At 33.9% G+C, this 71,611-nt stretch overlaps 7 protein-coding genes and 1 pseudogene across 10 annotated transcripts; 5 read left to right on the top strand and 3 right to left on the bottom strand.

Annotated features, from left to right (window-relative positions):
• Nucleotides 1-14,524: 14,524 nt before the first annotated feature.
• LOC107956342 (auxin-induced in root cultures protein 12) lies at nucleotides 14,525-15,229 on the top strand. Its single transcript, XM_016892039.1, has one exon. The coding sequence runs from the start codon at nucleotides 14,525-14,527 to the stop codon at nucleotides 15,227-15,229; it is 705 nt and encodes a 234-aa protein (XP_016747528.1).
• A 7,162-nt stretch (nucleotides 15,230-22,391) lies between these two features.
• Nucleotides 22,392-24,562, top strand: LOC107955387 (cytochrome b561 and DOMON domain-containing protein At3g25290). 4 transcript variants are annotated; one of them, XR_001699951.2, is made up of 4 exons: nucleotides 22,413-23,184; nucleotides 23,325-23,579; nucleotides 23,711-24,067; nucleotides 24,330-24,562. XR_001699951.2 is itself a non-coding variant. In XM_016891166.2 (4 exons), the coding sequence occupies exons 1-3, from the start codon at nucleotides 22,537-22,539 to the stop codon at nucleotides 23,999-24,001; spliced, it is 1,194 nt and encodes a 397-aa protein (XP_016746655.2). In that variant the 5' UTR covers nucleotides 22,413-22,536; the 3' UTR covers nucleotides 24,002-24,039; nucleotides 24,302-24,562. The 4 variants fall into 4 exon arrangements, 2 of the variants coding, with proteins under 2 accessions (XP_016746654.2, XP_016746655.2); XR_001699950.2 differs by having other exon boundaries at nucleotides 23,711-24,106; nucleotides 24,369-24,562; XM_016891166.2 differs by having other exon boundaries at nucleotides 23,711-24,039; nucleotides 24,302-24,562.
• A 5,981-nt stretch (nucleotides 24,563-30,543) lies between these two features.
• LOC121203766 (photosystem II CP47 reaction center protein-like) lies at nucleotides 30,544-32,601 on the bottom strand (annotated as a pseudogene).
• A 3,537-nt stretch (nucleotides 32,602-36,138) lies between these two features.
• On the top strand, nucleotides 36,139-36,746 carry LOC107956870 (60S ribosomal protein L23). Its single transcript, XM_016892358.1, has one exon. The coding sequence runs from the start codon at nucleotides 36,173-36,175 to the stop codon at nucleotides 36,605-36,607; it is 435 nt and encodes a 144-aa protein (XP_016747847.1). The 5' UTR covers nucleotides 36,139-36,172; the 3' UTR covers nucleotides 36,608-36,746.
• A 749-nt stretch (nucleotides 36,747-37,495) lies between these two features.
• Nucleotides 37,496-39,417, bottom strand: LOC107955386 (ras-related protein RABA5e). The gene is made up of 2 exons (XM_016891164.2): nucleotides 38,808-39,417; nucleotides 37,496-38,048 (listed from the first exon to the last, which is right to left on the bottom strand). Exons 1-2 carry the CDS (start codon nucleotides 39,145-39,147, stop codon nucleotides 37,735-37,737), a joined length of 654 nt encoding a protein of 217 aa, XP_016746653.2. The 5' UTR covers nucleotides 39,148-39,417; the 3' UTR covers nucleotides 37,496-37,734.
• A 2,295-nt stretch (nucleotides 39,418-41,712) lies between these two features.
• LOC107955385 (cysteine-rich repeat secretory protein 55) lies at nucleotides 41,713-42,999 on the top strand. The gene has a single exon (XM_016891163.2). The coding sequence runs from the start codon at nucleotides 41,728-41,730 to the stop codon at nucleotides 42,715-42,717; it is 990 nt and encodes a 329-aa protein (XP_016746652.1). The 5' UTR covers nucleotides 41,713-41,727; the 3' UTR covers nucleotides 42,718-42,999.
• Nucleotides 43,000-43,488: 489 nt separating this feature from the next.
• LOC107955384 (asparagine--tRNA ligase, cytoplasmic 2) lies at nucleotides 43,489-46,899 on the bottom strand. The gene is made up of 8 exons (XM_016891162.2): nucleotides 46,169-46,899; nucleotides 45,838-46,080; nucleotides 45,148-45,735; nucleotides 44,789-44,974; nucleotides 44,467-44,531; nucleotides 44,230-44,359; nucleotides 44,047-44,105; nucleotides 43,489-43,873 (listed from the first exon to the last, which is right to left on the bottom strand). The coding sequence occupies exons 1-8, from the start codon at nucleotides 46,571-46,573 to the stop codon at nucleotides 43,690-43,692; spliced, it is 1,860 nt and encodes a 619-aa protein (XP_016746651.1). The 5' UTR covers nucleotides 46,574-46,899; the 3' UTR covers nucleotides 43,489-43,689.
• Nucleotides 46,900-48,810: 1,911 nt separating this feature from the next.
• LOC121231829 (EPIDERMAL PATTERNING FACTOR-like protein 9) lies at nucleotides 48,811-49,743 on the top strand. Its single transcript, XM_041116646.1, has 3 exons — nucleotides 48,811-49,005; nucleotides 49,184-49,251; nucleotides 49,328-49,743. Exons 1-3 carry the CDS (start codon nucleotides 48,942-48,944, stop codon nucleotides 49,520-49,522), a joined length of 327 nt encoding a protein of 108 aa, XP_040972580.1. The 5' UTR covers nucleotides 48,811-48,941; the 3' UTR covers nucleotides 49,523-49,743.
• Nucleotides 49,744-71,611: the final 21,868 nt, after the last annotated feature.

Genomic DNA, 71,611 nt, shown 5'->3' with positions numbered 1-71,611 from the left:
TGCTTTGAACATTGAAGCCAAAGTGGCTAGGGCATCAGCCAGTTGGTTCTCTTCTCGTGGGAAGTAATGAAAAGTTATTTCTTTGAATTCCTTGGTCAATCCAGCCACTAAATCGCTGTACTTAATCAATTTTGAGTCCCTCACTTCCCATTCTCCACGGATTTGGTAAATCACTAGGGCTGAGTCCCCGTACACCTCCAAGATCTCGATGTTTCGTTCGATAGCTGCACGAAGCCCCATGATACAGGCCTCATATTCTGCGATATTATTGGTACAGAAGAAGTTCAGTCTTGCAGTGAACGGATAATGATTCCCGTCTGGTGATACTAGGATTGCTCCAATTCCATGCCCTAAAGCATTTGACGCACCATCAAAGCACATCTTCCATGACTTCTCTTTTGATGACTCGGATTCTATTTCTGTGATGCACATTAAGTCTTCGTCTGGGAAATCGAATCTTAAAGGCTCATATTCCTCTGTCGTTCGAGTTGCTAAGAAGTCAGCTATTGCGCTCCCTTTTATTGACTTCTGACTTACATAGGCAATGTCATATTCCGAAAGGAGGAGCTGCCATCGTGCCATTCTTCCTGATAGTGCCGGTGATTCCATCATGTATTTTATTGGGTCCACTTTGAAATTAGCCATGTCGTGTGATACAACATATATTGTCTGAGTCTCCGAGCTACCCAAACCAGAGCGCAACAATATTTCTCAACGGACGAATATTTTGCCTCATATTCAGTGAACTTTTTGCTGAGGTAGTAGATCGCCTTTTCTTTCTTTCCTGACTCGTCATGTTGTCCCAGTACGCAACCCATTGAACTTTCGAACACTGTCAGATACAAAATTAATGGTCTTCCCGGAGTTGGCGGTACTAGCACTGGAGGACTGGACAAATATTGTTTTATCTTATCAAAGGTCACTTGGCATTCCTCGTTCCATTCTCCCGGGTTATGTTTTCGAAGAAGCCGAAAGATTGGGTCGCATTGGTTGGTAAGTTGAGCGATAAATCGGGCGATGTAATTTAATCTCCCTAAAAATCCTCTAACTTCCTTTTGCGTGCGCGGAGGTGGTAATTCTTGGATGGCTTTTATTTTATCTGGATCAACTTCGATACCTCTTTCACTGACAATGAAGCCTAGCAACTTTCCCGAGGTAGCCCCGAATGTACATTTGGCTGGATTAAGCTTTAGCTGAAACTTTCTCAGCCTTTCGAACAACTTCTTGAGGTTCATTACATGCTCTTCTTCTCCTCGAGATTTAGCAATCATATCGTCGACGTAGACCTCTATTTCTTTATGCATCATGTCATGGAATAACGTCACCATAGCCCTCTGATATGTTGCACCAGCATTCTTTAACCCGAATGGCATCACCTTGTAGCAGAACGTTCCCCACATTGTTATGAAGGTAGTTTTCTCCATATCCTCAGAAGCCATCTTGATCTGATTATACCCCGAGAATCCATCCATGAAAGAAAACAATGAATGTTTTGCTGTGTTGTCCACCAACGTGTCAATATGTGGCAAGGGAAAATTATCTTTTGGGCTTGCTCGATTTAGGTCACGGTAATCCACGCACATTCGTACTTTTCCATCTTTCTTTGGTACCGGGACTATGTTAGCCACCCATTCTGGATATTTGGAGGCTTGTAGGAAGCCAGCGTCAAATTGCTTCTTGACTTCCTCTTTTATTTTCAACAGCATTTCGGGCTCATCCGTCTTAATTTTTGCTGGATGGGCTTGCATTCTGGTTTTAATGGGAGCTTATGGACCACTAAATCTTCATCTAGCCCTGGCATGTCCTGGTATGACCACGCGAAAACATCTTTGTATTCGCGGAGTAAAGTGATCAAACTACGCCTGGTACTTTCTGAAATAGAAGTCCCAATCTTCACTTCCTGTTTCCTCTCTTCAGTACCCAAATTTATTGTTTCTACAGATTCTTCATGAGGTAGAACCTGTTTATCCTCTTGTTCCACCATTCTTAACAATTCAGGAGACGAGACATAATCTTAGCATTTTCTTCGGCTTCAAATTCTCCTAAGCAAACAGCCTTCTCAAAATCAATTTCAAGATTCGTAACGGGCTTATTCATGTCGTCAATATCTGAGCACCTGAAAGTTGAATGAAAAAGGAAGCTATCGGGGGACATCCAAGTATTGGAAACAACAAACAAAATGTTATGTCATGGCAATGAGGCAAATGTAAGGATAGGCTATGAAATGAGAAAATGATTATGAAATTAGTGATAATGCGAAAAATCGTGACAAAATGCATCTTCATTGATATTATTTAAATGATAAAGAGCGAATGCAAACTCTTACAAAAGAAATCTATTATATCTAAGGACACAATAGAAGGTTGATGTTTAGCATTACTCTGATGGCTTATAAACTACAAGAAGCTCCTCAGCAATCTAATTGTTCAACATGAAACCAGGAGGGCAAGGGCGTATCCTCGAGACATCTTTACTTGCACCAGCTTCTTTGTCAATGACATTTATACTAACATTTGAAAATCCTTTTCAATTAATCCCAACATGTTTCGTGGATCCTCTTGTCCAGGGTACATCATTCCCGCAGATGTAAATGTTTTTGACAAAGGAGGGTACTCTATTGGTTCCCATTCTGGTTCTCGGCCCAAAGTTCTTGCAATTCTTCTTTCTTGATCCTTCTTCCACTGTCTTCTTCTTTGGCGCATGTCAGGCTGGAACCCCAAACCGTATCGGGCCTTGTGGTGCACTGGCTTTAAAGCCCTCACTATTCCTTGCATATATCTCCCTAAACCTCTTCTCGCACGAGCTCCCCTTCCTACGGTCAACTTGACACCCATTCTGGTATTTCTCGACAGTTTTGGCATTGGAATTCTATTTCCCTCAGCGACGAAAGTGGCATTGATGAATTCAAGGGATCGAAAGGAACATTCCACTGCATCCTTGCTTACTTCCAGATATGGCGCATCAGCAGAGATAGATGCGATGATGTCTTCTTCGCCCTCGACTGTGACCAAACAACCATCCATGATAAATTTCACTTTTTGATGGAGGGACGACGGGACTGCTCCAGCAGAATGAATCCAAGGTCTTCCCAAAAGGCAGTTATAAGAGGGTGTAATGTCCATGACTTGGAATTCGACCTCATAGATGTAGGGGCCCACTTTCCAAAGGGATTTCGATCTTTCCCATTACTTCACGCCTCGTCCCGTCGAATGCCCTTACCGTGGAATGACAGGGCTTTAAGTAGGACAAATCTATCGGTATTCTGGAAAGTGTAGCCAATGGCATAACATTTATTGCTGACCCATTATCAATGAGTACGTTCGGTATTATGTAGCCCTTGCAGCGGGTCGTGATATGCAGCGCTTTCATCGAACCTCTACCATTTAGCGGTATCTCATCATCACTAAAATAGATGAAGTTGTCCGCATTCAGTTTGTTTACCCACCTATCAAGCTTTTCGACAGATATGTTGTTGGCCACGTAAGCTTGATTTAACACCTTCAATAAAGCGTTCCGGTGTGGCTCTGAATTTAACAGTAGAGATAGAACTGAGATTCGTGCTGGCTGCTTGCTCAGTTGTTCCACCACACTATATTCGCTGTGCTTAATAAATTTCAAGAATTCTTGAGCTTCTTCCTCATTCACAGGCTTTTTAGTTTCTTGCACGGGTGGAATTTCTTGCTCGACTCCGACCTCGTGCATCACTGCTTTCCCTTTTTGCTTCGAGTCACTACTTTTCTTTACCGGTTCAACTTCTTTAGAATAGCATCGTCCACTTCGAGTAAAATGACCTACCTCCCCAACATCTTCAATTATGGCTTTGGACTTTTCAACTTCCGGTGTAACAATATTAACATCATATCTCCACGGTACTGTTTTGTTGTCCTTATACGGGAAAGGAGATGGTACTTCAATTACCATCTGTGGTTTCAATGGCTCTCTCATCGCGTCGTAATAAATTACCAACGGTCGATCAGCACTATAAGGGGGCCCTGATGATTGGCTATCAGAGACGCATACTTCTCTTTCATTGGCATCTTCACTCTTGTTAAGGACCTTGATCTCCTTATTATTCATCCGGTCTTGAAGTAACCTTTTAAAGTCCTCGCACGACTGAATGTCGTGCCCAACAATCCCATGAAAATTGCAGAAACTTTGACCTTCTTCTCCAAAAACTCTATCAGAGTGACAGAGCAATCCTTTCTTAACTAATACCTCCCAGATTTTCTGCAGAGGCGTCCTTATTTCTGCCACACATCTTCTGACCTTCCATTCATCCTCTTTCCCCACTGTGCTCACATTCCCTTCGGTATGGTTAGGGAACGGGTTCCCCGTGGCGTTACTAGCACTATCGAATCGTAGGATACCCGCGTCAATGAGTCCTTGAACTCTCCTTTTGAAAGCGAGACAGTTCTCAGTAGAGTGCCCTTGGTTCCCTGCATGGTATGCACAACTAGCGTTTGGATCGTACCACTTTGGGTATGGAGGTTTAAGGGGTGCTATGTAATGGGGAGAAATTAGCTGTTTTTCTAAAAGTTTTGGTACAATTCCCCATACGACACAGGGATGGGGGTAAATTGCGGTATCTCGGGATTATGCCTTGATGGTCTTGGTTCGTTTCTGGGTTGGCTTTGGGCGGGTACCGTGTTTTGTGGGAAAGTAGTGACGGGTCTTTGGTTGTTCGTGGCGTATACGGGGCAGGACGGATGTGGTGCTTGGTAGTAAGGGGTTTGAGGGGGATAATGGAAATTCGAGGGTGGATAATTTCGAGGTCGGGGTTGATTAGGATACGAATTGGGAATGTAACGACTCCCAGCTCCCACCATGAGGGCTTCTGGCTCTTTCTTCCTTAAGGGTGCTGCTTTTCTTGAGCCTTCTGATCCTTCCATTCTACCGCTCTTGATGGCATTCTCTATGAGTTCACCGGATATTACAATATCCGCGAAATCTTTCGTGGCACTTCCCACTAATTTGTCATAAAACGGTGCCTTTAAAGTATTGATAAAGAGAACAGTTATCTCCGTTTTTGTTAGTGGGGGTTCCACTTGAGCTGAGACGTCTCTCCATCTCTGCGCATACTGTCTAAAGGTCTCTGATGGCTTTTTCTCCATCATTTGCAAGGTCATACGGTCTGGCACCATATCCGATACATGCTTGTACTGCTCGCAAAATGCTGACGCCAAGTCCTTCCAAGATCGAATCTTTTCTCTACTGAGTTGATTGTACCACCGAAGAGCTGACCCTGTTAGACTATCTTGAAAGCAATGTATGAGTAGTTTATCCTCATTCACATAACCGGTCATCTTTCGAAAGAACATAATGAGATGTGCTTTTGGGCACCTTGTCCCATCATACTTCTCAAAGTCAGGCACTTTGAACTTCGGAGGTAAAATTAGATCAGGTACCAAACTGAGTTCCTTGGCACCTAGTGCGGAGAAGACTTCAGTGCCTTCTATTGCTTTGAGTCTTTCCTCTAGACTCCTATATTTTGCGTCATGGTTATCCAATTTCAACTTGGCTACCTCTGTTGGGTCATCCAGATCTGGAACTAGTGGATTAGCAGGATTAGCCCCTGGGTTCGATGCTAACATTCCTTGCCCCAAATTAGTGGGTGGAGCAGGTGGCATAGTCTATGTTCCAAGCCAGTGGGTTCCTCTTGAGTATACCCTCTTTGTATTGTATATGCGGGCGGTGGAGTGAATCCCGGGGGATAGAATGGATCCTGATCATGGTGAATTCTTGACCGAGGTTCCATAACATCGGAGTTCTGCATGGGTCCCTTTCCTTTGACCAAAGTTGTCATCATCTCCATCATTTTAGCCATCTGATCTCTTTGCTCGAGCGATTCCTCTCGAGATCTCACCATTAGGTCTCTCGTCTCTTGTTGTGATTTGGCCAGTTGCTCTTGTAATTCCTTTTGAGCCCTTTCCATCCTTTCAATTCTCTCATTGAATTCATTCTCCATTACTCTAGCTTGTCGGCGCGTTTTATACGGATGACGTGGTTCCAGTCTTGAAGTCTTCCAACTGCGAATTGTATGTTTTAACCTCAGCGAACGAGTATGGGATATGCAATGAATGAATTGATGCATGAATGAATGCATGAATGTCAAATGAATGTCAGTTATGAATGAAATGCAAGAAATTGGTGTTGATTTCAAGATAGCCCCATATTTAGGCATTTCATTTATCAACATAGTTTATTACACAAAGTTCTCATTTTTACAACAGTTACACAAATTTCCTAGCCACATTGCCTTGTTTCTTCACTTGCTCTAAAAACTCTGATATGCTCGATCTTTGGCTCGGAGGGAATTGGCAACTGAGAACTTCGGCTTCATCTGATAATTGAACAACTTGTATAGCCGCTTTACGAATTTCATTGATCAAGAAGTCAAGTTGCATTTCTTTTTCTTTGAGAGTTCCTTCATACGCGTGAATGTCCCTATCGTACTGCTCACTCTTTTCTTCTAGAGCCTTCAAGAGGTTATCTAATTGTTGTTGACGAGATTGCAGAATATTTTCTAGATCTCGTATTTTCCTTTTTAATTCTTGATGTTCAGACTCACTATTCGCCAATTTTGCAGTCACTATTTCATACTTGGCGTTCTTCCTTCTTAACTCTATCATAGCACGCGCAGCCTTTTCCTCTTCTTTCTTTGCTTTTCCCTTCCAAAACTCCATTCCTCCCTTGATATTGCTAATTTCTTCCTTCCATTCTGCTGTCGACTTGCCCAACCCGCTATTCTTTATAGTGTTTCTTAATTTCTTGTTTTCCAAATGAAGGTCCCTTAAGTCGTTTCTCACAATCTCGGCTTCTTTTGTACTTTTTCAGTCCTGGACCTTTCAACCTGAACTTCAATCTTCAGTTGATAGTTTTCTTCTTGAAGGGCACTAAGGTCCCGAGACATCTTGGCCTTTTCTCGTTCGAATTCTTGTATTGCCATTTCTAGCTCAGACGGCGTTTCCTCCGAGAAAGGATTCTGGATGGTGTAGTTTGTTGATGAGATTTGCTGACTATTTACTCGTTGTTTCCTCCATATGTCGTAATCTTGGGTAAGGGTATCAACATACAAAGCTAATTCCATGAAATAAATTTCCTTCCAATACTTTGCAGTGTCTCGGACTCTCTTCATATATCCTTCACCCACGAAAGCGAACTCGAACTGTGCTAATCCTCCAGTTGCGGGGAGAAATTGTCGCGAAGAAAATTGTCTTTGGACTAATAGCGGAGCATATCCAACTCCTCCCCATAACCCGAGTAAAGGTACCCAATCTTGGCTTCCACATTTGTATAGCAGAACTGAAGGACGGATCCAGGGTGCTCTCCATGTTATATTCTCGGCGCGAAGATTCTGAAAAACTGATACCCAATGTTGCTTGGTGACTTCCTTCGGCCATTCTTTATTGAGGTAAGCTTCTAGCGGGGAGAATGTTTTAGAAAACATATGGAACGGAGTGCGCTCTACCTTCCAGAAGTGACTCAAAATCCAAACATTGAGCAACTGCGCGCATCCGATAAATCGTCCCTCCCCTTTTCTTCGACAACTACTTAGGGACCTGAAGGTCTCGGCTAGGATGGTCGGGACAGGGTTGATTCCTTGTTTTAACCTTTCGAAGAAATCAACTACTGCAACTTCGAGATGTCCGAGAACTTTTGGGAAAATGACCAAACCGTAAATGGCCAAAGCGAATAGATTTACCCTTTTCAGCATGTTGGGATGGTTCAGAGCCAAATCTCGTAGGGAGGACCATGGAATGCAAATGGTTTCATTCTTCTTCTTTATCTGTTTTTCGGCCCATGCATCAGTCAGGTCTGTCAGTCTCACTAACTTTTTCTTGAAAGTCATCGGCTTAGGCTCCTTCACATATATTTTGCCGAATTGTACATTGTCGATGCGGAGTAAAGCAGCATACTCTTCTATGGTTGGAGTCATGTCTTCTTGATTGAAGGTGAAACACTGATAAGCTGGGTCCCAGAACCGAACCATGGCTTGAATCAACTGTTCGTCTACACGGATGGTGATCAGGTGAGCTATATCTCCATACCTCTCAGTGAAAATGTCTCTAGTGTCTGAATCCCACTGATTCCAAATTCGAACCAAATCCTCAAAGTTATTTTGGCGAACATTTACAGTTATATGTTCGGGCAAATTAGCGACACACCCTTCCACTAGACTATCCCCCTTTTCTCTCTGAATTTTTAGAGACCAGTCCCGAACCACGGCATTCTTCTCGGTTATTTGTGTAATTGACTCCTCCATCAGAAACCCGTTTTTTTTGGCAACCAACTTTTAATCAACACCTTCCTAATATGATGCCTATGATGCATGATGAAAATAAAAGTAAAAACAAATAAACTTGGTTAGTAAACACAACAAATATAATTTGGAAAACAAATTAAACTACCCAATCCAATTATTTTGCATAAACAGCGTAAATGAAAGGCAAAAGGCATTTTCCCCGTGTACTTATTTTAATGACTATAAGAGGTTCAGCATGGCTCTAATTGGATAGCTCGTATGGTTCACTATATGCGGTTTTGGTTCTAGGTGGATACTCGAATCGTCTGCACTGTCATCTACTAAGATTAGTACAGAGCCTCGGTCATGGCCCATCATAGGCTTACGATGATCAATTCGAGGGATTACATTTACTTATGCCTATGCGGAGGGACAAGTTAACTCACGAAAGCATAAGTCATATGTAACCCGAAAGTATTCACTAGCCTGTGCGGAGGAACGAGTTAACTCACGAAGGCGTAGCGTTTACTTTCTCTTAACAGGGACGAAGCCCGGGTATAGAGCTCATGTTATGCAAAAAAAAAAAAATGCAAGTGCACGGTGTGTGGGGAGAAACTTGTAAACCTTTACGTTTTATTTAGAAAAACTAAACCAAAAATAAAATCGCAAAAATTTAAAGCTGAAAAACAACCTGATAAAACAAATTAGAATATGTACAACACGATGCAAATGCATGATTTTTTTTTTAAAAAAAACAAAAAATTTAAGGATCACGACTAAATGTTAATTTGAACAAGAAATTTTGAAAATTTTGACAACACGCGTTTAACATTAGACTCGACTCTCGAAAAAAAAGTCCCCAGTGGAGTCGCCAGCTGTAGCGACCTAAAAAAATTTGGCAATAGGCGCTAGTTGAAATGATTATTGAAAAATTAAAGTTTCAAATTTTATTTACAAAAGAGGAGTCGCCACCGATCTTTTTTAGGTGTGATCGGACACCAAATAAAATCCTTTTTTAGAAGAATTTTTTTAAACTTTTCTAAAAAAAGAGACAATTTTAGGTCCACGTCAAAATCCAGAGAAAATTAGGGTCCGGGAGTCGGTTACGCGCGAGGAAGGTATTAGCACCCTCGCGACGCCCAAAATTGGTATCTCGTTAAACGCATGTTGTCTTAATTTTCAAAAATACGAGTTCCATTTAATATTTAGTCGTGATCCGATTGAAATACGAGAACCCCTTTTTTTTTTAAAAAAAACGAGAATTTTGAAGCGCAGTATCTCTTTTTTAAAACGAAAGTTTTTTTTAAAATACGAGAATTTTTGAAAACACGAGAATTTGTAAACACGAAAATTTTAGAAACACGAAAATTTTTAGAAAAAACGAAATTTTCTTAAAACACGACATTTTTTTTTGAAACACGGGAATTTTTAAAACAGGGAAATTTTAGAAACACGAAAATTTTTAAAACACGACATTTTTTGAAACACGATTTAAAAAAACAAAAATTGAAATGCGAGAATATTTTGAAACACGAATTTTTTTTAAACGCGAGAATTTTTGAAAACATGGAAACTTTGAAACACTGGAGTTTTTGAAAACACGAGAATTTGTGAAACACGAAAATTTGTGAAAACACGTAAAATTTTTTTAAACACGAAAATTTTTGAAACGCCAGAATTTTTGAAAACACAAAGATTTTTGAAAACACGAAAATTTTTGAAAACACGAAAACACTAAATTTGTCGAATACTGAATTTTTTTGAAAACACAATAATACCAAAATATTCACGAGAATTTTTTTATTTTTTTTTTATTTTTATTTTTTTTTGAAACACGAGATTTTTTTTTGAAAACACGAAAACACGAATTTTTGAAACACGGAAATTTTTGAAAACACGATTTTTTTAGAAAGAAACACGAATGTATTTTTTTCGAAACACGGGAAATTTTATTATTATTATTTTGAAACACGTGAAATTTTGAAGACATGAAAATTTTTGAAACACGATTTTTTTCTTTAAAAAATACCGTATTTAACACGAGTCGATGATATTCACCCCGATATGGCGATGAAACCATCGAATTAGTGTTAAATCAATTCAATTTAATCTTTAATCGGGATCCTAATAAAACACGAGAATTTTTATTAAAATACGAGGAATTTTGAATATTTTCGATTTTTTAGAAGGGCGTCCCGTATTTAACATAAGCCATCGATATTCACCCAACATAGCAATGAATTCGATGATTTAAAATTAAATCGGTTTGTTGTCTTATGCATTAAATATTTTTTATTTTTAAAATACAAGTAAAATAAATGTAACAATATTTCTAAAAACTATCTAAAAAATGCTAATTTAATTGAAATAATATAATATTTAAATAAATGGACTAAATTTAAAAAAAAATGAGAAATTACCAAAAGCCCCCTTTTCCTTTTTTCTTTTCTTTTTTTTTCCTTATTTTTTTTGCTGGGCGTTGGGCCTAGGCCTGCTGGACAGTCTGCTGGGCCGAATCTGCTGCTGGTCTGCTGGGTCAGCTGCTGTTGGGCTGGGCAGTGGCCTGCTGCGCTACTGGGCTGCACAAAGTGGGCTGCTTCTTTCTTATTCTTTTTTTCTGCTTCTTTCTTCTTCTTTTTTGCTGCTTTTTTTTTGTTTTGTTTTTTTTTGGGCTGGCCTGCTACTGCTGGGCCTGTTGGGTCGGTTCGCGGGTTGAATCCGGGTCGGGTCGACCCGATATATTATTTTTTTATTTTTTTTCTTTCTTCTCTTCTTCTTCCTTCCCTCTTTCGGCTCTAGCCTCTTTCACCGCCGCTGCCACTTGCGTCGATCTCCTCCGCCCTCGGTGGTTGTGGTTGGGCTCTCCTCTTCCCCTCCACTCTTCCTTCTCTCTTCTCTTTTCCTTCCTTTTTCTTTTTTTCGAAACTTTCTTCTCTCTTTTTTTTTTGATTCATGGGGGTTCTCATTTTTGGAGTTTAAACTCCTTTTTATAGTTGGTTTTGCTTCTTTTTTGCAGGTAGCAAGTGGGGAAGGAGCAGCCACCCATGTTTATGGCCTGAAAATCTGGGAAGTGGGTGCCCCAAATCATGTAACTTGTCTGAAGGACCAAATCGCAAATGCAGCAAAGCTTCTGGGGCTAAATGTAATTTTTAGAAAATTTAGGATTAAAATGAAATTTAATGAAAGTTTAGGGGTCTAAGTGAAATTTAAAGAAAGTTTAAGGGTCAAAATGAAATTTAGGAAAAGTTTAGGTGTCAAAATGCAATTTTTATTTTTTAAATTTTTTTTTTTTTGAAATTTTGAAAATTAAACACAAACTCTAGTCGGACAAAAATTTAGTGCTTACACTCGTGTTCGACTCCGGCAATGGTCTCGGGTACGGGCCGTTACAGAGAATGAAAATAAAAAAAATAATTTAATTTAATTTAATTTTAATATATATTTTTTATTTCATGTAAATGATGATGCTGATAAAAATGACACACAACAAGTTTTTATTAGTTAAAGTTGTTTTTTAATAGAGATAATAGTAGAGACCCATAATGTTTAAGTACCAAGTTTGACAAAAAATTTTAAGTACCTAACTTGAAAAAGGGTATAATTTAAAAGTTGTGGTAAAAAAAACTTTTCAATCCCTCTCAATTTTGACATTAAACAAATTGGTCCCTCTTAAAAAATTTGTAGCAATTTAATCATTGTCAATTTTAAAAAACGAGCAACTAAGGAAAATTAATTATGGTGTCAATGTCTTCCTTCAATTGTACATAATTTTGATTGATGTTTATATATTTTGTCTATTTGATCTTGATTCTAAAAGTTTTAACAAATTTAATCTCAATATTTACACAAATTTTACAAACGATGTAAACTTTAAAAATTACATTTATTATTATATCAATCCTAAATTTCACCCAAGTCCTTGATAAAAAGATGGAAGTTCATGCATCATCTCTCCACAAATCATCAATAAATTCTTTGACTTGTTAGACATTTATTTAAAAATCTTGATTTAGATATAATTTGTTAGTTCATTGTTTTAGCTTTACAAATAGTTGACTAGCAATATTTAGACATGGAGATCACCAATCATGCTTGAAATGTGGCATGCAATTTCAACACATTTAATGCTTTCATTTTTTTGGATAAACAATGCTTATTATTTTCTTAATACCTTGCGTTGAATATATTGTTGATAGAACATGCTTCCCGTCTATTATGATTGTTCTTAGCTAATACATGAAGCTTATATACATATAAATAATTGCATTATATGAATTGGATAATTTCAATATAAAATATTGGGTCTCCTTGCAATTAAGCAAATCTCTAATCAGCTATAAATAATTTTTTTTTAAAAAAAATAAAAAGTCAATTTAATCTTAACTCAATTGATATAAATATTATTGTCAATACAGAAAGTTGTGCATTCGAATGTGTTAAAGTGCATTACCCTCCTATTTAATGTAATTGTTAAAAAAAAGGGGGAAAAGAAGAGTTATCCAAACTTTAAACTTAAAACTAAGTAATAATTGAAGATTAAATTAAGTATTTAAACATATAATGTAATGTTGGCGGTGTTACGTTACAAGTGAAAAATATAATGTTCAAAGTTTTAGGATTCTGCTCAGTCTTTGAGGTTAAATTATGTAACATTTTGGATGGCATGTTCTTCTAATTAGAAGAGGATTCAATAGAGTTATGATCCATACTAACCGCTTGGAGATGGTTAAAGCTTTACAAGATAGTGTGCCTGTGAATTTAGGTATTATAGTACTTAGGCGGGTTCAATAGATTTTGTGAACTGAGGGATAGTGGTTGATTAGGTTTGTTCTTAGGGAAGATAACTAAGTCACTGATTGCTTGGCTAAATTGACTTTAGGCTAGAAGACAAGTCTACAGGTGTTTGATGACGTCCCTAATAAAGTTTTAGGAGCCTTACATCACAATAAAGCTAATGGTCCTTTTACTTCAATTAATATGATGTAATTCGTTGTTTTATTTGAAAAGAGTTTTAGGATTTTAAAACATTTAAAAATCCATACCACATTCTTATTTGTTATTGTTAGAGTTGTGACCCAAATTCTCATTAAAATAAAATATAAGTGGCAAGATAGGGGGATCCAAGAGGACGAAGGCCGGAGGCCCAAATAGAAGTTTACTTCATCTGTTTGATATTAATTTGAATAAGGTGTTTCAACCTTACTGCATTATTTTTATTAGATATTAATTAGAATAAGGTTTTCTAAACCTATAAATACACGCCGTCTATACTCCTTGTAATCATTCGAATTCAACATAGTAAATTTTCTTCTCCTCCACCCGTGGTTTTTTCTCAAAAGAGTTTTCACGTAAAATCTATGTGTTCCATTTTTTCTTTCTTTTATTTGTGATACATTGCCATTATCGACATTCTATTTTCTCAATTATATTGAAGTTGTGTTTGAACATTTAATTGTTACATAAGCACACAAATTAGATTTAACAATAAATAAAAGATTATGGAAACAAATTATCTAACTAAATTTATTTATGAGTTGAATTAAGTCGTGTTGTGATTCGATTTGATATGATTTGAAAATTCGAACATAATACTCATTTAACATTGATTTTTATAATATTTATTTATTATAATTAAATTTAAAATATATTTTTTTAATTAATAAATAATAATTAAGACTAGATTAAGGATGGGTTGGATGTACAGTGTTATAAGTTTAGCTTACTTTTTGTTTTACACTACAATATCTAATTTTACCGTTACTTCTATTTTTATATTAACCGCATATATTAACCGCAGGTAAACATACCACTCATCCAAATCCACCCAAAACCGAAAGAGGAAGAATTGAATATAAGATGCATTGTTGGAGGGGAATGAAGAAGAGAAACAAAAATGAACACATTTATCATCTACCTACATTGCAAAACATGTCATAATTTGTGGCAGTCTCGTCGGTGACAGCTTACGCACACTATCATTTCCCCTATTTATTCTAACATTGATCGATTGAACACCCACGTGCTTTACCCCCCACTCCTTCATCTCTCTTGTTATAATTTATCGTTTTGGTTTCAGTATTTGTCCCGACGAGATGAGATCTACCCCTGATAATCCGTCAAGATGAACTGTTAACCACTCAATAAACCCTCCAAGTTCAACACTCAAACTACGAATCCAACGTGGCACCAATCTATTGGACCCATTGTCTATGAAAAGCCCTTTTGGCTCTCTTTATATCTTCCTTCATTGGAGACCATTTTAGCACTAAACCAAAAATGAAAATGGGGTCTCGTTTTACTCCTCCTCTTCTCCTTCCACTCTTTTGTCTTTGCCTTACCCTATTCTCACCCACACATTCCACGGATTGTTCATCGCTCAAACTCTCCGGTGGCAAAAAACAATACTCCAATTGCACCCACCTCCCCACCTTGAACGCAACCCTCCATTTCACCTACAATGCCACCAATTCTTCCCTTTCCATAGCCTTCTCAGCACCTCCGGCTAAAGCCGGCGGTTGGATTGCTTGGGCCGTCAACCCCACGGGGACAGGCATGGCAGGTTCACAAACCCTCCTGGCTTTCAAAAACAATGGATCTATGGTTGTTAAAACCTACAACATAAGCTCCTACAGTTCCATTGTGGAAGGGAAGCTTTCTTTCGATGTTTGGGACTTGGAAGCCGAAGCCGGCAGCGATGGGAAGATGATTTTATATGGTTCATTGAAAGTGGAGGAAAGTGCGGAGAAGTTGAACCAGGTGTGGCAAGTTGGGCCAGGGATTGCTGATGGTCACCCGATGAAGCATGAGTTTGATAAAGCCAATCTGGGTTCCGTGGGAGAGTTGCAGCTGGTGGAGAAACTCACTCCATCATCCCCTTCACCATCTCCACAGGTTGCTAATGCTAACTCAGGATATGGGTTGAGGGTTACCCAATTAAATGTAGGATTTTGGATCCTGGGTTTGATTTACTTCATAGTTTTCATGTGATTTTAAGCAGAGTACAGTAATAAAAAAAAAGGGGAGGGTTAGGGGGAGGGGGCATAATGAATGATTTTAGCACGAAATATCAATTGCCTTTTTGTATCTTCCCTTGTATTATGACATTTTTTCCACTGTAATCATGTTCCTTGTCTTGATTGAAGTTAAAATACGTTTCATATCATGTAATATTCATGAAAATATTTTCATCTTTATTATGTACGAAGCACTGGTACTAGTAGGTAGACCCTGAAATTAGCGTCTTACATAATGCAATAATTGTCGTTTCCTTTTACTACTTCATAAATTTGAGGTTATTTTTGAAGAATATAATGTGATTTTTTTCGTACAAATGGCCTTATTATATGAAATCTTACCACTAAAAGTTAAAACTGTAGGCATTTAGGGTTACGTGAAGCATTAAGCCCAAGAACGCAAACCCCACGTTCACTTTCCATTTACTACTTTACAATGAATAAGATTCGAGGTCAGAACAAAGAGAAGTTAATTTACATGGATGCTCTCGTATTCCAACTCATTCATCTTTTTAAATTTTCATATTCCTTTCTGGAAATAGACATGGATATAATAAATAATATGAACAATGGAATATAGTCTTACCCATACAATCTACTGAAATAATTCAAGTATGAACAAAAACTAAAAATCCCAGCTTGACTACACATTAATGTAAACATGTTGCTACATACACACCACAGACACTGGACGAATGGATTGTGGGGTTGTGGGGTTTGTGTGCCCCCAAACTAAGAATTTGTCTATCCAACAACAACAACAAAAAAAAGAATAAAAAGAAGAAGAAGCCGAATTGCCAATTTGCCAACAACGATTTTCAATGTTTAATTAAAATATTGGAGCAATAACTGAAGCATAACTCTTTGACTTTGAACATCTTTAAAAAAACATTAAAAATTTGGGGGGATAACGCCATTAATGTTGCTTTCTCGGCTCTAAGTAGTCCCATGACTTAAGGGACTTGCTTTGGAATTAAGTACGGCGCTTGTGAACCAAATCCCCTGTTTAACTCAACTTTTCATTATATTACTTTCTTTCTAGATTAAGTTAGCAAATCACTGTTTTAATTAATATTGATATTGTTGACAGTACAAAAGATATAGGTTTGAGTGCGTTGAAACATATTATTCTTTTATTTAAAGATAAGAGAAGAAATATAGGTAGTTTTAAATATTATATCCAAAAAAAAATAGAATACAATTATAATTAATTTATACAGAATGAGACTCAAACATCTTTTAATGCAATTTTTTTAATAGAAAGAAGAAATATATGGGTTTATGGATATTATAGTTTTAGTTGTGATATCTTTTCTTTTCTATACTTTGCTTGCTAGGAATGTTAAGTTATGAAAAAAAAGAGCAAAAGGATATGCCTCAATATTCACAACAAATAAATATATATATATATGAGATTTAATTGGAAATGAAGTTGCTGGGATCCTTACCATATTCAATGGTACTTTTTCTAAAGGTAATGTGTTCATCAAAAGGATTTTTATAGTATTAGATTACTTCTTTTAATCAAAGAAAGATCTGGCTAACTTTGAACAAAAAGAAAAAGAAAGAAAGAAAGATTTTGCTAACCCATTTTTGATCAGTTTTATCATTGAATATAATCATTATTTAGGGTATGTCTAGTGTGTTAAGCTTTGGGGGATTTTGGATGGTTTAATTCTCTTATAAAGGTTGGGTCTTGATAGAGTATTGATCAAAACTGATAATTTAGAGGTGATTAAAATTATTCAAGAAAGCCAACCAGTAAGTGCGAATTCAGCTTTGGTAAGGAGGATTATTCAACTGTTAAAGTTGGGTGGATATTGGAGAATAAGGCATGTTCCAAGGGAGGAAAATAGAGTTGCGGAGTTATTAGTTAAAATGGCCTCTGAAAATAAGGAAGACATTTGGATTTTTGAGGAGGTTCCCGAAAAACTCTCACATCTCTTGGAATTCTATATTGATAGAAATGCTTTTGTTTTATGTTAGTTTCATGCAATCATTTACTTATTTTGTCAAAAAAAATTATATTTACTAAATAATATATTCATTTATACAATTAAATTTTTCACTAAAATTGTTATTATTACGAAGTAAGATGTTAACAAAATACCCAAAGACATTAAGTAAGATAGTATTTATTTTTTTTAAAAAAAAGTAATTACTAAAATATATATATTTTTTGAATTTGATAAAAGTAATATGTTAAATAGGAGGCTAAATTTTGTTACTAGGCTTTATATTTTGTTAAAGTTGTAGATTTAGTCTCTATCTTTAATCTAATCAATTTTATTCTATGTACTTTTTGAATTGGTCAATTTTAATTACTGTACTTTTAGATTTTTGAAATTCTGATATTGGCACATACAATAGTAGTTAAATCCATTTGATTATATTCAATTTTTAGCACTATACTATGTATACAGTTATATATTTGGTCTATATTCTCCAAATGGATTATTCTAAGTGCCTATACTTTTCAAATTTTGAAATTCCAAGTCTCAACGCAAATGATAGTCATTTATCCATTAATTTAATTTTTAGCAAGTAATTTGTAAAAAACAACAAATTGACGAAGCATTACACATATGATAATATGTTTGGCACATCAGATTTTAAAAGTAATACATGTTGGAAAATATAGACATCACATATATAATAAGGGTAATTACATGTTATTATTTACTATCATGATAGGTTAGCCCAAATTAAAAGAGAGAGCAGATATTCTTTGAATTTCTTGTGTGCTAATTTAAAAGATCAAATCCCCAAAATCCGGTAAAACTTCAAGGAACTCATGGATTTAAGTACACTTCCGCATTCAATTTTATTCTTGATGATTTGACATGATAAATCCTAATTTATTTAATTTTATTTTAGACTTATTTTACAAATCTAACAACACAACTTAATAAATCATCCTTTTTAAAACCACACCCTATTATATATATTAGTTGACCAACTTTTAAAAAAAAATATAGGGAGTTGTAAATAGAATGAATTGAAAATAGTGGAGCTTGAGGTCTAAGTTCATTGTACCTTTTTCTAGCAAGGCCACTAAAGTTTAAATTAATTCCAATTGCAAAATATATTTAACTTGAATGAAAAGGCAAGGTAAATCTAATGTGTCCACTTTTTGACTATTTACCTTCCAATTCCATTTATGTATTACTATCAGTAATTCCTTTTTTGAAATCAACATAAAATTCGTTTGTCCTTGGGCTATTCAACAACTCTGGCTACCGAGGCCGGTTCACTCACGGTAAATTTTTGTTTAATTACAGTCATCATCCTCCACCTGATTTCACCTAATTAGATGACTCCTTGCCTAAAACAAAACAAATATGTCCTCCTTAGGTTAATTTTGTTTTGGGTTTAATGTGTACATCTTGGGTAAGAGAAAACTAAGGTGTAAAACTAAAATATTTTTTTGTTTTTTACTTACAATAATTCTGATATAATCGATGATTATAAGTAATTTTTTTTAACCGTCTCATTTTAAGTTTTTATTATATTTATTCTTTTTTTTTACACAATGCCTAAAATTACCTATAAATCCTCTTCAACTCATAAATAGAAGGATAATGCACTTCAACCCACTCGAACTCACGTTTTCCTGCATTAGCAGCAATGTCCATGCCCATTACAAGTGAGGTTATTTTATGGACCCTTCCAACCACATCATCTATAGTTCCTTTTCAATTATTTAATAATATTTCAACAATTTTTTCCATGTCATTAACACATAATTTTGATATTTTTTTTTACTCTGGACCTTGAACATCGAATCTTGACCCTTGAACCTTAAACCCCGAACTCGAACCTTAAACCTTAAACTTGGGGTTTGAGGTTCGAGGTTTGGGTTCACAGTTTGGGTTTGACGTTTAAGTTTTGAGGTTTGAGGTTTGAGATTCAAGGTTCAAAGTAGAAAAATACCAAAATTATATGTTAATGACATGAAGAAAATTGTTGAAATATCATTAAATAATTGGAAAGGGACTATGGATGATATGGTGGGAAGAGTTCATAAAATAATTTCTCCACTACAAGTATTAAACTAAATAATTAATTTAATGACTAATTTAACTCTAACTAACTAGAAAATTTTATTCCGAAAGAATTCACACATTTATATATAATGAAACTCAAACTTGAAATTTCAAAATTCTCGAGTACTCAATTTTGTTATTGAGTTGATTTTAGTTTGATTCTTTTTAAATACAACTCAAACTATCAAGGAAGTTGAATTTTATATTATTTCTAATACTTGATTTGAGTAAATTATAAACCTAATTGAACTCTTTTCCTTAATTTTATAGTTGTTCTAAATAATCACTTTTTTTTAACATGATATGTTTAATCAATATAAAAATAATGTAAAAAAGCATGATGAAATTAATAGATGTACTTGTTCAAAGTTTTTTTAACTTTGGAAAAAAAAAACATATGAAATATGACAAACCTACATAAATTATTGTTAGGTTTATCATTTATTACAACTTCTTACTTTTTTGCTGGTAATTTTTTTTATAGTGAATTATAAAAGGAGGATGAAACCCTAACAGTAATACGATTAGTACGACTCGAACCTAGATCACATCTAAGATGATAAATACCCTAACTATCAGGTCAACACACGAAATTCAACATTCATTAACATTATTCCTTTTTGTTCAACAACATTAAAAATGAAGTAATATAAATTATTTACTTCATTATCCTAATCCCTCTCCCTAATAATTTAATTCAAACTCTTAAAAGTTCAAAAAAAAAAACCTTAATAACAATTTATTAGTATAATTACAAGTACCTTAAAAAATATAATTACAGGTACAATAATAAATAATGTTGTAAACTAAAATCAAATCATTAAATTTGAGTTACTCATCAATGGAGTCCCAATTTAGTTGTGTAATTACTAAAACTCTATTCCTTTTATAAAGCAACAAATTAGTGACGAAGCCGGAGGTTGGAAGGGGTCTTGGCCTTCTTTAAAGTAGAAAATTTTCCATTTAAGCCCCCTTTATAGTTTATAAAATTTTAAATTAGTAATAGTAAAATTGTACTTTGGCCCCCCCAAAAATGATAAAAATTTGATTTAATCCTTTAAAAAATATAAATATATAAACTATTAAAACGGTGAAATTGTATTTGTACTATCGTAAAGATATACAATTTAATTTTGCCCCCCAAAAAAAGTTTATGACTTCACTCCTACAACAAATATTGTTTTAAAAGTATTTATATCTTTTACATTTTGATAAATCAAGGAAAACACATACTGATTATAGTAATAATGAGATTTGAACCCAATAAATCATAATTTTTACAGTTTCATTTTTACCATTTCAACAAAAGCTACACTTGATTTTTTTATACATTTATTACATATTTTTAACCCACATAATAAATATACCACAAATTAATAATACATAAATAAATTAAAATAAAAAAGATCCAAATCTCAAAACCGACCGGAAAATTTAGAAGTTCCAAAGCCTCAAATTATTGGTGTCTTTTTTTAACCATTAGAAATTGCTTGTTGGCACTATATCTTTAATCTACTAGATTTCCTAAGAAATCAAAAAAAAAAAAATTTGTATTATCATTTTCTAAAAGAAAATTTAATTAATTTCATGAATTATCCATTGTTGGCGGTGAAGAATAAACTTCATCAACGTGATAAAAGCTTCAGCTCCAACAACGGTAGAAGGTTATAATATGTTTTGGGTGATTGCAAGCACCTATCATGCTAGGAGGGAACCAACCCCAAATGGTCCAAAGTGGTTGATAAAATCAACAAAAGAATCGAGTATCAATCAAACCGGAGAGGAATGCACTTGCAAAAAGTAAGACTAAAAATCTATATAAGACAAGACAAGAATTTTCAAAAGAAAAGACTTGTGAAACAATAGAAAAATATTTTAAAAAATAAACATAAAACTTAAGACAACACGAGTTTAAATTAACTTATGAAACCATTTATTATTCCAAAATACTCTTAAAAACAAAAACAAACCTAGAAGCTGACGAAGAGCTATTTGAGTATCTACGTCCAATTCGCTTTCCAAAAGAAACTGCTTAAGGTCGGTATAGGTTCAATGATAACGAATATTGTTGTCTGTACATCACTACTTGCAAAAACAATAAATATACCTATAAAACATACCAACAAATTATAAAGAGAAAATATACAGGGATTGAATGAACAACAAAAAAAAATGAAAAAGAGGTTAGAGGGAGGGAGGTAATGGCAAATCTCGGACCAACATCGCCACCATTATTGGGCAAAACGAGGGAGAAGAAGCAAACGATTTTCAAGAAGGAAAAGAGAAAAGTAATATTATTATTTTCAAAAAGAGAAAGGGCAAACTTTTTAGCAAGTCCCTATGGTTTATTGGTTTAACTAGCTCACTCAACCATGTGACATTCTATTAGTGGGCCACATGGTAATTTTGTGTAAAAAATTAACACTGTTAGATTAAAGTACCAAAGTGATAAACAGCAGAAAAATATAGGTATCATATTGGACAAATTAAAAGTACAAGTATCATATTGAAAATTTTAATAAAGTATAGGGGTAATTTCTGGAATTAACCTAATAGTTTATAAACAATAATAAAATTTATATGAAAATTAAATGTGACTTTAGTTAAAAGGAATAAATATCAAATTTATACATGAATTTTGATTCAATATGAAATTTGATACATAAACTTTGATTTGATAAATATGAAACTTTGATTGTGTTCAAATATTAAATGAAACTTTCATTTTGATTCAATTATACTTATTTAAAGAAATAAATATTTCAATTTATGTTTATATCAAATAAATATAATTATTTGTATATACAATATATAAACATAAAATGACGTTAAACCAATAATCGTGTCGATAATTTATGAGAAATTAAACCAAAAATACAAATACCCTCAAAAATTATATATATATTTTTATAAAAATGGTTTAAGACAGTAAATTAGTTTATGTTCAGTTGAGGGTTTAGAGTAAAACAAACCCTAAAACAAGAGAGATAAGATCCGAAAATCCACTGATCACCAAACTTATTCTTTTCATTAATTTCTGGTAAATTTCCTCTACTTTAGCGCGTGGTCTCCCTTAAAAAGAGGCAACACTTGTCAAACCATGATTAGTTAAGTCCTTTATGGCTTCTATTTATTCCGCCAACTTTCAACCCTCTCCTCACTAACTTTGCCAGTTAGCCGTTATTTATTCTTTTGCCTTTTGTGTTTTGTCTGAGAAAAAAAGGAAAGGAAGAAAATGTCTCCGTCGTCGCCCCCGCCGTTGTCGTCGGCTGTTTTTATTTGTATAAGCTTTTTGGCACTGATGATTTCACCTTCGGCTGCTCTCACTTGCAGTTCCCAGACGTTTACCCATAACCAAGTATATTCCAACTGCCTGGATCTCCCTTATCTTTCCTCTTACCTTCACTTCTCTTACAATTCTTCCAACACCACTCTCTCCATCGCCTTCATCGCCACACCTTCCAAATCGGGTGGTTGGATCGCATGGGCCATAAATCCAAAGGCCACCGGCATGGCGGGTTCACAATCCCTCGTTGGCTACAAGAACTCCACCACCGGCACCGTCCAGGTTCATACCTATGACATCAGCTCCTACAGTTCAATTGTTGCCAAGGATCTGTCCTTCGAGGTCTGGGATAAGACGGCTGAGAGTAGAAGGGACGGGAGTTTGGCGATTTTCGCTAAAATTAAGGTTCCGGCGGATTTAGCGGCGAGTGGGAAGATTAATCAGGTTTGGCAAGTGGGTCCCAGCGTCGGAACTGATGGCAGGTTGGACAAACATGCCTTCGCCGTCTCTAATTTGCAATCTAAAGGAACCTTGGATTTGAAAAGTGGACAGAGTAGCACTAGTTCTGGAGGAGACGACAGGCTCAAGAAGAAAAATGTGAGTTTCCTTTTTCTATAAATTATCATCATCTTTTTAAAGCTTTACAACAACCACAAAAAAAAAACCCAGAAATTGTTGTTTAGATTGATTTGGGTTTTTGATGAATTTGACAATAAAAAAAACTTCACTGATTCCAGATTCATGGGATTTTGAATGCTGTGAGTTGGGGAATATTGTTTCCACTTGGAGCCATGATTGCACGCTACATAAGAACCTTTGAATCTGCAGATCCAGCCTGGTTTTATCTCCACGCCTTCTGTCAAGTATCAGCTTATGCCATAGGAGTTGCTGGCTGGGGAACTGGTCTTAAGCTCGGAAGTGAATCCTCAGGCATCACATATTCCACTCACAGAAATATTGGAATTGCCCTTTTCGTTCTTGCTACTGTGCAGGTATTTCTTCAATTACTAAATCTTTCATGCCCTTTTAACATTTTGGGTCATTCTTAGAATTGTGCGAATCAAGTTTAATTATGGTGGTGTGACACTGAAACTTGGGAACTTATTGTGTCTTTACTTGTTAGATTTTTGCCTTGTTTATAAGGCCCAAGAAAGATCACAAGTATAGATTCTACTGGAACGTTTACCACCACAGCTTTGGATACGCCATCCTTGTCCTTGGCATCTTCAATGTATTCAAGGGTATCAATATCTTGAAACCTGAAGACAAATGGAAAACAGCTTATATGATTGTGATTATTGCCTTGGGTGGTATTTCATTGCTGTTTGAAGCCATTACTTGGGTTGTCGTTTTGAAGAGAAAATCTAGAAAGTCCACCAAACCTTGCGACGGATACAACAATGGCCAAAGTTGATGGCATCAGCAAGCCTCCAATTGCAGATTTTGTAACACCCTTGTGCTTTCTCATCCTTGTTGGGATGTTCTATTTCCTATTTTCAGTGTCTTGTATAATTGCTTGGTTCCAAATGTTGGTTTTTTTTAGCACTCGATCCTTAGTACATGTTATATAGTTGTAGTATACCACTGAATATTTCAGCCATCATTTTGTGTGTTTCTAGTATTCGCACAGACACCAATACGCACCATGTTCACCTAACCAAATTACAAGTCACCAAACCCCATTGTAATTGGAATTGAAAGATTGTTGTAACACCCTTGTGCTTTCTCATCCTTGTTGGGATGTTCTATTTCCTATTTTCAGTGTCTTGTATAATTGCTTGGTTCCAAATGTTGGTTTTTTTTAGCACTCGATCCTTAGTACATGTTATATAGTTGTAGTATACCACTGAATATTTCAGCCATCATTTTGTGTGTTTCTAGTATTCGCACAGACACCAATACGCACCATGTTCACCTAACCAAATTACAAGTCACCAAACCCCATTGTAATTGGAATTGAAAGATTGTTGTAACACCCTTGTGCTTTCTCATCCTTGTTGGGATGTTCTATTTCCTATTTTCAGTGTCTTGTATAATTGCTTGGTTCCAAATGTTGGTTTTTTTTAGCACTCGATCCTTAGTACATGTTATATAGTTGTAGTATACCACTGAATATTTCAGCCATCATTTTGTGTGTTTCTAGTATTCGCACAGACACCAATACGCACCATGTTCACCCAACCAAATTACAAGTCACCAAACCCCATTGTAATTGGAATTGAAAGATTGTTTTGACTTAAAGTGGTTTTAGACAGGGGACCCCCTCTTATTCCATGATTATAGGACTCTACTGCTTTCGCTTTTTGGTCATTTGGTAGCTTGCTTTGTGAGATACCCATGGGATGGGAGTGACCAAGTTTTAAATTTTTTCTTTACAACCTTAATATACAATCATTCCGACTATCTATCTAACTGACCTAAATAAGACTCGAACGACTTAAGATGTCGACATCTTCAAAACCTTAATCTTTACTATTCAACTACATATTTTCATATGATATAATAACCCAAAATAAAACTAAAATCAACGTGATTTTGACGCCAAGAATCAAGATTGCATTCAAATTTAAAAAAATCTTAATGCAACGGTCACTGTGGGGAAATTGAAAAGAGTTGGTAGGATATTGCTTGGATCATTGACGACGCTAAAAGTGGAAGATTAGCTAAACCGACAAAATAAACCCCCTAAAGATGTTCTTTGATTATGACTATTGACCCACACTTGGCCCGTCTTTTCTCCTTTGCACATAAAAACTAAAAAAAAAAAAAAGAGAAAAAAAATAAGTTCATTGTATTAAGAATTAAGTATATGCCGCCGTCGCTAAAGCTGAGTTGACGTGCATGTGAACCGAATTGACAATGCACAACGCCTCTTTGAAGTTATTTAGAAAATGTTTGCCGTGTACAACTAAGCAAAGGCTAAGAAACAAAAATTAAATTTGTCACTAAAAGGGTCTGAGTTAGCGAGTTAGGGAAAGGTGTGTAAACGTGAATCTTGCTTAGCTATTTCTAGTCAACTCAGTCACATGGTACTAGCTGTATATATTGAAACGAACCCGTCTTTCATTTTGTTTTTCTATTTTTAGCGACGAATACTTTGCTTTCATCCATGAATTTTATAATAATAATAATATTTTTTTTTGTAAACCAAAAAATTTCTCACAATGTAATTATTTTCTTAAAAGATTACAGTCTAAAATCTAATTTCAAACTTGTTTGATATTATGTTTTTAAAAAAAGTTATTTGTATAAAATTAATTAGACACTTTCACGTATTTGTTTCAACTCCCCAACACAACATATTCACCGAAGTTGATACTTAGACTAAAATTTCGAAGCCAAATAAAATAATTTTTAAAATATAAGGATCAAATCTCAAATTTTATCAAAATTCAAAATCTAACAACATATTTTGATATTTTTAGTGTTAGTGGATTGCTGAAAGTGTTAAGCTTAGAGATTCATCTCGGCCTTTAAACTTAGATTTCATCAAAAGTTGATGATATGTCAGTTTAAGCTTATGTCATATTATCAAATTTTTATAATTTTTAAATTTGAAAGTATGAAAAGAAAAAATTATTAAAAAAAGTTACAGTAAACTTAATTATCAAGTTAAAAATAAAAATTCAAGTAAACCTGAGCCTTGAAAACAACTCAAGTGTGAAAAGAAAAGAAAAAAAAAAGGGAATAAAATATAGAAAGAGGTAAAACCTAACCTAGTCGTTACGAATTGATTGATTGAAGAGAGAGGAGGAACCGCGACGGTAATTCAAAACCAAAGCGTTACTGTTTGTAGTCTTAAATGAAAGTGAAGTCATTATCTGTACGCCCAACAAGAAAAGTATAGTAAAATAGGGTAAATTCTACAGATAGTCACTAAATTATCAAAACTTTTTATTTTGGGTACTTAAAATAAAAGTTAGTAATTTAAACAGTCACGTTATATAGTTTGGTAATTTTGGTCACTCCCTTTAAAATCGAAAATGACAATATGATATGGCAGTTGAAAAATAGGGAGTGACCAAAATCGTTGAGCTATGTAATGTGAGTTCTTAAATTACAAATTTTGTTATTTTGGGTGCCTAAGTTGAAACTTTTTTATAGTTGGGTGACTCTTTGTGTAGTTTACCCAGTAAAAGAAAAAAGAGAATTGGGCCATATGTCATAATGATGCCAGGATGACTACGTAAATTATTTACTTTTTTCTACTTTTATTGGCAAAAATATTTTAATATTACATCATAGCAGCGTCACTTTATTTTCATAATCATTAATCTACTTTTTATATTTTATATTTTGAGTGTTTTCTTTTCTTATTTTTTTTTTCAAATTTGATTTGTTAAGGTTTATTTCTGCTTTTAGTCCCTTTCTTCTACAAATGTTTGAAATTTAATCTCTTTCCTTTTTAAATCCAGAAATTTAATCATTCTACTCTATTGATTTAATAATTAAAATTATTAACAAGTTTCGGGTATAATGATAAAGTACATGTTATAATAGATATTGATAATGACAATAGAATGATAGCAAAAATAAAGAAAAATAAAAATACACATATTTTACGTGAAAATCCTTTTGAAAAAAATCACAGGCAGATGAAAAGAAATTCATTAATGTTGAAAAATGAATGATACAAGAAGAGTTTCAACTACATCTATTTAAAAGGTTAAAAAACCCTATTCTAATCAATGTCAAACAGAAGAAGTGTAGTTTTATACGAATTCTACATCTATACGAATGATACAAGAGGAGTTTCGGCCCTCGGCGTTAAGCCCTACACAGATCCCCTTGTTTTGCCACTGTATTTTCCTTTTTTAACAAGAATTTAGATCACATAGCTCTGACAATACATTTCTCTCTTAAAAAGAAAACCCTTAATATTTTTGATACATCGGGTCCATGGTGGGGTGCCTCATTAATTAATCATATGGACCACTTACAGGCCATGAAATTAAGAAAATTGATAATAATAACAATAAATGTATGGTGAACATTAAGAGCATGTTTTATGAAATAGTGCATATAAGAGATTATTCAAAAGTATTCATGCAGCTAAATTTAGGATGGATTTGACGTCAAATTGCATATTTTATTCTAATTATTGTTTAATCGATGAAAATATATTCTTAATTCATTAAATAATTAACTTCAACATATTTTAGGATGTACCAAACTGTTGGGGATAAATTTCAATTAAGCAGCGAGTAAAAATGATGAATAGAAAAAATTAGACACAAACGAGAATATAATATGGAAAAAAATAAACTTAAATGTACTAAACGTACAAATTCAAATCCTGAAAACGAAGCCTGAACTCTCATAGAGTTCTCTCAAAAGGATATAAAATTCTTTCCATAATTATAATTAAAATTCTCACCAAAACTCATCTACGATTATATCTCGTCACCCAAAAAAAAAATATCTGTAGTACTATATCTTTGATTGACTCTTCAAATTTAGGGTTGATGAGTTGGATGCAGGAGAAAGTTATAATTTTGTATATAACTAAAGTGAATTTAACATGTTTTTGAAATATGGGAAAATTTTAAAACCTACCAACCAGACCATGCATGAGATTTATTTGGGATGAATAAAATAATAAATTAATTCTTTTGATGTACTGCTTTTTCTTTTTAGTCATAGAATGGCAACGAAGGGGACAAAATTGTGCTACTTTACTAAATAATGAATTGGAGAGTGGACAACTTACTGTGTGGGATGGGAGACAAACATACATTATTTTACTAAAGATTTAAGTAACGCAAGTCATTTGTTATTTAAAGATTGAGTTCATTTTTTTATCTGTCTATTTGAATTATCGAAATTAATTTTGATGGCTCTTTTGACTACTTGACAAAATTTGCTGCAATTGGTGTGGTTGCTAGGGATAAAACAGGTTTTCTTGTTAACGTGGGGGGAGGGTTCAAAGATTCTTGCTGACTCTTCTGAAACGGTAGAAGTCTTGGCTATCAACTTGGGAGCTGATCTTGCTTTGAAGCAAGGATATTTAAGAATTATTTATTGATTGTGTATAAGCAGATTTTAAAGAGGGATAAGCGTAGTCGTTGGAAACTCAAGCCTATCTTGCAATAATTGAACTCTATCTTGGCCAGGATTTCTCATGTGCGTTTTGAGTTTGCAAGGGGATCTATTAATTTGGTTGCAGATTGGGTGGCTTTTTATTATAGGAAGGAAATGTATATTTTTGACTGGTTGCGTCAACCACCATCTTCTTTAATCTATATTCTAGACAAGAATGACCTATCAATCCCGCCTCATTAAGTGTTATAATAATCCCAGTTATTATCAAATGCAAGCAGGGATAGATCTAATGACCAAAGCCCAATATTTACTTCAACAAAAAATTTATAAATTTTGGACTGATGGAAGAAGAATATTGGCATACGATACTAGAATTGGAAACATCCAAGAAGATGGAGACCAAGAATCTGTGCAACTATTAAAAATGATAGTTGACATGGAGATTGATGATTTCCCATCACATATCATAGAAGAAATCAAATACACGTGGGATACTTGAAACTCACCAAGACTGTCAATGGATTCACTACATTTAGATGAAATAGAAGAAATGAATCTAGATAATATTCAAGAATGATAAAGGAAGCCACATGGACAGATAACATCTAAAAAAGGAATTCGAGAAAACAAATACTCAAGAATGGACAAAAGGAGATAACTTCAAGGATACGACATCCAGATGCAAACAAAAAAGATTATAACGTAGAGGAAATCATTACAAAACTATGATGTGACAAGACAAAAAAAGAAAAGCAACATGGAAGCAACCATGATGTGATGAGACAAATCCTTATCAAAAAACTGTGCGGGATTGAAAAAAAAATAAAATAGATTTCAATAATTTTCCTATAAAAGGGGAAGGAAAAAGCCTAAAAGACCCATCGAAAAATAGTTTAGAAATATTTCTTTTTACTTTTCATTCACCATCCCTTCCTTGTAAAAAACTTTTCCTTTACTAAATATTATCTACTGTCTTCCGCATCCTCTTTAGTTGTAATTGGTATCAGAGCTCCGGTGTAACGATACTTGGAGAAATAATATCGTAGTATTCATTTTAAATTATTATCTTTATTTACAATTTCGTTTATTTTATGGTTATTTATATTAAAACCTATTTATTTGTTATTCTGTCTTATTATTTGCCTATTTATATTTGTGTGAGACTTTAGCATTTGAGAGTAAAGACATAAAAAGATAACGGAAGGTTTTAGGTACTAAAGATAAATTTCATGGAAAAAACTGATTGTCTATATAAAGATAAAATTTGCAATCATGCTATGCATATTGACTCTAAAAATGAAAATAATATTTCAGCTCTGAGTAAATGTTTTAATAGTTTAATGGATAAGTTTTGTCCCGTTTTCCTATAATCTATAATATAGAAAAAATTCGCTAAACTTATCGCACAAACTTTTCATTTTGATCTATTTTTTTCATTGGGATTCAATCCAAATCACGATGTCATTTTCTTGTTCCTGAATGGGTTTCATCAATTTTTTATTCAATTTTTTAGGTTTATGCTCTACTCTGAGTAAATATCCGCCCGATTTTGATTTGCGCATATCGGACAAATGACCCAATACCACATCTTTTTGCTATGATTTCATTTCCTTTTTTATTTTAATTCCTTTTTCTTTCATGTTTTTCGCCAAATATTCAACGTATTTCTCATATTATTCGATTGATTAATAGTTTGAAATCGTTCTTATTTCTATTTCGAATTTGTAAATAAAAAAGATTTATAATTATGATATAGGTGGTAATCAAAAATGTATTACCAATTGGGTTTTTTCTAAACGGAGCCTGGATGCTTCATTTTTTCGGTCCAACCAAGCCAACCATAAATCATTCTAATTGAAAATATTAATCTGGATACCCTTCAAAAAAATGAAATGGATCTCTAATTGCACTTCATTAAAAAAAAGTAGGCATACAACGTACAAAAAGTTCATGCCCGTCTTTATCTCTAAAGATAGGGTGCCCTAACCACCCAATGGCTATTCCATCCCCGTTGTCCATTGAACCCGCTCTGAATAATCCTCCTTTTGCGGGATTATTGCCAATGTAATCATAAAAAGCTAATTTTTTAGGAATTTTAGACCAAGCTTTTGATAAACTTTGATTTTCGGCTAACCCAGCACTAAACCTTCGATATATTTCTTGCTGGAAGTATCCTTGATCCCACTGGCAACGAGTAGGATCAAATAATTCGATGGGGGTAGTTGCTGAACCATACCACATAGTTCCGGCAACAACAAAAGTTGCAAAAAAGACAGCAGCTATACTACTGGAAAGGACGGTTTCAATATTTCCCATACGTAATCCTTTGTATAAACGTTGGGGCGGGCAGACACTGAGATGGAATAAGCCCATTAATATGCCGTGTCCCTACTGCAATATGATGAGAGGCTATTCCTCCCGGAACAAAAGGATCAAAACCTTCCACGCCTTACGCCGAATTTACAGGTTGGACCTTGCTAGTTAGTCCATAAGGGTCCGACACCTATATTCCAGGACTATACAATCCTGTTACATGAAATGCGCCAAACCCAAAGCAAGCCACTCCTGAGAGAAATAAATGAATTTCAAAAATCTTAGGCAAATCGAAGGAAGGTTTTCTTGTGTGCTCATCACAAAAAATTTCTTATTAAACTATTAAAACCTTTACTCAGAGCTAAAATATCATTTTCATTTTTAGAGTCAATATGCATAGCATGATTGCAAATTTTATCTTTATATAGGCAATCAATTTCTTCCATGAAATTTATCTTTGGTACCTAAAACCTTCCGTTATCTTTTTATGTCTTTACTCTCAAAGGCCTAAAGTCTCACACAGATATAAACAGGTAATAATAAGACAGAATAACAGATATATGAGTTTTAAGATAAATAACCATGAAATAAACGGAATTGTAAATAAAAGATAATAACTTACAATGAATACTACGATATTATTTTTTTCAAATCTTGTTTATTTTATTTAATTAAAGGAATGTAATATATTAAATTTACTATCTTTTTTCACCTAAAATATCTACTAAAAATTTTCAACTTTTTTTAAAGAAATTAATATGAAATTCTCCATATTTGAACTTGAGATATGATATCTGTAAAGATTTAAGTAACGAGAGCATTTGTTATTCAAGGATTTAGTTAATTTTTTTTATCTGTCTATTTGAATTATCAAAATTAATTGTGATAGCTCTTTTGACTACTTGACAAATGTTGTTGGAATTAGTGTGGTTGCTAGGGATAAAATGGGTTTTCTTGTTAATGGGAGAGGCTCAAAGATTCCTGTTGACTCTCCTGAAATGGTGGAAGTCTTGGCTATCAACTTGGGAGTGATCTTGATTTGAAGCAAGGATATCTAAGAATTATTTTGGCTACGGACTTATTGATTGTGTATAAACAGATTTTAAAGAGGGATAAGCGTAGTCGTTGAAAACTCAAGCTTATCTTGCAGTAATTGAACTCTGTCTTGGCCAGGATTCCCCATGTGTGTTTTGAGTTTGCAAGGAGATGTATTAATTTGGTTGCTAATTGGGTGACTTCTTATTATAGGAAGGAAATGTGTATTTTTGATTGGTTGCATCAACCACCATCTTCTTTGGTCTATATTCTAGACAAGAATGACCTACCAGTCTCGCCTCATTAAGTTTTCTAATTTCTGTTATTTGCCTTGAATGAATTGTTGTTTGACAAATTTTTTTTTAATAATCTAATTTTATCTCTCTTTGTTTAAACTATTTTAATACAAAAATTTTAACTCCTAAAATTTTTTATTTTTTCTCAATCTCCCCATTACATGATACTTGACTTTGTCCCTTCGTATAGGTTAAAGTCTTGGCAACCTCGCAGAAAAACAAAAGGAAAAAGGAAAAGGAATTCAGACTTTAAAGTCATTAGAAGTAATTTGTTGGAGGTTGGTGGGAGTGCGAGTGTACATCTAGAACCAAACATGAAACTTCCCATGTTCTAATTTGATTTTTCCGTAAACTAAGAGTCAATGTCAATGGCGACTACTATAATGTAAGTGTGTTTTACACTTACCATTCAATGACTTCTTTCTTTCTATCTAATCCACCAAAAACACATGATGGTTGGCATTAGATTCTTTTGACCCACTTCCTACTTTTTTTTTGTTCTTTTAATTGTGAACACATTGGATCAAATAAAATATTTGATTGGTATCATTGCATATAAATATTTATCCCTATTACATTTACATGATTTCAAAACCCATTTTAACTGTTATGTTAGATTGTCGTTTGGGAGATAACATATTTTAACAGTTGAATGGCCATTTTATAATAAAACGACAATGTAAGTAATTGAAACGTAACTTAAAACAAACAAAAGTGACTATTTTAATAATTTACACTATAATAAAATATTTGAAAAAAATATCTCTCTTTTACATTCACATGATTCTACCGAGAACCCTTTTACTTACACTTTGAAAGACACGAAAAAAGGCAAAACTTTTGACCCTTCTCTCAATTAACCTTCGTGGGAGCTCCTCACAACTTCTCATCTTTCAACTAATTCTCTAACTTCTTGGTCACGATTTTGTAAAATAATCAGTAGATAAGGCTAAAGCAAAGGGCTCATCATTGCCCAAAATCCAAGATCCAATTTACTCTTCACAAAGCCAACATTTGTATGCTGATTTCCCCCACCCAACTTGTTGTTTGTTCTATTGATTCGGCCTGCTCAAGCTACTGGTGGTGGAGGTGAAAGGACATTGAAATAATTTGGGCTGGATCTAGATTTATTTACTGAAGAAAATGTGTTCATTTTATTATTATCTCAATTATTAATTGAGTTATTTAGTTAGTTTGTAATTTGTTCATAATTTCTTTTTTAAAAAATTGGCACTACATCATAACAATAGGAAATTCTTGGCAAACATCTCTTAGGAAGCATTGTTCGTTGAGGTGAAAAATCACTTTTTACCTAAAATTGTTTTTCCACCACAAAAAATGCGGTTAAAAAGTGTTTTTCTATCCAAATGTAAAAACTTGAATTTTAGAAGTGAAAATTATAAATAAATAAAAACCTTTATTTATACTAACTATTTAAAAGGTATATAAAAAATTAGATTAATTTATATTTTATATATTATTTAAATATTATTTATTATTATATTTAATTTTTTAAAATATTTTATATATCATCAATTTTACAAATAATTCATATTAATTACTTAAAAGATATTTAAATTTTATATTTAATGTATAATTATGTTAAATTATTTAAAAATTATATAATTTTCAACCATAATTTTTTTACTTTCTATTGTTATTATTATGTCTAAAAAGGACATTTTAATTTTCAACCATAAATTTTTTGCAACAACGAAAAATACTAATTTTTTTTTTACTTTTTATTACTACTATTATGTTTGTCGATTGAGTTTTAACTCGACTGGTATCGATATTGTTGCCAGTGTAAAAAAATGTTGATTTGAGTGCGCTAGAGTATATTATCCTCCTATTTAAGGGTTGAAAAGAGACTATAAATAATTATAACAACCTATACCCAAACTTAAATATTAGGTTGCTTCCTGTGTTATAGTGCTGTGGGACAGCCTATATAGTGATCTCTATATGGTTGTACGGGTTGACCAAGTGTCAATGGTCAGGTGCCCAACGAGTAATATTGTTATAGATCAATTGTCACCATGGTATGCATTGTGTGCTCCTATCTATGTTGTAAATTATTCTTCTTTGACATCTTTGTCCTTGAGATTATATAAACAATAAAACTTTGCTGGTCCCTCGAAGGGTGCATCACAAGATGTGAGTTGCGGATTGTTTGCAAACTAGTCCAATGAAAGGTCTACAAGATTCATAATAAATTTTAGGGTATTTTATAATTTAATTCAAGAAATTGACAGTTTATTCTTTCTTTCATTTTCTTAATGAAAACAAACAAAAAGGAAAAGGAGTAAAACTACAAAAGCATTCATCGATGCCCATTGCAGAATTCAAGGCAACCATTGAACATAGGGTTTGCGATTAGGTACTGCAAAACATGTGAACCGGGCAGAGGCATAGTGGGAAGCCAACCCGAAGAAGCACTCAAGTTTATATATAAGATCATGTGTTTTGGGGGCACGCCAGGCAGATGAGCCCTAAAAGAATCATGCTCTGTTTTCCCCATTTCGCCAAAATGATGTTGCTATCCTATCCAGTCATGAATCCATGCTTGTGGTCAGTGGACCAATTTATATTGAAACCGAAAATAATTTTTTGTACTCCATATGAAAGTGACCATTAACAATAAATAAAAATAATAATCAATTTAAAGAAAAAAAATTTAAAATACAATTTACAATTATATTAACTGTGTTTATACTTTTATTTTATTTTAAAAAAAAACATCATATGAATTGAGAATTCATTATAGATTCTGATCATATTTGCTCCTTCAACATGCCTAGAGTTACCATAGTCCCTCATCAACTCATAAATATAAGGATATTGTGTTTTAACGCACTCAAACTCAAGTCTTCCTGCATTGAAAATAATGCCATGCCAATTGAGCTTAGGCTCCATTTGTTTTACTGCAAATGACTTCCGGAAAATAATTTCTAGAAAAACAGTGTTTAAATGAATCTGTATAAAATATTTTCTGTTGTTTTGTAGATTTCCTTAAAATGTTTCATAAAAATTATTTTCAATGAAACAAACATACATTTAAGATTTTATTATCTTTTCATTGTTTAATTGAATTTATTTCATAAAGTTTATTTATATTTTAATTAATCATGTTTTAGTTTTAATAAATCTTAATCTACTTAATTAAGCTTAATTATTAATTTCGTACATTGGGGAATATAATTTTATATATATAAATTTATGTTTAATTAAGTTGAAAGTGGTAAATATTTATTTTGAATATTATTTGGATGAATAAGTTGAAAATGATTTAATTTAATAAAAATTAAGTAAAATTTAAATTGTAAAATTTATAAAATTTTGAATTCTAAGGGTTTGAGTAGTGAAATACGAAACATTGATGTAGTAACAAAATTATATGATTATGAAATATGAAAATTTGGAAAGTTGAGTATAAAATAGTAAAGTTTGAAACTATAAGAGTTAAATTGTAAAGATGTGAAAACTTGAGTTTTAAGACTAATTTACATTATCTAAGAATTTACAATTCTAAAAAAATAAAATATGAAAGTTTAACTGTTCAAAAATCAAGGACTAATTTTTGGAAATTTTGACAATTTTAGTTGTAAGGACTAAAATATAAAATCTGAAAATTTTAGAAAATGGGTTGTTTTGAAAAACTATACAGAACAAGGTTTAAGACTGAACTATAGAATAAGGAAATCTATTTTTGAGGAATTAAATTGTAGAATAATAAAAATTTAAATTTTAGGGACTAAAATTTTAAAATAATATAAAATTATAATATAATGGATTGTTTCATTCGACAATGAAGGGAGCTTCACCTTTATTACTCTAAAAATTTCCCCTTTTTATTTATTCAACAATGAAAACAGTGGTTTTCTCTTCAGCCGTCGAAAATGTCGAAGCGAGGGCGTGGAGGTTCAGCTGGTAACAAGTTTAGGATGTCACTGGGTCTGCCAGTGGCAGCTACAGTGAACTGTGCTGATAACACTGGCGCTAAGAACTTATACATCATTTCGGTGAAGGGAATCAAGGGCCGTCTTAACCGATTGCCATCGGCTTGTGTTGGAGATATGGTAATGGCTACTGTCAAGAAAGGGAAGCCTGATCTTAGGAAGAAGGTCTTGCCTGCTGTCATTGTGAGACAGCGCAAGCCCTGGCGCAGAAAGGATGGTGTTTACATGTACTTTGAAGATAATGCTGGTGTCATTGTGAACCCAAAGGGAGAACTAAAGGGAGAAATGAAAGGTTCTGCTATAACTGGTCCAATTGGAAAACAGTGTGCTGATCTATGGCCAAGGATTGCAAGTGCAGCTAATGCCTTTGTTTAGGAACTCACATTTTAGTCATTGTGTTTCTCTGCATGGGACTAATATAGTTTGCTGGATCAAGATTTTGTTTATTTTTATTTTTCCTTCAGAACATCATTTGGATGGTATCTTTTGATTTGATCTTGATTTTGGAGATAAATTGTCATTTGTGGAGAGCTTTTTTAATGTTTACTGGTGTTTCCATTTTCTAAAAAAAAATAATGAAGACAGTGAATTCTAAAAAAAAAAAATGAAAATAGTGAACAAAACTGTCGGTTTGAAAAATGTCTTAGGAAACAAAATTGGTAAGACATTTTCCTTAAAAAAAATTTAGTTTTACTCTTTTTGTCTTTTGGAGAATGATTTCATTTGATAATTCATTTTCCACCAAACAAATACAGTGAAATATTATAAAAATATTTCACAGAAAATATTTTACATACAAATAAACGAACCCTAAAACTCAATCGGTAGATAATTTTTTTTTTAAAGTTGACATTTGGAGTGTTTAATTTATCATTGGTTACATAGTAAAACTCCATGAAGTTCATTTAGAACATTGTTTTCTTTAATTAATATTTGTTATTATTGTTTTACAATGGGAATTAAAATTTTAAATTATCTTTCTTTTAACCTAATTAAAACTAAAATTAATCCTTTAAATATTATTTAATTTGAACATACTGATCTCCCTACAGATAGGTCATATAAATAGCTGAGGATAGTTTGGGAGGACGGCCGCCCAGAACTGAATTTAAGAATTGTTATATAAATTCCTACCGTGAAATGTTATGGATGTGAATTTAAGAAATCGACTGTGTTCAGGACTGATGCAGACTTCAAGCCTGCTTCTGTTTTAGTATGCAGTTTTGGTGTTCTTTAGAACATTTGTGTCTAAACACATTCGAATTCAGATAGAAAAATATAATCCTTCAAATATATGTCATCAATGTCTGGGCAACCTGGGTCTACTTCATGGAAATCTTTTGGCTTGTAAAAGAGTATATATATAGGAACATAACTGCAGTCTTATTTTTTAACTATAACAAACCTTAAAAAAAATAAAATTGAGAAAGCTCCAAAATTGACACACCAGGATTAGAAGAGTGGAAACAGGTGGCTTCTCTGCAATATGGAGGGACCAGAGATCATCTGGCACAGCAGGAGAAACCCGTCTTGGAAGCATTTGCCCCATCCTTGACTAGGGTGACTTTATTCCCAGACAACTCACCTTTATATGAATCAGAGTTTAGGGCTTTTCGGCTTACATTGTTGTAGATTTCCCGGATAACGATCTCAAAAGCAGTCTGAACGTTAGTAGATTCGACGGCAGACGTTTCCAGGAAGAACAGGCCTTCTTCCTCTGCGAGGCTTTTGCCTTCCTCCACACTTACATCTCTTATGTTCTCCAAATCACATTTGTTCCCCACCAGCATTCTTGTCAATGTAGTTTCACAATGAGCTGCAAGGATTAATTACAATAAGGTTCAATTTTTTTTACTTGAATAAAACAAAGGAATGTCATTTAATTTAGTTTCCTAGAAAGTGAAAACTTTTCTAGGAATAAATTTTTTTCTCATAGCTTAAACAATTCCTCTTATCCCTAGACCAAGAAGAACCATGGGCAAGTACTAACTTTTTGCACAGAATCTAAAAAAAGAGCTTTTTGGTATAAAGATCATAAATCTAAGAATAGACAAAGAAAATGTAAATGCTAAAATTTTTACATTTTAGGGATGATTGCAGGAACCAACTGAATTAAAAGTCTGTAAACTGAGAAAAGGGCATTTAGACAAACAGACCCCACCAAAATGCAAAGGCACAATCACTCAAAAAAGAAACAATGGTGACTATAACGGATTTTCCCAATCAAAAGAAAAGTAAGTTAGACATTAAGAAAAAGTTTGTAACAGTCAGAACTCAAAAACACTGACAACCCTAAGAACTTTATGCCATTCTGAACACTTCATGGAAATTTGGGTTTGGTCATCCATCCCCACTTGGATCTGAAATTTTAGAAATTTTCTCTAATGGAGCCTTCCTATATGGCTGCAAACATCCATTCCAGAGAAAAAAGATCTGAATTTTATTGACTGAAGCAGAGTCTCTCTATGATTACTATAATTCAATTCTACATTCTTGCTACGGCAGAAACAATGATTCAATAAAAAAAAATAAAGATTACAAAAAAAGGGGAAAGAAGATAAAGATTGAAACTTACTGGTAAGTTCATCAAGCCAACGTTTAATGCTGTCAAAGCTACTCCTCCTAGTAATATCATAAACAATAAGAGCACCAACAGCTCCTCTATAGTAAGCAGAAGTAACAGCTCGAAACCTTTCTTGACCAGCAGTGTCCCAGATCTGTGCTTTAACTTCTTTCCCATCAATTTCCACGCATTGCGTTTGGAACTCTACTCCAATAGTTGCCTTTGAGTTATTGTCGAACTCGTTCCTAGCAAAACGTGACAAAAGGTTCGATTTTCCCACAGCTGAGTCACCGATCAGCACGATCTTAAACAAGTACTCTTCACCTCCGGCTTCTTCTTCGTGGGCACCCATGTCTGTGGGATGTGGTTTGATGGTGGTGAAAATGGGTATTTGTATTTGTTGTCTGAGATGTGTGAAATGGGATTTAACTTTAAAGCAGGGGGAGTGTATAAAAATGGTAGGCGACGGACAAGGTGCGTAATTGGCGGGGTTTTGATGGAACTTGCGGTGATTTTGGGATTTGTGGCCTTTTGTAGAAATAGTTTTGGGGGGGGGGGGTGTGGGGGCTATGTGGGCTTTTGGTTAAGTAGATTTTCTCAACATTATGGGGTTTGGTTGGGTAGGTAATTGCATGGAGATTGGCAAATATTTAATGTGATTAAACATATTACTTTCTTTTGTTGAGACCAAACGCTAGGTTTGATCCAAGATTTTGCTAAGGTCGGTTCATTTATGGCAATCCTCATCAAATTCAGAGGGTCATCCAAGCAAAAGTACCAACTTCAAGGTTTTTTTAACAATTTCAGTATAAATTCTGGTTGTAATTGTTTTTTTGACATAAGACCTTAATCTATCTATAATTCATCCCAAACTCATAAATAGAAAGATAATGCATTTTAGCACACCCGAACTTACGTCCTCCTATATTGACAACAATATCTATGTCAATCAAACTAAAATTCTATCGACATTTATTTATTTTTTGTTGGCATGTATGCTACTATCATAGTAGTTGTTTTTCTTTTACCAAAATTTAAAATTTAATTCTTATATTTTAATTTTTAATATTTGGCTCTTATATTTTTGTAATGTTTTTAGTCCGTCTAAATAATTAACATTGTTAGTTTTCAATTATAATGTCTTTACAAAATTATAATCTCTTGAAATCATACTAGTATTTGTTAATTATGATGTCTTTACAAAATTTAGTTTAAAGTTATAAAAAGTTTTTATTTTATACAATCAAATCAATAAAAAAATAAACCCAATTATTAAAATATTGATTTCTTGGCATTTCCAATATAATGTTGGATACAAAATTATTTTAGAGGTAGTCTAGGAAATCACGTTTTTTTTATACAATATTAGAGTGGGATAAAGTTACATGATTTGAATTTATATAAAACCGGTATTTCATAAGAGTTTTAATCATTACTTCATTTAAATTAAGATAAGTAAAGACATTTATGGTGGTGAATTAGACCTATAAAATGCTTAATTTTCAAAAACTATATCATACCCAGAGGTAATCATAGGCCGAGTAAGGCTCAATCAAAATTTTAGGCCTGTTTGTTAGGTCCAGGCCAAAAAATAGGCCTAAACTTTTACCCAAGCCCGTATGGATAAAAATGTTTAAACCCAAGCCCGATTCAAACCATATTAAATTTTTTATATAATTTTTAAAAAAAATATAATACATCAAAAATACTAAAAATATTAAAATAAATGTTTCCCAACAAATTAAATTTTTTTTTAAAAAATGTATAGTTAAATAACATTAAGATATGTAAAATGATAACAAAATAGTAAAAAATAAATAGAAAATAGAAAAAAAAAGAAAAAGAAAAAGAGAGAGTGTAAAAAACAACAAAAAAATGTAGTTTTTTTTTTCTTTTTTTACATATTTAGGTCGCTCGAAAAATCTTACTAAGGCTTGACCCATTTTTTAAATGGGCATTTTTTTGCCCAATCACATTTTTTAGGCTTATATTTTTAATCAAACCTTCCCACTTTTTGGGCCGGTTGTCTAGCCCAATCTATAAGTAGGTCTAATCATACTATAAGACAATTTAAAAAGATTTGAAGCATATATATTTATATTTTCTAATATTGGATATTAAAAATAATATATAAAGGCTTAATATCAAGAAAAAAAACAAAATTAGATTAAGTATACACATATTTATATTTTTTCGTGATATATGACTGAATCAATTATAACAAAGCTTATTAATTCTTATTATATGAACGGATATTTAATATTGATATATTTTTATAAAAAAATTATATTAAAATAATATTTATTTTAATCTTTAATCAATAAAGACGCGGCAAATAATTAGCGTATGCATTCAATAACTATAATTTTAAATTAGTATGGTGTATATATATATATACACACATTAGATACGTTATTAACAAATAAGCTCACAAAATAAAAACGAGTAAAATGGGTCCCCGGTTCCTCAATATAGTCCATTATTGACTTTCTTACGCCATGATTAATTCCACTAGCTAGTTTTTCAATCATTTAAATGTATTATTAGGGTTGACTAAAGCCTGGAAGTTTTACCAGTTTGGAAGTCAATGAAGCTATAAATTGTGGTCTTTCGAGGAATAGTTTACATGAAACTTATGATCCTTCCTTTGTTTTCTTTTTCTCTTCATTATAGCCGATCAGAACTGTGGCTTAAATATCAACAAAAATGGCTGCAACTGTGCAATCATGTCCCCATCACTAGGCTCTTGTCAACTGGGTGATGGTGCTGATAAATTTTATATATTGATGAAAATAGTTTCATTCCGTATCTTATGCCGTTTTAGTGGCACATGATTAGATTCCCCATTGACCATTGTACAAGTTGTAGGAGGAAAATGATTATTATTAATAATTTTATCCCATGAAGCACCTATCCAGATTATTATTAGTTTATGAAGCTTACCTGTTTGGTCACTGAGAAAAAATCAACCGGAAAGACTTTTAAGAAACAATGGTCCATGGTTTCCACTTGTTGTGGTGATTTTGGAACACACATGTCGTCAAGAATGTCTGCCTCTTGTTTTCCCACATACTCAGCATTTCCAATCCCAAGGGCCATTAATAAGAAAGCTGAACACCAAAAGGTAGCATCAAGTTTGCAAGGAAAAAAAATCATCATGAATTTGTTATATATGCTTCTTGTTTCATTGTTTCTAAGTAGCTGCAGGGCTGATCCTTTGGGGAACTTTTGCAATGAAAACACCAACATAAGTAGCAGTAGCCAAATATCTGTAAACATTGATCGATTGTTGGCTGAACTGGTCTCTAAAACTCCCTTAACTGGTTATATTGTGAGTTCCTCAGGTAAAGACCCTGATAAAGTCTACGGTCTTGCTCAATGCAGAGGGGATGTTAGTAATAAAGATTGTTCAAGTTGCATACAAGACGCTGCGACGCAAGTACGCCAACGCTGTTCGAATCAAGCTGATGCAAGGATTTGGTACGACTATTGCTTTCTACGGTACAGCAATGATAATTTTGTTGGAAAAGTTGACACCTCGTTTGGTATATTTTACTATAATGTTGAAAATGTTACGGACCCTCAAAGTTTCAACAAAGAACTTGGAGCTCTGATGGACAGAATTAGATCAGAAGCTGTCATGCCAAAGAATGAAGGGCTTGGAAAAGGTAAGACCAAACTGTCACAATTTTTGACCCTTTATGCATTAGTGCAATGTACAAGGGACTTATCTCAGATAGATTGTGCTCAATGCCTTGCAATTGCTGTTGGAAATTTCCCAAACTTTTGTGACAGCAAGAAGGGCTGTCGGGTCCTATACAGTAGTTGTTATGTCCGGTACGAGCTTTATCCCTTTTTCTTCCCACTTGATTCTAACAATGGCACCTCATTTGGCAAAACAGTGAAGATAATTCATCACTAGTGTTGTGCTATGCTAAAATGAGTTTGTTTCAAGGATTAGTTTCTTTTCATTTAATAAACTGTGTAATCAGTGTCAATAAGAGTGATCTTTAGCTGTAAGATTAAGATGTTTCTTGCATTTTGCATTTAGTATATCTGATGTTTACACAACTTCTTTGTGTGGGAAACAAGCAAGTTGAACCATATCACACGCCCTCTTGGACGTTTAATTGCCATACATATCTATTTTAATTTTCTTCTTCACTTCAATGGATTGTTTATAATCAAATGAGTTTTAATTATTCATTAAGTATTTAATGTTAAATTTAAATTTAGAGTTTCATGAAGATCACAACTAAAGATATATAGTAATTAAAAATATGAGAAAGAAACATCAACTTCAGTTTTAGACAATATCAAATGTTAAAGATTTACATAATAATTATGGGTTATAGTTGGATATATGTAAAAGTTTAAGGACTTATTCGAATATCAATTAAAGTTTAAGGACACATTTGGATTTAAAAAGGTACAAGAGCTTATTTGGATGTAATAAAATTATAAAAGGCTTTATTTAAATAAAGGAACAAAGTTCAAGGGCTTATCTAATATATTAGCCGATTATAATCCTTAAGAAAAAAAATTTCCTATTTTTTATACATTGCTCCATGGTGGGGTGCCTCGTTAATTAATCAGATGGACCGCTTGCAGACCATGAAATTTGGCTCAATCTGGTATGCCCTTCTATATATTAGTATGATATAATATTGTAATTTTTTCAAATGATTACAACTATCAATAGTCTCTCTCAACTTTTATATATGAGGATAATGTGCTCCAGCACCTTAAACCCACATCCTTCTACATTGACAATAATACTGATGCCAATCGAGCTAAGACTCAATCGGCAGGATCAGAAGAATTTTACACAATATTAAATTTTGTAAATTCAGCTTCTAAGTTTTGGCCCCTAGTCATACAACATTAAACGACCTTAGCTGTTGGCTTTGCCGTGACTTCTAGGAAAAGGAATTACATCTCTGACATCAATGAGGCCGGTGGTAAGGAGAACCATCAGGTCAAACCGTAGGCTAAATCCAGAGTGCTTGACGGTTCCATGCCGGCGAAGATCTAGGTACCATTCATATTGATCTCTTGACAAGTCAAATTCCGTGATCCTGAAATCACAAAACCATAGCTGAAAATAAGATATTGTTTTTGCATCAATGAGAAAATATCGAGAATAGTCAGTTTGCTAATAATTCTGCAAATAGTGTTTTGGAGTTTTGCCAATTTCATTTGAATCCACAATTTCCCAACATTTGTAGTAGACTAACGAGGATGACATTACCTTGTATTTAGCACGTTAAATCTCTCTTCATTTTGGTTCCCTGTTATCACTGTTCCAATCTGCACATACAATTTTGGCTCCCTGTTATAATCTTTCTGAACCAGCACATAACTTTTTGGTGCTTGAAGATATTTGTTTAGACTTTTCAGATGTTCTCCACCTCTTAATAAAATTTAGACTTACCTTGGGTACAACCAGCTCAAAGGCTGCAACTGTTTGTCCATCTTCATTCAAGCGTACATAAAATGGCTTAACTGCTTTTGGATAATCATAAATAATTACGGGCCTCTTATAGTGATCATCGGCCAAGTAGCTGCCATTGAGTAAATGGATAGTAAGAACCAAACTCATAGGAAATGTCTTCGTCCAATTATGATCTTGCATTTGGCATGTCTAGATCAATAGCCACATTATACATACCTTAGATGTTCGGCTGTCAAAGGGACGTCCCACTGTAGTTGTGTTTCAAAAGCCTTATCCGGGACCTGATGTTGAAGAATAAATTAAATTAAAACTAATTCAGTCAGATCGAAGTTGCTATAGATGTGATTGAAATGTTTAATGGTCTAATCTAATGTTATTGAATGCTTAAATTTTTAAAAGTTTTCTTATCTACTTGACCAATCATTGGAGGGATATATCCCTGTGCTACGAATGGCAGACGTTAGTATTTTAAGAAAATAGATAGTATGAGCAACATATGGAGGCTAAAATATAGGAAGTACATGGTGTCCAAGTTTACCTTTCTCAAAATTTCTACTGCCTCTCTATAGGAAATCTTGTCATAAGAACTTGTCGTCATGTATTCAAGACGATGAGTAATAGTTTTGTCAATTCTTTTTGAGACAAACTTCATTTCTTCTGGACAGTTATCCAATATCCATTTGCAGAGAAATTTGAAATAGTCCTCTGCACATTTCATAGCGTCCTGGAAACTCAAATGGAGGATATCAATGAGACCTTAATATATGAAAATTCATTCAAGTTGAATCATGTTTTTGTTTAGATATTTTAACATGTAAACATGAAAATCACTGCACTTTTATCATCAAAGATCTAATTTACGTAACATACGTGAGCCTTGAGTACGCAAAGTCTTACCCCTAACTGTGAGAAAGCCATTTCTACCTCAACAGTCCACATTTCAGCCACATGTTTGGAGGACACTGTTTTATCAGCTTGGAATCTGGGTCCAAATGAGTAGACATTTCCAATACCACATGCATAGCTCTCCAAATGAAAGCGACCAGAGACAGTTAAATAACTAGGGCGACCAAAGAAATCATCATTGAAGTTCAGTGAGTCAGGCTTCACTGAAGTTACTGGTTTGGATTTTTCTCTTGCTTCGATCTGCCGTGCTAATTCATTTGTTTTCTGCAGATCCTGAACTGCTACAATAAGTGACTCTCTATTGCTGTCACTTCTCTTGAATTGTTCAACTACCCCTGATTTCTCCTTAATAGCTGCCTTAACAGTTTCAAGGCTAACAACATCAGCATCACTAACACCGACCGGCTCCTCTTCCTTGCTTGTTTTTCCCAAAAGAGTTGTAACCTGAAACTTTTCACTAAACCCTTCAGTGTCTGTAGCTGTGATGATTGGCACTTGCACATGTCGGAAACCATACTTCTGGAAGAATGTGTGGGTTGCAAAATCTAGGGTGCTTCGAATTCGTGTAATAGATGACACCTGCAATGCATAGCATATGATATAAGGAGCATATTAGGTTCAATTTGAAGCTAGTTTTCTTAAGACAGAAAGTCCAAAACTAGCAGTGGATGCCGAGAATACCATAGTTGTCCTGGGACGAATATGGGGATACTCCCTTAAAGAATCAAGAGGTAATCTTTTCCTTGACAAAGGATACTTATCTTGCTCAACAGTTCCAACATGAAGAATCTTTTCCGCTTTAAGCTGAATTATTTGTTTCTCATTAGCTGAAAGTTTTTCCAAGACACCCTGGGCTAATATACATGTTCCAGTCGGTAGAATCTGGCCTGCAGATACTGGAGCTATCGTTGAATCAATCACGATCTGATCGAGAAATTTTCATACTAATTAGGACAAGCCTAGCAATCTAAGTAATCAATCTTTTCAGCAAAGAAAAAGGAAACAACAATACCTGAAGACATGAAGCGCAAGAGCCATCATTAATTTGTAGAAAGAAAGTGGAAGGAGGTGTTGGTTTAGGAACCAAAGACTCGAGCTTTTCTCGAACAGCTGGGGAACTAGCAGGACCACACAAAATCCTAATAATAGTCCTGAAACATGGGATTCGAGATTCAAGAATTTCCAAACAGGTTAAGCCTTGACGCCCCGGAGAGGCATGGTCAGTGTCGAAAGCACACGGCGGCAATGTAACAGGCTGCTTCTTCACCTCTTTGGAAGATTTGACCCACCCACCAACCACCACGGTCTCACCAACCAACACCATCTCGCCATCACTACTTTCCAATATGGTTTTCAACGTCACCCGGTTGGAGTACATCAAAGGGGAGCCGATAACCTTTGGTTCTTGAAACTCCATCTTTTGTTATAATAATAAAAAAAAAGGAGATGAAATCGGAAAGAAGTGAATGGAAGGTTTGTAGAGTTCGCAATGATGGATGGTGAGACTTGCCCAGTGATGATATATATGTATGTATATAGAGAGAGAAAAAAGAGAAGGGGTTCATTTTTCCTTGAGAAGGAAGAAAAGGGAAGAGAAGGGAAGGGATTGTTTGGGTTGATTGACATGTTTTTCTGGGTACGTAATGAAAGAGGAAGAAGGGAAAGAGTTGGCGGCAAAGTTAGGCATTCTTGTTGTGTTGGATGTCCGCGGGAACTTCCATTCCCCCAACTTCAATTCTGATTTCAATTATGAATGGTTAAATATAGATTAAAATGTTAAATTTTTAAAGTTTGATTGTGTATAATAATTTAGGTGTTTTTTTTTTAAAATTTTAAGAAATTTTTTTGTAAATTCTTTTGAATTTTGATTTATTTTTTATTTTATAATTTTTAAATAATATATTGATCTATCATATAAAACAAGTCGATTCTTAAGAAATCTCGAATTAGACCATTTGTCCTTACTTCAACAAATGAAGCATAGACCTCTTCGATGAAAGAACTTTTGTTGTCTTGGTCCCAACTCAACACTAAACAAGTTCGAACTGGTTGAATATTTGTGTTAGAAATTCTCCGAGTCGATTTGCCATTTCCATAAAGAATATAATTGACAGCTCGAAGTTGCATATTATTTTTTTCCCAAAATGAATCCGGGAGGAAGAGTGTTTCTAAATTTAGACCGTTCGGCATTTCATATAGGGTTATATGTCGAACCAAAACAAAATACTTTTTCTTAGTAGGTGTGATCGGTTGGACATAGATCCATTTTTTTAAAAAAAAATAGTGTTTTAATAAATATTTTCTTTAGAAAAATAGATTTAACTCTTATTAAAAAAAATTTAATGATTAAATTTAACTAAAAAATAAAAAAATTAATTTAATAAAAAATATAAACTTCAAAGATTAAATTTATTATTAATTTGGTCCAAGCCCTTAGTGCTTACAGCCTACCTCCAAGGTCCATAGTCTAGAGCATAGACCCATGTTGGCCCAATGTTTTTAGATATGTACTCCTACAATGATAGGGCTACTGTTTTTTAATTTTTATTACATCTGTAATGCATAATATGCTCTCATTTCTTTTCATTTTATTATAAAAAAAATTATATACAAAAGAACTAAAGAAGTCAAGAACACATATATTATTTATATATACCCATTTTTACATTAAAATATTATTTTTTTAACTGGTACGGCCTGATACTTATATTTAAATTAAAATGTACCACTGTCGTAAATAATCTATAACTCATCCGTAATTAATTTTTTATATTATTTAGATAAAAAACATTTTAATATACATTGAACTAACGAAGATGCCCAAAAAAGACAAAGGAAAGAGAATCTGAGATGATGAGCAAAGGTAGGAAGAATTTGAACAGGTGTCAGATGTGGGAGGGGATGTAGCATGAGAGGGTAAAGTGCAGTCACAACACATGGCTGCCTGATGTGGGAGGGGATGTAGCATGAGAGGGTAAAGTGCAGTCACAACACATGGCTGCCAGCCTCCAATCCCCACCCATACTTCACCACGCTTGGCAACCCCTCTACATGGTTAGGCAACGGTTTTGACTATTGCACCAACTTCAAAAACCCATCTCATTTATAGCCTGAAAAAATATGTTCATCAGCTGCTTGGGATTTGTGGAACCAAGATCCTACGCTTTCATTCTTTAGCTAAATGAGTTTATTTCTTTAGGATGGGGTGGGGGACAATAAGTTTCTTCATTCCCCATGTGTCAATATTTTTTATGAAAGTTATAGTTGCCACATATTTTCAACTGAGTTAACCAAATCTGTATTATTATTATTATTATTATTTGAACCCATATATAAATGTGTTATTATGTAGTTAAGAAGTGTTTGGAGCATACCAAATAAGCTATTCAGTCATATGATCATTTCTATGGCTATTTTCTTCCCAGTAACCAAAGTTGGAAGGGTGGTTCATTTTGGTGGGTGAGTACCTACCTTCATTCATCTTATGTGAACAAATGCTTTCCAAAATGTAGAATGTAGATCAAACGTCAATGGTTCCACCCCACACCCCCCAAGATATCAAATTCCCCCTTTTAGCTCCAACAAACAATCTGTCTATTTGGGTGTTTTGGGGACCCCTTTTAGGTGTTGCAGTGTGCCCCTCTGAGTCACTGAATGATTTGACAGTCTAACTCTTATGGTCATCACTTGACCACAACTCTCTCTCACTCCTTCCTTCATATATGCTGCCCTAAAACTTCATATATATCACCTTCTTATTTGTACTTCCAATACAAAGTGGAGAAATGGCCAACATTAAACTGAGCTACTTACCTTTGCTACTCTTCACCTTCTTCCTTGTAGCACAAGGTCATATTCTTTTCCTTGCCTTTTAGCCATCTTTCTTTACCAGGCCTTTAATGTAGCAATTGCATAAATCAGGGATTTCCTTCCATTTTCTTGCTAAAAAAAGTAGCTTTTGTTTTGTTTTCATGTCATATTTTGGTTACTTGTTATTATATGCTTATGGATGGTTCCAATTTTGCAGGATCTAGAACTCAACTAATACTTCCATTCCAACAAGGGGTCTATCAATATCCTCAATTGCATATGCAAGTACGGGTATTAGGCTTATTAGCTTCATTTCGTGTATATCTAAAATGCCTGTATTTATTTGCTTTACTTCTTTCAGGCAACACAAGGCAGCAATGAAGCAAAAATGGATAGGAATTCAAGGAGATTGATGATTGGATCCACAGCCCCTACTTGCACTTTTAACGAATGTAGAGGATGCAAATACAAATGCAGAGCTGAGCAAGTTCCAGTTGAAGGAAACGACCCAATCAATAGTGCTTACCACTACAAATGTGTTTGCCATAGGTCATGAAACCAGATATGGTTCTAAGTTTACTGGTTTAGAATCAAACAGCATATTAGAAACTAGATTCCCTTCTACATTCAAATACTACTATTTCGTCTCAGTAGTTTTCTGGTTTACTTTTTTGGCACATCAAGAATTTCCTGCTATCATGAAAGAAAGCTGGAATGTGTATCATTAATTCCTTTTCTTGGCTTCTTGTTATGTAAAGGTTTATAAAGTTGATTTGAGAGCAACTGCCTTAATATTCACCCCTTTAGGACTCGACTCAACCTTTGACCATCGGTGTAATGCCAAAATATTCCATCTCAACTATTCAATTAACACTAGATAAACTTATACTTCCTTTATTAGGAAAAGCTTATAATATAGTGAAAAAATATAATTTAAGTAAAAATTAAGTCTCATAATTTAATAATACTCAACTTAAATAACTGGACTTAGCCCATAAGCACATGCTTTGCTACAAAAGAACTGAAATCACATACCAAATGTAGATTCCAAATGAGAAGCATTATCTGCAATATCTTTGTATTGGGAACAAAAAAGAAGCAGACTGTTTAGGAGACACTTAGCAAAAATATGAGATATGGTGTTAGGGTTTTGTAGAAGAGAGGGGGTTTAAGAGTTTTTGAAGTGAGGGGGGGGGGGTTCAATGGGTCTGCAAGTTGGCATGTGGCAGTGGTCCCTAATATTAAAACATAAGCTAACAAAAAATTCACATGGGCACCTTCTTTTGAATCTATTCAATTTCAATTTTAAATCAACAATGGCAGAAACTGAGTAATATACAGAAACAAGCAAGACCCACCAACAATTATCTATGCTTGATTGCGTTTGGCTTTCTTGAAGTTTTGAGAATATTCTGGTGATCACCATTTTCACACACTAAAAGAGTTCCCAGTAAACAATACTCTAGTGCTTTTGTGGGGCTATGCTATGCCTCACGTTTTGTACGGTTTAGACCTACAAAAAGTCCAAACCAGCATCACTGAAATGCAATGCAATTACTTTAACCCATATATAAAGAAGTTAACCTGTATGGTATTCTACTGTGTGCAAGTGTGAACATTGAGTTTCAACTTATATTGTAACATAATTTATAAATTTAATAAAAGAAATAGAGTTGCATTTTTAAGTCTAAAAAGTAGACGGACTAAAATCTTTGAAATAAAAATAGGAAAATTACATTTCAAATGTACGAAGAGTACAAGGATTTAGAGCATATGTTAACTTTAGTAAAAGTATTTATAATATATTTGAGAACATGAATTTGAGAATTTTGGATTTCATTTACTACATATTTAGTATTTGTATAATATATATATTTATCTTTACAATTATAATAAAGAAATTTAACAATGTTAACAAATAGAGTTATATTTGCAAGTCTAAAAAATAGAGAAACTAAAGGGACTACATTCCAAATGTACAAAAAGTATAAAGACTTAGAGCATATGTTAATCTTAGTAAAATTATTTATGCATATATTTTGAGAACAAAAATTTGAATATTTGGATTTCATTTGCTATTTTGGTTTCGTTTGTTTCACTAAAAAAGAAAAATGATTTTTGGAAAAGTTAATAGTTTCTGTTGTTTGGATGAATGTGTGTAAAATATTTTCTATTGTTTGGCAGATTTCCTGAAAATATTTCATAAAAATTGTTTTCAATAAAACAAACATACATTTAAGATATTCTTATCTTTTCATTGTTTAATTGAGATTATTTTATGTCTATAAATTTATATTTTTCATTGTTTTTTGTAAAACAAACACGACATAAATATATTTGTTATAAAATATTATAGTGCAATTTCTATTTTAACAAATGAAATTTATTTTATAATAAGAAAATATCTTGTAATAATCAATGTCATATACAAACTTAATGATAAATGATACTTAATTAAAACTTAATTTAAATAACATATATTACATATATGAGAGTACATATTGACACATTAGCGTTGTAAGAGAGAAATGGAGCTAAGCATTATTTAAGCAAATACTCATATTTATATAATTAAAATATTCATATTTTTATACTAAGTTAAAATATGTCATAAGTCCTTGTACTAGTCGTAAATTTGAAATTTAGTCCATGTACTTTTATTTTTGGGTTAGTTCTATTTTTAAGATATCAAAATTCAGGTTTAGTTGTTAGCATTATTAAAAATATTTTTAAATCCATGTTCATTATAACGTCATTTTTTAGTCACATGAATATTGAGTATTTTTTATTTAAAAATTTAACATCAACAAAATTGACAAAAAATTTAACGATGTTAACATTGGACTTGATTTTCAAATCTGAAAAGTAAAGGGACTGAATTCTTGAAAATAAAAGTACAAGGAATAAATTCCAAATTTATGAATAGTACAAAGACTTTCATCATGCCCCTTGTACCCTGGGCGACACGTGTTACAATGGACAGGACAAAGGGTCATGATCCCGTGAGGGTGAGCTAACTCTAAAAACCTGTACTCAGTTTGGATTGCAGGTTGCAACTCGCCTGCATGAAGCCGGAATCTCTAGTAATCACCATACGACAGTGAATTCAGTCCCAGACCTTGTACATAGTGCCTGTCACACTATGGGCTGGCCATGCCCGAAGTTGTTTCCTTAACCACAAGGACAGGGATGTAGAAGGTAGGGCTAGTGACTGGAGTGAAGTCATACCAAGGTAGCCATACTAGAAGGTGCGGCTGGATCACCTCCTTTTCAGGGAGAGCTAATGCTTGTTAGGTATTTTGGTTTGACACTGCTTCACACCGAAAAAAAGCGAGCTACGTCTGAATTAAACTTGGAGATGGAAGCCTTCTTTTGTTTCTTGACGGTGAAGTAAGACCAAGCCCATGAGCTTATTATCCTATGTCAGAACTGTAATGACCCGAATTTTACCGTTACCGAAAAAGTGTATTTTTGGGTCTCCATTTCTGAAAAAAGGATTAGTAAATATTTATTAAAAATATTTACAAAGTTAATCGAGTTGTTAATTAGAGTTTAATTAAGTGAACTAGCTTAAATTAAAGATAATTGGATAAAAGGATTAAATTGATTGAAGTGTGAAAGTTTAATTATAGAATAAAGAAAATTGAAAGGACTAAATAAGTAAATAAGCCAAAAAGAGTGCTAAGTATATGGCAAAAATAAAATACAAGTGTAATAAATATAATACACACATTTGTAATACATGTATGTATTTGCTTATTATTTAAGTAAATATTAGTGTATTTATTATTATTAAATTAATATTATATGATAAATAAATAAAAGTAAGACAAATGTGTGGTAATGATTGGGTACAAGTGTATTAATAAAAAAAAATACATGCACTTGTAATGCTTGTATTTAAGTATTAATAGATATTAATTATTTATAAAAGGTATTTATTAATTAAATAATTATATTATAAGATTTTTATGTGAAAAATAAATAAAAAGTTGACAAGTGTATGGTATGTATAGTGACATGTGTAATATTAGTATATGTACATTTGTAAAATATATGTATATTTACTTATTTTATAAGTATATTTTTAAATTATATATTATTATTAAGTAAAAAATATTTATATAATAAATACATTAGTGAAAGACAAGTGTAATATTATAAATGGATATAAATGTTAAAAGAATATTTGCTATTAAATAGATTTTTATAATAGATAATTATTAAGTTATTATATTATATATATAATGGTTTAATGAAATAAAGAAAAAAAATAGAAATAGAAACAGAATAGGCAAAACGAAAAGCAGGGAAAGAAAGAAAGAAAGGAGAAAAGAAAGAAGAAAGGGAAAATTGAAAGTTTGATGCTTGAAGCTTAAATAGGTAAGTCAATTTAGCCCTTTTTACTTAATTTTTATGTTTTAGAAACTTTAGAACAAGGTTTTGATGAAGTTAAGTTGATATATTGTAAGATAGTTGATTATAAGACATTGTTCTTGTTGAACAAAAAGATGAATTAAGGGCTAAATTGATAGAAATTCAAGTTAGAAATGAAATAAGGATTGAATTGTAAAGTGATTCATAAGTTTTATGCTTTAAGAACTAAATTGAAAAAATTTCGAAATTATGGTTTTATGATGAAAAATAGATAATTTGTCTAAGTTTAGTTAAAAATTGAGTAGGAATAAAGTATGAATTAAGATAGAAAAGTAAGTGAATTTAGTTAGGATTAAATTAAAATTAAAGTAGAAAATCAACATTTTGTATTAAAACTGTTTGGGACAGCAGCAGTAGTCTAAGTTTGAAAAATCACCAAAAATTGTAGAAATTGAATTAGAGGATGAATAAAATATGGAACTAAAGCTTATTGTTGTGCGGAAGCGTGTGAAAGAGTAAAAATATTGTACTGAAAAATCACACTAAGTTCAATTCCCATGAAAGAGAGGTAGATCACGAAGATTACTTAAATACCAAGTCTTTCTTAGCTAGAATATCCCTCTATCGTAATTTAATAGCACAATAAATCACTACAATCACATTCACAAAATATGCAAAATAAATAATAAAGAACACCAGAATTTTAACGAGGTTCAGCAAATTTTGCTTACGTCCTCGGGCACTACCAAATATATTTCACTCCAAAAATTACAAGTGAAATTTAAAAATAGTGAGAGAGAATGATGCCTTAAGTAGAGAATGGCAATTATGGGATGAAGAAAGTAAGAAATGGTTAGGCTTGTTTATAGTTGAGGTTTAAGGATCAACTTGCAATGTCCCTATACAATTAGGGACCAAAATTGCAATTATCCCATGCTAACTTTTAACCCAACTTGCCAACCAATCTTACTTTCTACTTTCGGTGCCCACCCTTTTTGACTTTTCAAACAATGGGTGGGTTCCAATAATCTCCACATTGAAGATTTGATTAGGATAATCTTATCTTCACACAATTCTTTCTGCCTTTGACAACAATACTTGATAGTGTCTTCTTCAACTATTAAACTTGCAAGATATTAATCAAGTTCAAACAATGTTCAAACTTGGTTACTGTTACCACCTTGGTCATCATATCTGCGGGATTATCTGCAGTCTTGATCTTCTGAAGACAAATTTTCCCCTCATCAATAATTTCCCGCGCAAAGTGGAAACGCACGTCAATTGCTTTGTACGTGCGTGATAAACTTGATTCTTTGCTAAATGAATAGCACTTTGACTATCACAATACACGTTAATATGCTCCTGGACCAATCCCAAGGTTTTAGTCATACCTTGTAACCAAATAGCCTCCTTTACAGCCTCTGTTACAGCCATGTACTCGGCTTCTGTGGTTGACAACGCAACTGTAGACTGTAGTGTAGACTTCCAACTTATTGGTCCTCCAGCAAGTGTAAACACATAATCGATGGTTGATCTTCGCTTGTCCAAATCACCGGCATAGTCAGAATCAACGTACCCAATAACACATTTACCAAGTGTATTATCCTGCTTGAACAGTAATCCAACATCCACGATTTTCTGAATATACCGTAGAATCCATTTCACAGCTTGCCAATGTCCTTTTCCAGGATTATGCATATACCTGCTCACTATACTAACTGCCTGTGAAATGTCGGGTCTTGTACACACCATTGCATACATCAAGCTACCCACTGCATTAGAATACGAAACTTGCAACATGTATTCTCGTTCTGTATTCGTCGAAGGAGATAGTTGTGCAGAAAGCTTGAAATGAGAAGCCAACGGGGTACTTACAGGTTTTGTCTGTTCGTTCATGCCAAACTGCTATAGTACCTTTTTCAAATAATGCTTCTGAGACAAGCTAACTCTATCATGAGCTCTATCTCTCCATATTTCCATGCCGAGAATCTTTTTAGCTTCTCCTAGATCTTTCATCTCAAATTCGAGATTGAGTTGAGTCTTCAATATTTCAATCTCAATTTTGCTCTTAGATGCTATTAGAATATCATCAACATATAAGAGCAAGTATATGAAAGTTCCTTCTTGTAGCTTCTGAAAATACACGCAATGATCAAATTTACTTCTTGTGTACCTTTGCCCTTGCATGAACTGATCAAATCGCTTGTACCACTGCCTCGGAGATTGCTTCAATCCATTAAGCGACTTTGTCAGTTTGCAAACCTAATTTTCTTTTCCAGCAACATTGAATCCATCTGGCTGAGTCATATAGATTTCCTCTTCCAAATTACCGTGTAAAAACGCAGTCTTCACATCAAGTTGAACTAGTTCGAGATCATATTACGCAACCAAGGCTAGCAAAATCCGTATAGATGAATGCTTCACAACTGGAGAAAACACTTCATTATAGTTTATTCATTCTTTCTGAGCATAACCCTTTGCTACCAATCTAGCCTTGTATCGAATTTCATTTTTACCAGGAATCCTTCCTTCTTTGCATATACCCATTTGCATCCAATTGCCTTCTTTCCCTTGGGTAGTGTCACCAACTCCCAGGTCCTATTTTTATGAAGAGACTGCATTTCTTCATTCATTGCTTGCTTCCACTTTACACCATCAAGGTTACTTATTGCTTCTGTGTAAGTAGAAGGAATATCATCATCTGCAATTGGAAGTGCATAGGCCACTATATCATCAAAATGAGCAGGCTTACAAATCTCTTTTCTTGGCCTCCTATATGCAATTGAATCTTGTTGCTGTAGAGGTTCTTGGGTAGGAACCTCTTCATCATTTGTCTCTTCAATATTAGCTGGATCATCGTTAACCTTTTCAAGCTCTACCTACTGCAAAGTACTACTGGTTTTGTCATCCTTTTGTGAATCCTTGTACTTTAACATGGTTGATTCATCAAAAGTCACATCTCTACTGAAAACAATCTTCCTTGTATCAGGACACTAGAGACGGTATCCTTTTACTCCATTAGTTATACCAAGAATAATGTTTTCTTTGCTCTTGGGTCTAACTTAGATTCTTTTACATGATAATATGCAGTGGAACCAAATACATGTAAAGAATCATAATCAGTAGCAGATTTACCAGTCCACATCTCTATAGGAGTTTTTTTCATTTATTGCAGCTGATGGCAAACATTTAATTAGATGGCACGCATATGTAACTGCCTCAGCCCAAAATTCCTTGCCCAATCCAGCATTGGACAACATACATCGAACTTTCTCCAGTATAGTTCGATTCATGCATTCTGCCACCCCATTCTGCTGTGGTGTATCCCGAACAGTGAAGTGTCGCACAATGCCCTCATCTTGACATACTTGTAGAAATGAATCATTTTTGTACTCAGTGCCATTATCTGATCGAAGTCGTTTGACCTTTCGACCAGTCTGAGTCTCCACCATCTTTTTCCATTTCAGAAATGCATCCAAAACTTCACTTTTTCTTTTCATTAGATACACCCATACTTTTCTTGAATAATCATCAACAAAAGTAACAAAATAGTGCATACCTCCCAAAGAAGCCACTTTGGTAGGTCCCCACACATCACTGTGAACATAGTCCAGAATTCCTTTCGTATTGTGAATTGCTGGACCAAATTTTACCCTCGTCTGCTTGCCCAGAACACAATGTTCACAGAATTCCAATTTGCAAGAATTTGCACCTTTCAACAAGCCTTGCTTCGCCAAAGTCTACAAAGCATTTTCACCAGCATGTCCCAATCGCATATGCCATAATCTGGTAGCCTCTGAATCTACATCTTTTGTAAAAACTGTTGATGTTGATCCAATAATTGTACTTCCATTTAAAAAGTACAAGTTATTTCTTCTTGTGCCTTTCATCACCGTCAATTGCCCAGCTACTACTTTTAGTAATCCATCTCTCAAAGTGATTGTGAGCCCTTTAGATTCTAGGGCCCCTAATGAGATGAGATTTTTCTTCAGGCTAGGTACGTAGCGAATATCTGTCAAGACTTGGATTGAGCCGTCGTGATTCTTCAATTGGACTGTACCCACTCCCATTGTCTTACAAGCACTATCATTTCCCATAAGAACAATTCCACCTTCTAGCTCTTTAAGACTAGAAAACCAGTCCTTATTAGGACATTTATGGTAAGTACATCCTGAATCCAAAATCCACTCATCCGTTTGACATGCCATTGCCATGCCAACCAAGCTAAAGTCTGACTCCTCATCATGCTCCGCTACACATGCATTAGAAATAGCCTTGCCCTTTTGTAGCTTAGGACAATTCTTTTTCCAATGCCTTTTTTCACGGTAAAAGGCACATTCATCTTTGGCGGGTCTCCCTTTGGACTTTCCCCTTCTACCAGATTTGCTGCTATGTGAATGACCTCTTACTGTTAAGACTTCTGCAGTTGTATCTCTGTGATCTCTTTTATCTTTTTTTCGAGTCTCAGATCTATACAACGCGCTACAGACTGCATCAAATGTGATCGTGTCCTTCCCATGAAGTAATGTGGTGGTAAGATGATCGTATTCATCAGGAAAGGAATTCAACAACAATAATGCCTTGTCTTCATCTTCAAATTTCTCATCCAAATTTAACAAGTCTGCTAAAATTTTATTGAATTAGTTCACATGGTCATTCATCGACATACCAGGTGGATACGTGAATCGATAAAGTTTCTTTTTCATATAAAGCCTATTTTCAAGACTTTTCGTTAGAAACTTTTCTTCCAGTGTATCCCATAACTTCTTCGCTGATGTCTCCCTCATGATAGAGTACTTCTGCTCTTTGGCCAAACATAGGCGGATTGTACCACACGCCTGTCTATTGATCTTGGCCCACTCCTTGTCATCCATCTTGTCAGGTTTTTCTTCAAGGGCTATATCTAGCTCTTGTTGACATAAGACATCTAGGATCTCACATTGCCACATACCAAAATTATTGGTACCGTCAAATTTCTCTACTTCAAATTTTTCATTTGTCATAGTAGTCCTTGCTGATGACGATGCTGCTGCCATTTTTCTCCTCAATCCCAACTACTGTATACGTGAACAGTACTGAATACGTAAATAGTACCATATACGTGAATAGTGCCGTATACATGAATAGTGCCATCAATGGTCGTATTCCCCAAGTACGAATCTGGCTCTGATACTAATTTTTGCGCGGAAGCGTGTGAAAGAGTAAAAATATTGTACTGAAAAATCACACTAAGTTCAATTCCCAAGAAAAAGAGGTAGATCACGAAGATCACTTAAATACCAAGTCTTTCCTAGCCAGAATATCCCTCTATCGTAATTTAATAGCACAATAAATCACTACAATCACATTCACAAAATATACAAAATAAATAATAAAGAACACTAGAATTTTAACGAGGTTCAGCAAATTTTGCCTACGTCCTCGGGCACTACCAAATATATTTCACTCCAAAAATTACAAGTGAAATTTACAAATAGTGAGAGAGAATAATGCCTTAAGTAGAGAATGGAAATTATGGGATGAAGAAAGTAAGAAATGGTTAGGCCTATTTATAGTTGAGGTTCAAGGATCAACTTGCAATGTCCCTATACAATTAGGGACCAAAATTGCAATTATCCCATGCTAACTTTTAACCCAACTTGTCAACCAATCTTACTTTCTACTTTCGGTGCCCACCCTTTTTAACTTTTCAAACAATGGGTGGGTTCCAATACTTATTGAGTCTAATTTCTTATAGAAGAAACGGTGTAAGCAATTGAATTGTAAATTACGAGATATAATGAGTTTTGTAAGACAAGGTCAGAATGAATTCGGGTTCCCCTGTTTTGACTTTGGAAAATCATCAAAAATTGGAGAAAAATAATTAGAGGCTTAAAGTTATATTTTTAGAATCCCTAATGAGTCTATTTTCAGAGAAATCAACGGAAATATTATCTGAGTTCTGCACTGTGAGATAATTAATTTTTAGTGAAGAAGGGTTGAAACTGTCAGACAGCAGAATAGGGGTGAATTTAAAGAATAAACTGTATTTAATGGTTAAACGAAAAATTCTGAAAATTTAATGGTAAAAAGATTTGTGAGTCTAGTTTCAGGAGAAATTAGCGGATCTTAATTTAGAATTCTATAACTCAAGATATAAATTAGTAATGTATTAATGATTATGAATTGTATTACTTTCGTAGTCAATGTGGTACCAGAAATCTCGGCTAAGAAAGGACAAGACAAAGTTAACCGAAGTTAGCTCGAAAATTATGATTTGTATTTCTATAACCCGAACTTAATATTTAATTATTGAATTTATTATTTATTATGTAACATCCCGAAATAGGGCCTAAGCGGAATAGTGGTAGCGAAACCATAAATTCGAGGTAGAAAAATTTATTTTATTATTATTTTGAGGTTCATGGTATGATTGCATGATTGTGTGAAAATTTCATGATGAAATTCTATGCATAAAGTGCTTAAGTTGAGGTTCGGGACTAAATCGAATAATTTGCAAAACTTGCATTCTTGAAGTTTTTAGTATGAAATTACTTTGGAATATTAATTAGGAGGGTTTAAATAACAATTTGACCAATTTTAAGTTCATGGACAAAAATTAGGACATGGAAGGAATTTTTGAAAGTTTAGTAAGGAGGGGTAATTTGGTCATTTGGATATTAAATGAATTAAAAAGGGAAAAATAACACAAAAATGGTCACTTCTCTATTAGTTTCTGCCGATTTTTTCTCTCCTCCATAGCTGGAGTTTCTTCAACTTTCAAGCTTCATAGTAAGTGATTCCAAGCCCCGTTTTTAATGATCTTTACGTTTTTGGAGTCCCGGTAACTTGATTAAGCTTATTCTAGCAATAATTCAACATAGGGTTCATATTTGGAAAAATGCCCATGGCTGAAATTTGTGTATTTTGGTGTTTTATGATAGAATATGAGGTTTTAAATTATGTTAAACAACTTATGCTACTCGGTTTTAAGTGAAAACGAGTAAAATGGCTTAAATTGGAAAAAAAATACCAATAGTCATAAGTATATGTTAGAGTGTGATTTTGATATTGCCATAGAAGGGAAAAATGATCAGCATGTCATAAAACATAAGAAAATAGGATGAAGTTTAATTTACGAGCCTTGGGGCAAAAGTGCAAATATGTGAAAATTTAGGGGTAAAAATATAATTTTTACAAAAGTTGGGTCAAGGACTGTTTTAATAAATGTGAATATTAAATAAGTTAAATTTGTTATTATAGATCAAGAAGAACGAAATTCGGGAGTAGATCGGGGGAAAGAAAAAGTAAAGGACTAAATTGTAAAGTTTAGTCACATTTTGTATCAAGGTAAGTTACAGTAAATAAATGCAATATTCTTTTGTTTTACATTATTATTGTCAATTTCCAGCATTTATATATTTATGTTATGAAAATATTTAAAGTCGAATTTAAGGTGAAGTGACAGAGGAAAAGTGTTAGAAAGCCCCGGTTGAACCCTAGGAATGTTAGGATATTAGGGTTGACAGGACAGAACAGAAATGAGCCATGTAAGTCCATATTAGAAATATGGCTTTGGAGACAGGATTGAGCCATGTAAGTCCATATTATATATGGCATTGGAGACAGGAATAATTCATGTAAGTCCATGTCAAAGACATGGCATTGGCAGGATATTGAAAGACAGGAACGACCCTAGTATCCTTAGTATTCCGAGTGGTTCAACGGGTCAGGATACGAGTTAAATTACAGTGAATTAACAGCAAAGGAAAAGTAGATTATACTTATGAAAAAGGAAAGGTCAGGTAAGAAAGAAGGTAAGGGAATAAAGAAGAATATAGAAATTGAGAAGTAAAGAAATTTATGATGTTAGATGATATTATGCATAATTATCCATTATGTTGAATGTTGTGATTTATTTGCTTGTAAGCTTACTAAGCCTAGTGCTTAATCTCTTTATTTTCTTCTTCTTATAGTACTTATCTAGTCACTCGGGGATCGAAGAAAACGTCGGAGGCCGATCACACTATCAAAGAAATAACTCGGTATAACTAGACGATTTGTTTTGGGTATGGCATGTATAGAAACTTAGCTACTTTTGGTATAATATGAACAATGAATGATGTGTAGATACTTGCTAGTGATTAGCTAATAAAATAGCCGATGATATACATGTTTATTAATATGTATGATTGAATGATGATTATCACATGAAAATTATGAAAAATGTGAAAGTAACCTAAAAACAGATTCAAGTAACAGAAATGACGTAACTTTGAAAAATCACTAAAACTTGTAGAAACATATTTTGAAGATGAATAATATATGAAATTAAATCTTATTATGTATATTTTCTTATGGAATAAGAAAAACAGGTAAAGGTATTATATTTTATGAGATATCTGAGTTTTAGTGAAACAGGGTCAAAGCGATTTCTGGATCCCCTGTTTCAACTTTGGAAATTCACCATAAATTGTACAAAACTAATTAGAAGGTTTAATTTATATGGTTATAATCCTTGTTGAATCTATTTTTGACAGAAACAAATGGCTTAGTCATATGAATTTTTTACAGGAAAAACATGGTTCATAGTAAGAAGAGGTCAGTGCAGTCGAGTTTTGAAACAGGGGAAACTTTAACTAATAAACTGTACTAATTGGCCAAGTAAAAAATTCTAGAAAAAAATTGGTAGATAGATATATGAGTATAGTTTCAGGAAAAATTTACGGATCTAAATTTTGAGTTTTGAAACTCGAGAAATGGATTTTTAAGCAACCATGACGCAGAAAAATAGTTTATTCCAAAAATTAAAATAAGTGGTTTAGAGTTGTTTAAAAGATAAGATAAGTTTAGTAACACCTCAAGCTTGACTCCGTTGACAGTTTCGGGCGTGGGGGTGTTACATTTATTGGTATCAGAGCAGATTTAGTCGGTTCTCGAAACAGTTATTGTGAGAAAAAAAAGTCTAGCTATACATGCCATACTTGTATTTTGATAGTGTGACGACTCCTGACGATTTTTAAATATTTTGTTTTATAGTAATGGATCCCGGACGAGCTGGTGATGGTGATGTAGAAAGTAATGCGCCTGCTCCCACAGAAGGGGCAACACCATCTGAGAATAGGCCAGTAATAGTTGATCAGGGAGGAGTGACTCGAGAAGCTCTCTTCTGAGCTTTGAATGATTTGTTTGCCGAGTTCGTTCGTACGAATCCGGCAGTTAGACCTCCACCCCCTCATGATTCTCAGGCTATCCATGTAGCTCAAGCTTCCCCAGTCACAAGTACAGTGGTAAGAGAAAAGCCACCAGTTGATAGAATCAGGAAACAAGGGGCAGAAGAGTTCCGAGCAACAAAAGATGATGATGCAGAAAGAGCAGAATTTTGGTTAGAAAATACTATCAGAGTCTTTGACGAATTATCTTGTACACCCGAGGAATGTATGAAATGTGTAGTATCACTTCTTAGAGACTCAGCCTACTACTGGTGGAAGACACTTGTATAGTTGTACCAAAAGAGAGGGTCACTTGGGATTTCTTTCAGGAGGAATTTCATAAAAAGTACATCAGTCAGAGGTTTATTGACCAGAAGAGAAAGGAATTCCTGGAATTGAAACAAGGTACTATGACAGTGATCGATTATGAGCGCGAATTTGTCAGGCTTAGTAAATATGCTCGAGAATGTGTGTCCACAGAGGCTATCATGTGTAAAAGGTTTGAGAATGGGTTAAATGATGATATCCGACTGTCAGTGGGTGTCCTAGAAATAAAAGAGTTCGTTATTTTAGTTGAGAGAGCCTGTAAGGTAGAGGAGCTGTTAAAAAGAAAAGGCAAAGTTGAGACAGAGACACAAGATACAAAGAAGAGACAGATGAGCAGATCATTTCAGGCTACATCCAAGAGGCCCAAAGAGTTTTCTACCAGATCTAGCTTTTCGGCAGGGCAATCTAGTCAGAATAGAGGTAGCAAATTTAAGGATCCGAAGGCTCAGACCACCTCGACTACGAGTGTAGGTAATGTCAGACAGGGTAGATCAGGGTGTCCACGGTGTGGTAGACTTCATTATGGTCCTTGTCGGGCAGGCGAAAATGTTTGCTATAAATGTGGTTCTCCAGATCATTTTGTACGAGAATGTCCAGAAGTGGCTAGCCGAGAAATAACACAGAGTGCTAGATCCGGAAATGCTCCTACTAGAGGCAGATCACCAAGGCAACCAGGAGTAGGAGCAAGTAACAGAGGTACCTCTAGAGATTCGACGGTGAGACCAGATGTTAGAGCCCCTGCAAGGACTTATGCTATTCGTGCACGCGAAGAGGCATCCTCCCCCGATGTGATTACGGGTACATTTTCTCTACATGATATTAATGTCATTGCTCTGATTGATCCGGGCTCGACTCATTCTTATGTTTGTATGAAATTGATGCCTAGTATAAGTATACCTATAGAATCTACAGAATTTATGATTAAAGTATCGAATCCATTAGGCAAGCATGTATTAGTAGATAAAGTATGTAAAAATTGTCCTTTAATGATTAGAGGCTACTGTTTTCCGGCTGATCTCATGCTATTGCCATTTGATGAGTATGATGTGATTCTTGGTATGGATTGGTTGACTACACATGATGTGATAGTGAATTGTGGAAAGAAATTCATTGAGTTGAAGTGTGAAAATGGTGAAATTCTTCGGGTTAACTCAGAAGAGTCAGATAGTTTATTTCCCATAATTTCTGTTATGTCTGCTCAGAAATGTTTGAGAAAAGGGTATGAAGCTTATCTTGCTTTTTTGTTGAACACTAAAGATCCAGAATTGAAATTGAATCAGTGCCTGTGGTATGTGAGTTTCCCGATGTGTTTCCGGAAGAACTACCAGGTTGCCTCCTGTTAGAGAAGTTGAGTTTGGTATTGAGTTGATTCCAGGTACCACGCCATTTCTATTACTCCTTATAGAATGGCTCCGTTGGAATTGAAAGAATTGAAAGCTCAGTTGCAGGAATTAACAGATAAAGGCTTGGTAAGACCCAGTAGTTCACCATGGGGTGCACCAGTGCTATTTGTGAAAAAGAAAGACGGATCGATGAGATTGTGCATAGATTATTGGTAACTTAACAAGGTAACTGTAAAGAACAAGTATCCATTGCCTAGAATTGATGATTTTTTTGATCAATTGAAGGGAGCTACTGTGTTTTCCAAGATAGATTTGAGATCCGGATACTATCAGTTGCGAGTTAAAGAGTCAGATGTCTTGAAGACTGCTTTCCGAACTAGGTATGGTTATTATGAATTCCTTGTGATGCCATTTGGCTTGACTAATGCTCCTGCCATTTTCATGGACTTAATGAACCGAATTTTCAGATCGTACTTAGATAAGTTTGTAGTTGTGTTCATTGATGATATTTTGATTTATTCTCATGATGAGACTGAGCATGCAGAGCATTTGAGAACAGTTTTACAAATCCTGAGAGATAATCAGTTGTATGCCAAGTTCAACAAAAGTGAGTTCTGGTTACGAGAAGTTAGTTTTCTTGGATATATTGTCTCAGGTGAAGGTATTAAGGTTGATACGAGCAAGATTTCAGCCATTGTTGATTGGAAGCTTCCTAGAAATGTATCAAAAGTTAGAATTTTCTTGGTCTTGCCGGATATTATAGACGATTTGTGGAGGGATTTTCCATGATAGCTACTCCGTTGACGAAACTACTACGGAAGGATGTTAAGTTTGAATGGACTGAGAAGTGCCAACAAAGTTTTGATAAGTTAAAGGCATTGTTGTCGGAAGCTCCTATCTTAGTACAGCCGGAACCGGGTAAAGAATTTGTGATTTACAGTGATGCATCCTTGAATGGGCTTGGTTGTGTACTCATGCAGGAAGGAAAGGTAATTGCTTATGCCTCTAGACAATTGAAGCCACATGAGAAAAATTATCCGACACATGATCTAGAGCTAGCTGCTATTGTATTTGCATTGAAGATTTGGAGACATTATTTGTATGGTGAAAGGTGCCGGATATTTACCGATCATAAAAGCTTGAAATACTTGATGACTCAAAAAGATTTGAATTTAAGGCAAAGAAGATGGTTGGAATTGCTTAAAGATTATGAGTTAGTGATTGATTATCACCCAGGTAAGGCAAATGTAGTTGCTGACGCTTTAAGGAGGAAACTTTTATTTACATTGCGAGCTTTGAATACCAATTTAGCCATGTCAGATGATGGTTCTATTTTAGCTGAATTGAGAGCTAAATCGGTATTTCTTGAAGAGATTTGTGAAGCTTAGAAAGATGATAATGAGTTACAAGCTAAAAGAGTTCAATGTGAGTTAGGCATAGAATCAGATTTCTGGATTGGTTCTGATGGTTGTTTGATGTTTAGAGACAGAATATGTGTACCAAAGAATGATGAGCTTATTCGGAAGATTTTACAGGAAGCACATAGCAGTCCTTTATCTATTCATCCAGGCAGTACAAAAATGTATAATGATTTGAAGAAATTGTATTGGTGGGTAGGAATGAAAAGAGATATTTCAGAGTTTGTTTCTAGATGCTTGATTTGTCAACAGGTAAAGGCTGAACATCAGGTACCCTCAGGATTATTGCAGCCTGTGCTAGTTCCGGAATGGAAATGGGATCGAGTTACTATGGATTTTGTGATAGGATTACCGTTTACACCGAGAAAGAAAGATGCAGTATGGGTTGTGATTGATAAGTTAACGAAGTCGGCTCATTTTATCCCAGTTCGTATGGATTATTCACTTGACAAGTTGGCCGAGTTGTATATTTCAGAGATAGTCAGGCTACATGGGGTACCATTATCGATCATTTCAGACAGAGATCCAAGATTTACTTTAAAGTTTTGGAAGAAATTACAAGAGGCTTTGGGCACAAAGTTGAGTTTTAGTACAGCTTTCCATCCTCAAACCGACGGTCAGTCAGAGAGAGTTATTCAGGTACTTGAAGATATGCTTAGATGTTGTGTATTAGAATTTCAAGGTAGTTGGGAAAAATACTTACCATTGGTAGAGTTTGCCTATAATAATAGTTACCAGTCAAGTTTGAAGATGACACCTTATGAAGCTTTGTATGGACGTAAATGCCGTACACTTTTATATTGGACAGAGCTTAAAGAAAGCCAGATTTACGGGGTTGATTTAGTTAAAGAAACAGAAGAAAAAGTGAAAGTTATCAGAAATTGTTTAAAAGCAGCTTCAGACAGGCAGAAGTCGTATGCAGATTTAAAAAGAAAAGAGATCGAATATCAAGTTGGTGACAAAGTTTTTTTGAAAGTATCCCCGTGGAAGAAAGTTCTCAGATTTGGCAAGAAAGGCAAACTAAGTCCACGTTTTATTGGACCGTTTGGAGTAATTGAAAGAGTCGGACCATTAACATATCGGTTAGCTTTGCCGATTGAGTTAGAGAAGATTCATAATGTATTTCATGTGTCTATGCTACGTCGTTATTGTTCAGATCCGTCACATGTGATTTCTCAGACAGAGGTTGAGATTCAGCCAGACATGACTTACGGTGAAGAACCGGTAAAGATTCTAGCTCGAGAGGTAAAGCAATTAAGGAATAAAAGTATTGCACTTGTGAAAGTACCATGGAATAGACACGGGGTAGATGAAGCTACATGGGAACCCGAAGAGGCTATGAGAAAATAGTACCCAAATCTCTTCACAGGTAAGATTTTCGGGACGAAAATCCCTAAAAGGGGGGAGAAATGTAACATCCCGAAATAGGGCCTAAGCGGAATAGTTGTTGCGAAACCACAAATTCGAGGTAGAAAAATTTATTTTATTATTATTTTGAGGTTCATGGTATGATTGCATGATTGTGTGAAAATTTCATGATGAAATTCTATGCATAAAGTGCTTAAGTTGAGGTTAGGGACTAAATCGAATAATTTGCAAAACTTGCATTCTTGAAGTTTTTAGTATGAAATTACTTTGGAATATTAATTAGGAGGGTTTAAATAACAATTTGACCAATTTTAAGTTCATGGACAAAAATTAGGACATGGAAGGAATTTTTGAAAGTTTAGTAAGGAGGGGTAATTTGGTCATTTGGATATTAAATGAATTAAAAAGGGAAAAATAACACAAAAATGGTCACTTCTCTATTAGTTTCTGCCGATTTTTTCTCTCCTCCATGGCTGGAGTTTCTTCAACTTTCAAGCTTCATAGTAAGTGATTCCAAGCCCCGTTTTTAATGATCTTTACGTTTTTGGAGTCCCGGTAACTTGATTAAGCTTATTCTAGCAATAATTCAACCTAGGGTTCATATTTGGAAAAATGCCCATGGCTGAAATTTGTGTATTTTGGTGTTTTATGATAGAATATGAGGTTTTAAATTATGTTAAACAACTTATGCTACTCGGTTTTAAGTGAAAACGAGTAAAATGGCTTAAATTGGAAAAAAAATACCAATAGTCATAAGTATATGTTAGAGTGTGATTTTGATATTGCCATAGAAGGGAAAAATGATCAGCATGTCATAAAACATAAGAAAATAGGATGAAGTTTAATTTACGAGCCTTGGGGCAAAAGTGCAAATATGTGAAAATTTAGGGGTAAAAATATAATTTTTACAAAAGTTGGGTCAAGGACTGTTTTAATAAATGTGAATATTAAATAAGTTAAATTTGTTATTATAGATCAAGAAGAACGAAATTCGGGAGTAGATCGGGGGAAAGAAAAAGTAAAGGACTAAATTGTAAAGTTTAGTCACATTTTGTATCAAGGTAAGTTACAGTAAATAAATGCAATATTCTTTTATTTTACATTATTATTGTCAATTTCCAGCATTTATATATTTATGTTATGAAAATATTTAAAGTCGAATTTAAGGTGAAGTGACAGAGGAAAAGTGTTAGAAAGCCCCGGTTGAACCCTAGGAATGTTAGGATATTAGGGTTGACAGGACAGAACAGAAATGAGCCATGTAAGTCCATATTAGAAATATGGCTTTGGAGACAGGATTGAGCCATGTAAGTCCATATTATATATGGCATTGGAGACAGGAATAATTCATGTAAGTCCATGTCAAAGACATGGCATTGGCAGGATATTGAAAGACAGGAACGACCCTAGTATCCTTAGTATTCCGAGTGGTTCAACGGGTCAGGATACGAGTTAAATTACAGTGAATTAACAGCAAAGGAAAAATAGATTATACTTATGAAAAAGGAAAGGTCAGGTAAGAAAGAAGGTAAGGGAATAAAGAAGAATATAGAAATTGAGAAGTAAAGAAATTTATGATGTTAGATGATATTATGCATAATTATCCATTATGTTGAATGTTGTGATTTATTTGCTTGTAAGCTTACTAAGCCTAGTGCTTAATCTCTTTATTTTCTTCTTCTTATAGTACTTATCTAGTCACTCGGGGATCGAAGAAAACGTCGGAGGCCGATCACACTATCAAAGAAATAATTCGGTATAACTAGACGATTTGTTTTGGGTATGGCATGTATAGAAACTTAGCTACTTTTGGTATAATATGAACAATGAATGATGTGTAAATACTTGCTAGTGATTAGCTAATAAAATAGCCGATGATATACATGTTTATTAATATGTATGATTGAATGATGATTATCACATGAAAATTATGAAAAATGTGAAAGTAACCTAAAAACAGATTCAAGTAACAGAAATGACGTAACTTTGAAAAATCACTAAAAATTGTAGAAACATATTTTGAAGATGAATAATATATGAAATTAAATCTTATTATGTATACTTTCTTATGGAATAAGAAAAACAGGTAAAGGTATTATATTTTATGAGATATCTGAGTTTTAGTGAAACAGGGTCAGAGCAATTTCCGGATCCCCTGTTTCAACTTTGGAAATTCACCATAAGTTGTAAAAAACTAATTAGAAGGTGTAATTTATATGGTTAGAATCCTTGTTGAATCTAGTTTTGACAAAAACAAACGGATTAGTCATATGAATTTTGTACAGGAATAAACATGGTTCGTAGTAAGAAGAGGTCAGTGCAGTCGAGTTTTGAAACATGGGAAACTTTAACTAATAAACTGTACTAATTGGCCAAGTAAAAAATTCTAGAAAAAAATTGGTAGATAGATATATGAGTATAGTTTCAGGAAAAATTTACGGATCTAAATTTTGAGTTTTGAAACTCGAGAAATGGATTTTTAAGCAACCATGACGCAGAAAAACAGTTTATTCCAAAAATTAAAATAAGTGGTTTAGAGTTGTTTAAAAGGTAAGATAAGTTTAGTAACACCTCAAGCTTGACTCCGGTGACGGTTTCGGGCGTGGAGGTGTTACATATTATGTATGGTAGGTGCATTGATTAAATTATTTGAAATAAAATGAATATTGATTGAAATTGAAGGGTGAATTTAATTAATAATTGTTGTATTTTAATTGAATGTTATGGTAAATAATTAAAGTATAAATTATTGGTATTGTGTTTTTATTGAAATGATTTGATTTGAAAATGTGGTGAAATAATTATGAACATGTGTTTATTGTGAAATTGAATATTTATTAGTGAAAAGTGAATAGAATTATATTGAATTGAAAAAAAATAATTAATTAATTAAAATATGAATTAATTGAAAATTGAAAAGTGAATTAAATACTCTATTAAGTAGTCGGGCTAGTCGGATATAGTTGGTATGCCATAGGATATGAAAGAGTATGGGTTTTTGCCGGCTTACTGATCAGGCACTTATGTGCCGACTACTTTTACTGTTACCGTTATTGTTACCGATTCGGCACTTTGTGTGTCAGATATTGTTACTGTTACCGTTACTGTTACTGTTTCGAATTTGTTCCGATGAGGTACTCTGTGCACCGTACTGTTACTGTTCCGGATTTGTTCCGATGAGGTACTCTGTGTACCGTACTGCTACTGTTACTGTTACTGTTCCGGCTTCGGCCGATGGGGCATTATGTGCCGTACTGGTGTGTTGGTTGGATCCGTGTATCCGTCTGAGTCCGAGTCATGTTAATAGGGGTAAATAAAGGTATAAAATAACTTATTATTACTGAATAATTGACTGTTACCGGATAATTGACTGTTACTGGATATTAGACTGTTACTGAATAACTGAATATTACTGAATAATTGATCATTACTGAATAACTGATTGTCACTAAATGAATGGCTGCTACTGAATAACTTGATTGTTACTGAATATCTGAATTTACTGAATAATTGACTGTTACTGGATAACCGATCAATTGATCGATACTGAATAACTGGTTATTATTGAATAATTGATTGTTACCGAATAACTGACTGTTACTGAATAAATAATTGTTCTGAGAGTTAATGAACATTACTAATTGATTAATTGCTATTGAAAAATAATAAATGATTTTGAATTTAAAGTAGACCAAAACATTGGTTGGAAAGTGAATGTTTGAATTCTCATTGAGTTTGAATAGTTCAATATATATATATATAAATTAATATGGTTTATAATTGTTTAAGTGTTTAGATTATAGAAATACCACTGAGTGTATACTCAGCGTACGGTTTGTTTCCGTGCGCAGGTTAAGTTAAGGCTAGACTATTGAATCAGCTTCCCAGGCCGATCCCGAATTCAATGAGTTAAAGTATGTTGAGTATTGGTAATGGCATGTACCTAGGATGTTTTATGAGAGTCATTTAGGTTGTAGAAGTATTGATGAAATGAGTAAATTATGGTTGTCAACGGTATGTAGTATGAATTTAGAAATTTACTAAAAACTCGTAGTGATTCTAAATTAGTCCCGAATTGAATTCACTGTTCATATTGGACCGCGAGGGCCCATTAAAGGGATGACATCTTAAAACTAGGATGTGTGTGAATATTTATTTTAATCAATGACCGAAATTGGACTGTACTGACTGATAATGTCTCGTAACCCTATTTCGGAGACGGTATAGGGTTAGGGGACGTTACAAGAACAAGTTGATAAGATCTCTTTTATGCCTCCGGGTGTAACGCCCCCACGCCCGAGACCGTCGCCGGAGTCGAGTATGAGGTGTTACTAAGCTTAATTTAACATTTTTAGAACTTTGGATTATTTGTTTCTACATTCACAGCTTTTAAGCTACTTGCGTCACAGTCACAAGAAAAATCATATCTCGAGTTACGAAACTCAAAATCAAGATCTGTAAATTTTCCCTGAATCTAGACTCATATACCTATCTACTAATTTTTTTATAAAATTTTTGGTTGGGCCAATTAGTACAGTTTATTAGTTAAAGTTACCCCTGTTTCAGGACTTGACTGGTCTGACCTCTATTTACTACGAACCACTTTTATCTCTGTAAAAAA

The sequence above is a fragment of the Gossypium hirsutum genome, chromosome A07 (assembly GCF_007990345.1).
Source record: "Gossypium hirsutum isolate 1008001.06 chromosome A07, Gossypium_hirsutum_v2.1, whole genome shotgun sequence".
Lineage (NCBI taxonomy): Eukaryota > Viridiplantae > Streptophyta > Magnoliopsida > Malvales > Malvaceae > Gossypium > Gossypium hirsutum.
Note: the sequence above shows the minus strand (reverse complement) of the source record. Positions and strands in the feature narration are given on the sequence as shown.

Coding starts and splice junctions, on each gene's coding strand:
- LOC107956342 (XM_016892039.1), top strand. CDS start 14,525: ATGGGGTCTCGTTTTACTCCTCCTCTTCTCCTTCCACTCTTTTGTCTT.
- LOC107955387 (XM_016891165.2), top strand. CDS start 22,537: ATGTCTCCGTCGTCGCCCCCGCCGTTGTCGTCGGCTGTTTTTATTTGT. Junction 23,185..23,324: donor ACAGGCTCAAGAAGAAAAAT/GTGAGTTTCCTT, acceptor CACTGATTCCAG/ATTCATGGGATTTTGAATGC. Junction 23,580..23,710: donor TCGTTCTTGCTACTGTGCAG/GTATTTCTTCAA, acceptor TTTACTTGTTAG/ATTTTTGCCTTGTTTATAAG.
- LOC107956870 (XM_016892358.1), top strand. CDS start 36,173: ATGTCGAAGCGAGGGCGTGGAGGTTCAGCTGGTAACAAGTTTAGGATG.
- LOC107955386 (XM_016891164.2), bottom strand. CDS start 39,147: ATGGGTGCCCACGAAGAAGAAGCCGGAGGTGAAGAGTACTTGTTTAAG. Junction 38,049..38,807: donor TTGGCTTGATGAACTTACCA/GTAAGTTTCAAT, acceptor TAATCCTTGCAG/CTCATTGTGAAACTACATTG.
- LOC107955385 (XM_016891163.2), top strand. CDS start 41,728: ATGAAGCTTACCTGTTTGGTCACTGAGAAAAAATCAACCGGAAAGACT.
- LOC107955384 (XM_016891162.2), bottom strand. CDS start 46,573: ATGGAGTTTCAAGAACCAAAGGTTATCGGCTCCCCTTTGATGTACTCC. Junction 44,532..44,788: donor CAGTAGAAATTTTGAGAAAG/GTAAACTTGGAC, acceptor CTTCAACATCAG/GTCCCGGATAAGGCTTTTGA. Junction 44,360..44,466: donor TTGACAGCCGAACATCTAAG/GTATGTATAATG, acceptor ACTCAATGGCAG/CTACTTGGCCGATGATCACT.
- LOC121231829 (XM_041116646.1), top strand. CDS start 48,942: ATGGCCAACATTAAACTGAGCTACTTACCTTTGCTACTCTTCACCTTC. Junction 49,006..49,183: donor CTTCTTCCTTGTAGCACAAG/GTCATATTCTTT, acceptor CCAATTTTGCAG/GATCTAGAACTCAACTAATA. Junction 49,252..49,327: donor ATCCTCAATTGCATATGCAA/GTACGGGTATTA, acceptor TACTTCTTTCAG/GCAACACAAGGCAGCAATGA.